The sequence below is a fragment of the Nycticebus coucang genome, chromosome 20 (assembly GCF_027406575.1).
Source record: "Nycticebus coucang isolate mNycCou1 chromosome 20, mNycCou1.pri, whole genome shotgun sequence".
NCBI classification, from domain to species: domain Eukaryota; kingdom Metazoa; phylum Chordata; class Mammalia; order Primates; family Lorisidae; genus Nycticebus; species Nycticebus coucang.
Window position 1 is genome coordinate 15607729 of NC_069799.1, and position 72089 is coordinate 15679817.

General features: G+C 40.3%; 3 pseudogenes; 2 read left to right on the top strand and 1 right to left on the bottom strand.

The window, feature by feature from the left end:
- Window positions 1-23182: 23182 nt before the first annotated feature.
- Window positions 23183-24118, top strand: LOC128572875 (homeobox protein NANOG-like; annotated as a pseudogene).
- A 9639-nt stretch (window positions 24119-33757) lies between these two features.
- Window positions 33758-34783, bottom strand: LOC128572470 (RE1-silencing transcription factor-like; annotated as a pseudogene).
- A 26-nt stretch (window positions 34784-34809) lies between these two features.
- LOC128572471 (uncharacterized) lies at window positions 34810-56143 on the top strand (annotated as a pseudogene).
- Window positions 56144-72089: the final 15946 nt, after the last annotated feature.

The following is a 72089-nucleotide window of genomic DNA, read 5'->3' on the forward strand; positions in this document are numbered from 1 at the left end:
TCTTTCCAGGTTTTGAGCTGGTCTTGGTTATCAGGATAAAAGGGATGTACATTTTCTGTAGGGGCTGACTGGGGTCTGGGAAGAGAAAACCTGTGAATGAGGGATAAAATTCATTGCTTTGTTGTACATACTTTGCTACTTTAAGATTACATTCTGCTTTCCCTGACATTTGAATTGAGACTGCCTGAAAGGGTTTCTTATGAACAGCTTTGTGAGGATTTAATTTGACCCTGTTTCTAGGGTGTTGCATAAAGTTCTTTCATGTGGTCAATGATGCAGAGTATAGACCTGCTCATTGAAATAGTATACAATAAAGGGGACTACCTACTTTGGTGGGAAGTAGCAAACTTTTTTTTTTTCTACCTGGCTTATATAGCCAGTTCTGCAAGTACACACTGTTATCAATAATCACACAATCACTTCACAGGTATATTGTAAGAACAAATTAATCTTTCTCTGGAGTCTGCTAATCTACTGACCAACTGATACTTATTCTTCTAAAGTTTATTATATTTAAAAATAGTAATTTTGATGCCGGAGGTGGCAGGTTCAAACCTAGCCCCGGCCAAAAACCAAAAAAAAAAAAAAAAAAAAAATAGTAATTTTGGGAAAACATGCTATTATCCATTTTCCCATAAAACGATAGATCACAAGACTGCTGTGCAAGAAAAGGTTGATTGTTCAGCTGCCCTCTGGGCCCTTCACCATCTGGTGGCAGCAAACATTATCTTGCTAAGACACAGCCTGATGATTCCTAAGACATACCAATGATATGCTTGCATGCCTCAGCCTCTGGGGCCAGCTTCTGACCACAGGAATTTTATCTCCTCAGTGCTCAAGCTTAATGGCTTCAATAGGGTTCTGCCTCAGTTTCTTCCTGGCTGTGTAAAGAAAGTCTTTGCCTCTGCTCCCTCTCAGAATGGTGGGCACAGAGGCATATAGGCTTTTCACCTATATTTCCCTTTTCTTTTTCTGACACTTGGCATTCATGTCAGTGAATGGGCAAAAATGGAAGCATGTCTACCATTTTTCTTTTTTGTCTGATTAACTTTTTTTCAAATTATATATAAAATCAAACGTAAAATCAATAATAAAGCAAATGATCTAACTGAGCTTTTAATAAGCCCATTAATTTTAGGTATTGGATTTAACTGCTCAATTCTATCTGCTCTACCTTGCAGTATGGAATCACCATCAATCTTTTCTAACTTACGTTGGAAAGTTGAATATACTTTATGTTGTAAATTAACAATATCAGCAGTTAAATTCTTATGGCTTAACAAATGTTTCTTAACTCTATCCTATGGGAACTTAGTTTCATTACATATAACAGGGGTAATATAAAATGATGTCAAATTTCAATCATATTTCAATTTGATTTGCTTTTTTAAACTGACCAATTTATCTCTTAACATGACAATGGCTTGTTTTAAATCAGATATTTCATTATAAATTTTAGGGTCAATTTGTTTTTGGACAGACCATAATTGTTTAGAGCTCTTATGCCAATGGGACAAAAAATTTTGAGTCTTTATGTTTTGGGTAAGGGCCACACCAGCTGTTGTAGCAGTTGTAGTTACCAGGATGATCTTCAAGATGGCAGCAATCAGTAGTTCAATGGAACGTCTATTTCTTTTTAGGACCTTTTCAGTAATCGTCTTAACTATGGACATGGCTGGAGATTCTTGTCACGGGTGGGTCAGCTTCTCTGGCAGCCACACATCTTTTCTTTCTTAAAAGATATAACTGCTCTTTGGAAACATTAAACTGAACAAAACTGTTAATGCATGTATACTTAGTACAATATACATTGAACAAAATAAATTCACCTGTTGCTTTGTTCCCACCAACACTGCCCTTCCATCACATGAAAGGTAGTTATAAATAGGCTTGAATATTACAGGTTGTGTTCTTAGTAAAAGATAAAGTTTTTATCTTGTTGATTACAATACAATTTTTCTATTCAAGCTTGAAAAGGGTGGAATGCAGCCCCAATTGTTCATAAATGATTTTGTTTAGGACATTTTGATAGACCAGGAGAAGGAGGAGTAAATCCTTCATCTCTCTACATAATTTCATTGGATATTATAGTGAGGATGGGTACATGATTTTCTTTTTATCTTAAAGGTTTTAAAGAATTCTGAGAGTGCATGAAAATCTTGGGGCTTTAATCTATGACACTTTCATAGGAAGTATTAATAATTAAGAATGCACTTTTACCTCTACATTTTGTCTAATGTACTCATTTACTTATTTGTGAAAAGTTGTGCATCTGACAAAGAGTTAACTCAGAAGAAAGTAAAGTATCATTAAGTTTTGTTTCTTTAATAGAAAGGGCTACTGAAAAATATATCTTTCTCTGTGGAAATTCACTGGAAAGATGGTTATAGGTGAAAAACCTATAAGTAAACCTTTAAATGGCTCCATTTTGTGAAGGCAAGTTTAAAGTTTTTTGTCAGTTAGAAAAGAAAAAATACTGGATAGAACTCCATATGTGTCTTAGAACCTAATCATGTAAAAGTGATTTAGGGTGGAGCTTCATAGAGGCAGGTTTGCAGACAGTCACCTGTATATCCCAGGATTTTCCAGAATACTCCCTAAAGATGATTAACAGCCTCCAGATGGTCAAACATTCAAACAGCTTATTTCCCCAGAATCTTGTTTTGTGGTTTTGTTTTTAATTAATTAGTGTGAGAATTACTTTAGTGAAGTAGTTATCAGTTAATCCATTTAAACCTTAGGGATAACTTTAGACAATGTTAGTAAAATAGTTATCAGTTAATCTGGTTTATCCATAGGCCCATAAGTACCAGGCAGTGAGAGGCCTGGAGCCAAGGTTTAAGTCATGTGTTTATTAATTAAGTTATGTGTCTATATAAGCTTTGGTGGAAGAAATAAAGATTGCCACTTGCCATGAGGGTGTAAGTGGTCCTCCTTGTTACTCAGACTATTTCACTGCAGTACTCATTCCTCTGTGCCATCAATCAATTTAGAGACATTCACGCAACAATGGTCTATACGTGTTCAAACTTGATATTGAAAAGTTAAATAGTGGAGCTGATTACCAAAACAAATGGGTGGTCCACTGAAACCAGTACTATAATTAAAAAATGTCATTCCTTCCTCATGAGGTTTTAAAGGATCACAAATGTCACAAAGCCCAGGAAGTCAGCTGGATTTATTAACATAAATTGGTACACTAGGTTTAAACCAACTGACTCCCCTCAGTAGAGGATGATTTGGGATATATGTCTAATATTTATATGATTGAGCACTTACCTGGGTAATGAGGAGTGAGATCATAACCAAGAACAAAGTGGATGTAGTCAAGGATTGTTTATTCTGAGTCGGGGATATGGTCTTTTCTGTGTCATCCCTCAGTTTTAAAGTCTTGACAGGGATCTAAAAGTTTGATGAACCTGTTGAGATATAAAAATATCCTCTTCCCCAATGCAACATCTGAGTTGGGATCCATTTATTTATTTTTACATTTTTATAAAAAGCTGGTTGATTAAGGGGTTCTGTTGTTATTTTTATTTAATTCTTCTGAGCTGGTGTTTTATTTTTGTCATTCAGATTTAAAAAATTTAAGGTAAAAAGAGCTGAGTATAATCTATTTCTCATTGTGATATTATACTATTCTCCCCCTTTGTTCTGTTTTAGAAGCATTTTTTAATGTTTGATTTTGTTTTTTAATTATGGTTTGTTTTGTATTATTATTAGATATACCAGCAATATGTTTAATATTGTGTAATTTTAAAAAGGCTTGGCATTTATTCAAAATATAAGTAGATCTATTATCGGTTTTAATAGTTAAAGGTTTACAAATTACTGAGAAAGTTTTCAATAAGTGACAAATTATGATATTAGCTTTTTTTGATGACATTTTTGAAGGTCATGAAAAATGAGAATAAGTATTTATAGAATGTATATTTTAATTTCTGAATTCTGAAAATTGAGTAACACCCATTTGTCATTTTGTGTTTAACATGAACAAATTAGAGATTTGATTATTAGTTAAAAGGACAACAATTTTCTTTTTAGATGATTTATTAGGTAGAAAATATCATTTAACAAAAGTTTTTTTGTACAATCAATTTTGTATGAGAGTGCATTGATGAAAACCCATAAATATAAAAATTATTAATTTGAGAAATTCAATTTGAGTATCCTGAATTATATTCTTCAATCTATTGTAATTTTTTTTTATTTTTTTAGTCTTAGGAGTAAGCTGTTTAGGGTTATTTAAATTAGAATCTCTTTTTTAAAAAGTAAATAAAATTTTGACCAGGCATGGTGGCTCACGCCTGTAGTCCCAGTGCTGTGGGAGGCTGAGGCAGGTGGATTGTCTGAGCTCAGAGGTTTGAGACCACTGAGCCAAAGTAAAACCCTGTCTCTACCAACATCAAGAACATCGCCAGAGGAAGAAGAAAATGAACAACAAAAAAGAGTACTTCAAAGAAGAATGAACAAGGAAGTTGAAATTAAAAATAAAAATAAAAATAAATTTAAAAAAAGTAAATAAAATTTGAAGAGTATAAGTAGGAATTTTTAAAGTCAGTTTTATCTAATTAATATCCTCTAATAACTTTTGAAAATCATTTAAAGTACAAAGAGAATCTCTTCTAATTTGAACTTTTGGAGGAATAATACTTTGAGCAGTTATACAATATTTTAAATATTCTTAAGTCTTTTGGATTTGAACTTTATTTTCTGTTGATTGAAGACCATATTCTTTAAATTTAGAATATGTTAATTGATATAATTTTTATAATTTATTAGAACATGGGTGAGTTAATAATATATCATTTATATAATGTAAACAAAGGCTCTTCAGAAGAGTTTTTCTAAGTTTTTTTAAAGGTTGATCTGCAAACAATTGACACAAGTTGGGGCTGTTTTGTCTTTATAATATGGTAAAATTAATATTTGACTCACGTGTTGTCCAGCACACAACTAAATATCCATTGTGGCTGAGGCCATTATTAAAATTTTACTTTTATAATCTTTATCAATAGTTTTTGGATGAACATTAAGTCCTTCTATAGTAAGGCTATTTTTTGTCAGTATAAGACCTATAGTCCCTGATGGTCTAGAACCATAAACCTCTGTAGGTAATTTTTTAGGAGCGTCTCCACTTTTGAGATTAACATTAATTAGAAGTGGGAGGTCTAAAGCTGCACTTCTCTGAGTGGCATGAAATAAGTCCTGGATCTGGATTTTACTAACTGGACTTAATTCTGATTTATTTGGGCATGAGCCTGTTTATTGCTCACTGGAAACTCTTGGAGAAAGGAGCTTAAATTTTTTGTCTGGGGGCTTTGAGTCAGCCCCTCATTGGTTTTTTGATTTTGTTTTACATTGGAGTTTTCTGACTTTTGAGCAGGAGGTAAAATCTTTTTATCTTTAACGGATTGGTATTTATTAGTTCAATGTCTTCTATTCCCACAGCGGTGACAAATTCTGGCAGGTTTTTAATTTTTGCCCTTCTGGCATTCTTTTTTTTTTTTTTTTAACTAAAAAGCAAGATTATATTTTTATTTTATTTATTTATTTTTTTAATTTATTTTTATTGTTAAATCATAGCTGTGTACATTGGTGCAATCAAGGGGTACAATGTGTGGGTTTCATATACAATCTGAAATATTCTCATCAAACTGTTCAACGTAACCTTCATGGCATTTTCTTAGTTACTGTATGTAGGCATTTGTATTCTGCATTTAGTAAGTTTTGCCTCTACCCATTCTAAGATGCACCATAGGTGTGGCCCCACCTATTACCTTCCCTTCACCAAAACCTCCCCCATCCCTTCCCCTTCCTTGGCCCTTTACCCATAGTCTTGTCCTATAGTTGGGTTATAGCCTTCATGTGAAAGCTATAATTTAGCTTCATAGTAGGGCTGAGTACATTGGATACTTTTTCTTCCATTCCTGAGATACTTTGCTAAGAAGAATGTGTTCCAGCTCCATTCATGTAAACATGAAAGAGGTAAAGTATCCATCTTACTTTAAGGCTGCATAATATTCCATGGTATACATGTACCACAATTTGCTAGTCCATTCGTGGGTCGATGGGCACTTGGGCTTCTTCCATGACTTAGATTATGAATTGGGCTGCAATAAACATTCTGGTACATTAAAAAACAAAATGATGTCTTTGACATGTCCAGTTTTACCACAATTAAAACACTTAGGTTAGCTTGCAAAGCAGAGGCCAGGGCATGGGCTTGCAAATTAGTTTAAAAAGTACTGGAGCCTACTTCATGGCACACATGAATATATTGATTAATAGTAATGTTGTTTTGATTTTCAAGTCCAGCCAAGGCTTTCTTGTAATCTGTGTTAGCATTTTCAAAAGCCAATTGTAAAAGTAATATTTTATGAGCCTTCTTTTCTTGTATAGATCTTTAAATGGCCATTTGTAGGCAGGCAATAAAGTCAGTGAATGGTTCATTATTGCCTTAACAAGTTTTAGTAAAAAATTGTTTAATCTCAAAAGTGCTTCCATCAATCTACAATATGACTTCAAATCTAAGCATCCTACCTGTCCTAAAAAAAAAAAAAGGGATGTCTCAAAAGTGAAACTAAAGAAAACCAAACAGCGAGAGGCTGACTTACCTAATAAAAATACTACCAATGAAAAACCAGATACAGAGCAGACAAAAATAAGGTGAGACATGGCTGGAAAGAAAAATGAGAAGTGCAGGCAGAGCAAGATGGCAGCCGAGTAACAGCTTCCTTGCATCTGGGCACCGTGAGTCTGGGGATATAGGACTTCAGGCATCTCTGGCTGGTGGGATCTGCCTACCATCACTCCTATGAGGATACAGGGAGTCAGCAAGAGACTTCTGGACCCCAAGAGGAGGACTAAACCAGTGGAAACCGGCAAGTGGTCACGTGTGTTCAATCCGTCTAAACCCGCCCACAACTGTAAGGTCAGTAGCAGCGAGACTGCAAACCAGAAAGGCCTTACCTGTGAACTGTTTTGATGTCCTTGGACTTGGCACTGAGTTGAACTGCCTTGGGGAAAGCCTGAGCGGGAGGGCGGAGAACTTTGGCCGTTGTCTAGGGCCCCAGTCTGAGCCGCTGAGCCAGACGGAGCTAAAACTGTTTGGCGGTGGGTCACACGGAACCATTGTCAGTGATCTGCCCCGGCAAGCTCCGCCCTCACGGTCGCAGAGCTAGAAACGGTTGGGAGCTGGTAAACCAGCAACCAAGTAGCCTAAGGGTGGGGTCTGAGCCGCCTTGCAGCCCTAACCCTCAGGGGCAGAGTGAGACCGGTTTTGGCACACTGGGTAAGTGGATAGCCACTTCAGCAGTGATTCCAGCGAGAAAGCTGGGAAAGCTTCTGCTCAGCAAGTTTACAAGTTCAAAGTGCCTTTTAAGTGGGCTGAAGAGAGATTTATGGTGTCTACCTGCTGGGGTTTGAGAAATCAGCAGCCTCCAGTCGTATCAGAACTGTGACTAACATCTCATACCCCAGAAGACCATGTGTTGCCCAGACAATATTCAATAACATATACAAACTGCTTTGTTTTTGGTTGTGTATTTTTTCTTTTTTTTTTTGTTTGTTTTTTTTTCTTTTCTTTATTTTGACGTTGTTGATGTTCTTTTGTTTTTTAATTTCAATCTTTTCCATACAGATCCCTTTTTCTTTCTCAATTTTTCTAGTTTAATTATAATTTCCCATTGCTGCCTTTTTTAATAACTACAACTTCATTTTTGCTAGTGTTTCTACCGCTATCATTTGGTTTTTCACCCAATTGTATCCCCGTAAAGTTTTCTGTTTGCTTGTTTTGGTTTGATTTATAGCATTTTTGTCCTTCCTCTCTACTTGGTGGAGGTGGGGTACTGTGTCTGATCAGGTTAGCAAAGAGCTGCTGACCTCAAGGGAACCACCCAACTGGGCACCCCCAGAAGCTGGGGTTTTTTAAGGTTGTGTCAAAGTACCCTACTGTACACCTATATTGCCCTGTCTCCCTCTTTCTGTACCTCTCTTCTTTTTGTCAATATTCCCTAACCCCACCCCCTCTCCTTTCTCTACCTTTCTTTTATTTCTTATCACTCGGTCCTCCTTCCTTTCATCCCTTTTTTGCTCTACAACCTTCTCACCCTTCTGGTCCTGTAACCCTTAGTCCACAGGCACAAGAACTTAAAGAGCAAGAGGAAGTGAAAGGAAAATTAGGGCAAGGAAACAGATAAAAGAAATCACTCATGAGGAAGAATCAGCAGAAAACTCCAGGCAACATGAAGAACCAGTCCAGAACAACCCTGCCAAGGGACCATGAGGTAGCTACTGCAGAGGATTCCACCTATCCAGAAATGTTAGGAATGACAGAAAGGGAATTTAGAATACACATGTTGAAAACAATGAAAGAAATGATGGAAACAATGAAGGAAACTGCTAATAAAGTGGAAAATAACCAAAAGGAAATCCAAAAACAGAATCAAATCAGAGATGAACGATATGAAGAATATAAAAAGGATATAGCAGAGCTGAAGGAAATGAAAGAGTCAATCAGGGAACTTAAACATGCAATGGAAAGTATCAGCAACAGGTTAGACCATGCAGAAGAAAGAATTTCAGAGGTAGAAGACAAAGTTTTTGAGATAACTCAGATAGTAAAAGAGGCAGAAAAGAAGAGAGAGAAAGCAGAACGTTCACTGTCAGAATTATGGGACTTTATGAAGCATTCCAACATACGAGTTATAGGAATTCCAGAAGGGGAAGAAGAATGCCCCAGAGGAATGGAAGCCATACTAGAGAATATTATAAAAGAAAATTTCCCAAACATCACCAAAGATTCTGACACACTGCTTTCAGAGGGATATTGGACCCCAGGTCGCCTCAACTCTAACCGAGCTTCTCCAAGACACATTGTGATGAACCTGTCCAAAGTCAAGACAAAAGAAAAGATTCTGCAAGCTGCCAGGAGTAAGCGCCAGTTGACCTACAGGGGAAAATCCATCAGAGTGACCACAGACTTCTCTAATGAAACTTTCCAAGCAAGAAGACAATGGTCATCTACCTTTAATCTACTTAAACAGAACAATTTTCAGCCCAGAATTCTGTACCCTGCTAAGCTAAGCTTCAAAATTGACGGAGAAATCAAAACATTTACGGATATACAAACATTGAGGAAATTCGCCACAAAAGACCAGCTCTACAGGAAATACTGCAACCTGTTCTGCACACTGATCACCACAATGGATCAGCAGCAAAGAACTCAGAAATCAAAGGACAGAACCTAACCTCCACATTCATGCAAAAGATAAACTAAGCAATGGACTCTCACCAAATAAGACGAATAGAATACTACCACACTTATCAATTATCTCCATAAATGTTAATGGCTTGAATTCCCCACTGAAGAGACATAGATTGGCTGACTGGATTAAAAAACACAAGCCATCCATTTGCTGTCTGCAAGAAACACACCTGGCTTCAAAAGACAAATTAAAGCTCCGAGTCAAGGGTTGGAAGACAATTTTTCAGGCAAATGGAATTCAGAAGAAAAGAGGAGTTGCAATCTTATTTTCAGATACATGTGGATTTAAAGCAACTAAAGTCAAAAAAGACAAAGATGGTCACTTTATATTGGTCAAGGGAAAACTACAACAAGAAGACATTTCAATTCTAAATATTCATGCACCCAATTTAAATGCTCGCAGATTCTTGAAGCAGACCTTACTCAGTCTGAGCAATATGATATCTGATAAAACCATCATAACAAGGGACTTTAACACACCTCTTACAGAGTGGGACAGATCCTCTAAACATAAATTAAACAAAGATATAAGAGACCTAAAGAGACCCTAGAACAACTATGCTTGATAGATGCATATAGAGCACTCCACCCCAAAGACAAAGAATATACATTCTTCTCATCACCCCATGGAACATTCTCCAAACTTGATCATATCCTGGGACACAAAACAAATATCAACAGAATCAAAAGAATTGAAATTTTACCTTGTATCTTTTCAGACCATAAGGCACTAAAGGTGGAACTCAACTCTAACAAAAATGCTCAACCCCACCGAAAGGCAAGTAAATTAAACAATCTTCTGTTGAATAACAGATGGGTGCAGGAAGAAATAAAACAGGAAATCATTAACTTCCTTGAGCATAACAACAATGAAGACACAAGCTACCAAAACCTGTGGGATACTGCAAAAGCAGTTTTGAGAGGAAAATTCATCGCTTTAGATGCCTACATTCGAAAAAAAGAAAGAGAGCACATCAACAATCTCACAAGAGATCTTATGGAATTGGAAAAAGAAGAACAATCTAAGCCTAAACTCAGTAGAAGAAAAGAAATATCCAAAATCAAATTAGAGATCAATGAAATTGAAAACAAAAGAATCATTCAGAAAATTAATGAAACAAGAAGTTGTTTTTTTGAAAAAATTAATAAAATAGATAAACCATTGGCCAGACTAACTAGAAATAGAAAAGTAAAATCTCTAGTAACCTCAATCAGAAACGATAAAGGGGAAATAACAACTGATCCCACAGACATACAAGAGATCATCTCTGAATACTACCAGAAGCTCTATGCCCAGAAATTTGACAATGTGAAGGAAATGGATCAATATTTGGAATCACACCCTCTCCCTAGACTTAGCCAGGAAGAAATAGAGCTCCTGAACAGACCAATTTCAAGCACTGAGATCAAAGAAACAATAAAAAAGCTTCCAACTAAAAAATGCCCTGGTCCAGATGGCTTCACTCCAGAATTCTATCAAACCTTCAAGGAAGAGCTTATTCCTGTACTGCAGAAATTATTCCAAAAAACTGAGGAAGAAGGAATCTTCCCCAACACATTCTATGAAGCAAACATCACCCTGATACCAAAACCAGGAAAAGACCCAAACAAAAAGGAGAATTTCAGACCAATCTCACTCATGAATATAAATGGAAAAATTCTCAACAAAATCCTAGCCAATAGATTACAGCTTATCATCAAAAAAGTCATTCTTCATGATCAAGAAGGCTTCATCCCAGGGATGCAAGGCTGGTTTAACATACGCAAGTCCATAAACGTTATCCACCATACTAACAGAGGCAAAAATAAAGATCACATGATCCTCTCAATAGATGCAGAAAAAGCATTTGATAAAATCCAGCATCCTTTTCTAATTAGAACACTGAAGAGTATAGGCATAGGTGGCACATTTCTAAAACTGATTGAAGCTATCTATGACAAACCCACCGCCAATATTTTACTGAATGGAGTAAAACTGAAAGCTTTTCCTCTTAGAACTGGAACCAGACAAGGTTGTCCTCTGTCACCTTTACTATTCAACATAGTGCTGGAAGTTCTAGACAATACAATTAGGCAAGACAAGGAAATAAAGGGAATCCAAATGGGAGCAGAGGAGGTCAAACTCTCCCTCTTTGCTGACGACATGATCTTATACTTAGAGAACCCCAAAGACTCAACCACAAGACTCCTAGAAGTCATCAAAAAATACAGTAATGTTTCAGGATATAAAATCAATGTCCACAAGTCAGTAGCCTTTGTATACACCAATAACGGTCAAGATGAGAAGCTAATTAAGGACACAACTCCCTTCACCATAGTTTCAAAGAAAATGAAATACCTAGGAATATACCTAAAGAAGGAGGTGAAGGACCTCTATAAAGAAAACTATGAACTCCTCAGAAAGGAAATAGCAGAGGATATTAACAAATGGAAGAACATACCATGCTCATGGATGGGAAGAATCAACATTGTTAAAATGTCTATACTTCCCAAAGCAATCTACCTGTTCAATGCCATTCCTATCAAAGTACCTACATCGTACTTTCAAGATTTGGAAAAAATGATTCTGCATTTTGTATGGAACTGGAAAAAACCCCGTATAGCTAAAGCAGTTCTTAGTAACAAATATAAAGCTGGGGGCATCAGCATACCAGATTTTAGTCTGTATTACAAAGCCATAGTGCTCAAGACTGCATGGTACTGGCACTAAAACAGAGACATAGACACTTGGAATCGAATTGAACACCAAGAAATGAAACTAACATCTTACAACCACCTAATCTTCGATAAACCAAACAAGAACTTACCTTGGGGGAAAGACTCCCTATTCAATAAATGGTGTTGGGAGAACTGGATGTCTACATGTAAAAGACAAAACTGGAACCACACCTTTCCCCACTCACAAAAGTTGACTCAAGATGGATAAAGGACTTAAATGTAAGGCATGAAACAATAAAAATCCTCAAGCATAAGAAAAACACTGGAAGATATTGGCCTGGGGGAAGACTTCATGAAGAAGACTGCCATGGCAATTGCAACAACAACAAAAATAAACAAATGGGACTTCATTAAACTGAAAAGCTTCTGTACAGCTAAGGAGACAATAACCAAAGCAAAGAGACAACCCACACAATGGGATAGGATATTTGCATATTTTCAATCAGACAAAAGCTTGATAACCAGGATCTATAGAGAACTCAAATTAATCCACATGAAAAAGCCAACAATCCCTTATATCAATGGGCAAGAGACATGAATAGAACTTTCTCTAAAGACGACAGACGAATGGCTAACAAACACATGAAAAAATGTTCATCATCTCTATATATTAGAGAAATGCAAATCAAAACATCCCTGAGATATCATCTAACCCCAGTGAGAATGGCCCACATCACAAAATCTCAAAACTGCAGATGCTGGCGTGGATGTGGAGAGAAGGGAACACTTTTACACTGCTGGTGGGACTGCAAACTAGTACAACCTTTCTGGAAGGAAGTATGGAGAAACCTCAAAGCACTTAACCTACACCTCCCATTTGATCCTGCAATCCCATTACTGGGCATCTACCCAGAAGGAAAGAAATCCTTTTATCATAAGGACACTTGTACTAGATTGTTTATTGCAGTTCAATTTACAATCGCCAAAATGTGGAAACAGCCTAAATGCCCACCAACCCAGGAATGGATTAACAAGCTGTGGTATATGTATACCATGGAATACTATTCAGCCATTAAAAAAAATGGAGACTTTACATCCTTCGTATTAACCTGGATGGAAGTGGAAGACATTATTCTTAGTAAAGCATCACAAGAATGGAGAAGCATGAATCCTACATACTCAATCTTGATATGAGGACAATTAATGACAATTAACGTTATGGGGGAGGAAGCAGAAAGAAGGATGGAGGGAGGGGCGTGGGGCCTTAGTGTGTGTCACACTTTATGGGGGCAAGACATGATTGCAAGGGGGACTTTACCTAACAATTGTAATCAGTGTAAGTGGCTTATTGTACCCTCAATGAATCCCCAACAATAAAAAAAAAAAAATTGTTTAATCTCCCCTTTCTCATCTAGATGTTGTCAGGCCTAAAGACAGACATACTTAACTTGAAGAAGCAAATTATGAGTATAAAGAACTTGACTGTTAATGCCCTCATATTTACCTGTTCCTGTTGATCTGAGTGTAAGTAAAAGATGGGGGATTTTCTGCTTGGTTTTATTGAGACTATAATTTCGTCTCTTCTGCCCACCAAGACTTAAATTGAATAAATAGTCCTTGGCTTAAAGTTGCATGAGCCAAAGTGCTCTAGTCCTCGGGAAGTAATAAATGATCCCCAAGATAAAAACTTAACATGCCCAAAACCTATGGTGAATTAGGGCCATAAACATGAACAGCATGTTTTAAAACTTTTAAAAATGTAATAGTTAGACACATGGGTGGTATGAACGTTTCCTTCTTCATCCTGTGTTCTCATAATAGGAAAAAGCATAGCAGTTTGTTTTTCTCCTGTTTCAATAGGGTGAGCCTCTGCATCTTGGACAATATTTAATGCCCTGGAAGTGATTGGAAAGTGAAGCTGCTTTTCAAACCTAGGGTCAGGTGGATTAGGCCACACTGGATACAACCCTGGGAGAACAGTTGGAATTAAAGGTCCCTCCTGTAATTTATAAGATTGTTTAGGAGCCATTGTGGGGGGGGGCAAGAGAGCTGAGAGGCTGAGGAAGATTGATTCCCTCTTTAATCCTCCTTTTTCCATAGCCTATACTCTTTTGTCTATATTTTGTAATCCTTCTGTCAACATTTTCTTTAATTCATGGACCTCATTCTCCGAACGAGTGGTAAGAAGGCACTCAGTGTCACTATCAAAATATATAAGGTCTTTATCTGAATCACTAACAATTTTCTTAGCAGAGTTGACTGGACAGTCTGGATGGAGAGTTCTAATAGGCTCATCATAAATCGGCTGCTCAGAAGGTTTTTCCTCTGACTTCTCCTCTTCAGAGTGAGGATCCCAAGGAGGGGACAATTTCTCTGCTTTTGAGGCCAATGCATCAGACCCAGACTGGAATGGCTCTAATGCTACCATAATTAACTGAAAAGCTCCCCACATGTCTCTGCTAATGAACTCTCCTCTCTGATGAGCGTGTCTTACCCTCTTCCAGAACTTTATATTCAACTGATTTTTCTTTTCTGGTGAAAACCAATAACAGTGCTTAACCACTACCTGGAATAATTCTCCCAGAATCCTAGTTTTAACAGGAATGTTCATGGAACTAGGCAAAGTTTTAAGCAAAGCTACATGTTGTTCCTCTAGGGTTTGAGAGTTTCCCATTTTTCTGTTTCCCTTCATTATTGCCTGGTGTCTCGTGTACTCATAGTGTGATCAGAACAACCAAGTTTCAAAGTCCAAAGCCTTAAGCATTCACCGAAATAAGCTGGAGAGCGTTCCTAAAGAAGCTAGCTGTGCTGTCTTCATGAAGCTCGCCTGATGCTCACCTGGCTGGGTCCTGCCAACTATGCCAAAAATGTTGCATAAAGTTCTTTCAGGTGGTCAGTGATTCAGAGTATAAACATGCTTATTGAAATGGTATGCAATAAAGGGGACTACCTGCTCTGGTGGCAAGTAGCAAACTTCTTTCTTTCTACCTGGCTTATATAGCCAGTTCTGCACATAGACACTATTAATCAATCATCAAGCAATCACTTTGTAGGTATATTGTAAAAACAAATTAACCTTTCTTTGGAGTCTGCTAATCTACTGACCAACTGATACTTATTCTTTTAAACTTTCTATTATATTTAAAAATAGTAATTTTGGGAAAACATGCTGTTAGCCATTTTCCCATAAACAGATAAGTCACAAGACTGCTGTGGGGGAAAAGGTTGATTGTTCACCTGCCCTCTGGGCCTTTCACCATCCGGAGGCAGATAACATTATCTTGCTAAGATACAGCCCAGCGATTCCTAAGACAGACAGATGACGTGCTTGCATGCCTCAGCCCCTGGGGCCAGCTTCTGACCACAGGAATTTTACCTCCTCAGTGATCAGGCTTAATGGCTTCAACAGAGTTCTGCCTCAGTTTCTTCCTGGCTGTGTAAAGAAAGACTTTGTCCAGGCTTGCTCTCAGATTAGTGGGCATAGAAACATACACCCTTTTCACCTATACTAGGGGGTACCCTTTATTCACAGTAATTGGAGGGGAATACCTGGTTTTCCTGTAAATGGATCTCCTGGCATTGTTTGGCCATATTTATTTGTCATATGATTTATTTTCTTTTTCCCTTTTTCTGATGATTGAAGTCTCCAGGTTGCACGCAATTTCTAGGAATTTTCAAAATTTTTCTTACCTGCTGTGTAACTTCTGCCATAAAAGATAGACCATTATTACTTTGAGGGCTTCTGGGGAGCTTATAATGGGGTGAAGGAGGTAAGGAAGTTTCACCCCAAAATATGACTCGGTGTAAAGAATATTTTGAATTCATGATGACAAAGCCATTCATGATCAGAAAGCATTGAAAGAGGCCTTTCCTCTATCTATGATAAAACCTGAGTAACTTGATTGGGAATCCAAAGGGCCTACTGACCTTTTTATTACATGCTAATAGATCTGGGCCCAAGGTCATTGGAAGTACAATACATGTCTCTCAGGTAAATCTAAAAATGAATCTGTTTTCACCCATCTATACATTCCCCCTTGCAACAGTTACTGCACCTATAATTTCCACTTACTCCCTCCTCACTTTTAAAAAGTGTCTATAAAGATCTCTGACCATCACTGAGACTTTGGGTAATCATTCTTTTGGTTCCCCCCTTGCATGTGGTATTTGGAAATGAAACATTTTCTTTCTATTATTATTATTATTTTTCTTTAACAGGCAGAGCTCACTTTATTGCCCTCGGTAGAATGCTGTACCATCATAGCTCACAGAAACCTTCAACTCCTGGACTTAGGTGATTCTCTTGCTTCAGCCTCCTGAGTAGAGGGGACTACAGGTGCCAACCTCAATGCCCACCTATTTTATTTTGTTTTTGTTATTGCAGTTTGGCTGGGGCCAGGTTTGAACCCACCACCCTTGGTATATGGGGCTGATGCCCTACCCACTGAGCCACAGGTGCCACCTGAAACTTTTCCTTATTAATCTATCTCAATGATGAGTTGATCTGTCAGTGAACCAATGGGAAAGGGGCAGATTTTGTCTTGATCTGTACAGTTGCGTAATGTTTTTCAGAGGGACCTTTATTACTTCTGTAGTTTTCTTTGTTTTTGTGGGAAAAGCGTTTACTTCTCTTGAAAAAGTATCCATTAATTCTGCTAAATATCTCAGACTTTTGAATGAGGGTATTTGGGTGAAGTCTATCAGCTAGTTTTCAAATGACATTAACTTCTGGTTTGATTGGAGTGGTTTTTATTTTATTTATTTATTTTTATTTTTATTTTTTATTTTTTGAGACAGCCTCAAGCTGTTGCCCAGGGTAGAGTGCCGGGGCATCACAGCTCACAGCAGCCTCCAACTGCTGGGGTCAAGAGATTCTCCTGCCTGCACCTCCCAAGCAGCTGGGACTACAGCCACAACACCCAGCTATTTTTTGGTTGCAGCTGGCATTGTTGTTTGTCAGGCCCAGGCTGGATATGAACCAGCCAGCTCAAGTGTATCTGGCTGGCACATTAGCCACTTGAACCACATGCACCAAGCTGATTGGAGTGGTTTTTTAGATCTGTTGACTGTTTGGGGGTTGTTTCTTGTACAAAGCAAACACAGAGTAATTAATTTTTTGATTATCTTGGTGAGTTGCCTGTTTCTATCTTATGGCAGAGGGAAATCAGTTTAGGCTATTTTGCAGAAATGTGTCATGTCATGAAGTCATTTAATTACCTGAGATGTTAGACTTCTATTGTTGTGCCCAGGAGTTCCACAAAGACCACACTGCCAAGCAAGCTTAATTCACAGCAGAGTCCCTTTGTTGAAGAGCCAGTGAATGCCTTACATCTAACACAGGGGTTCAGAGAGAAGCCCCGAGTTGTCTGAGGTTCTAGTTTTTATTGTTACAGAAGCAAAAACAGCAGTTAAATGGGTAGGGGAATTCATGAGAGTAGGGCGGTTAGTCATTTTACACAATGCTATGATCAAGAGAGCAGTTAGCAATTTTTCTCCCTTACAAAACAGGTGCAAACCACAATGTCCTAAGGGAAATGTAGGGAGAGGAAATTACAGGTACATGTCTTAAAGGGAATTATCATAAAAAGCAATAATCACCACGGTCATAATCACAAGTGCAGTCAGTAACTTACATCACTAATGATTCAGATGAATGCATCCACAGTTATACAATGGGAGGGCAAATAAGAGGAACCAGTTTTGAAGTTAATGGCATGTAACAGAAATGGAGTAAACAGTAAAATGGAGTCAAGCTTGCTCTTTTAACATTTCAATATCACATACAGATGTCATGAAGATCACCTTAACACTAGGTAACATGATCTGTCCTTGGCTGTTGAAGAATCAACTGTTTTGTTTTTTTTTTATGAAATTTTTCTGTTTTCTTTTTCACTTCTTTTCTTATAGGTGGTATTGAAATCAAATAGGTTTAGAGGCAGCCTTAAGGGAGCCACTACTCTGGGTCTTGCTGCTTGTCTTGCTGCAGTGTCACCCTCTTGGTTTCTGTTGGCACAGGATTAAGTATTTTCTGGTGTCTTGGGCAGTTCATGACTGCCACCTTGTGGGAAGACAATATAGCTTCTTATAGTTGTGAAACTTCTGCATTTTTGTTTGTTTGTTTGTTTTGTGACACCATCTCACTATGTTGCCCTCAGTAGAGTGCCATCACATCACAGCTCACAGCAACCTCAAACTCTTGGGCTTAAGCAATTCTCTTGCCTCAGCCTTCCAATAAACTGGGACTACAGGTGCCCACTACAAATCCCAGCAATTTTTTTTTGTTACAGTTATTGTTGCTGTTTGGCAGACATGGGCCAGATTCAAACACCACAGCCCATTGATGAGTCACGTGGTTTTTTTGTTGTTGTTGTTTTTGCTTTTGTTTGTCTTTGAGACAGAGTCTCACTATGTCTCCCTCAGTAGAATGCCATTGTGTCACAGATCACAGAAAACTCAAACTCTAGGGCTTAAGGAATTTTCTTGCCTCAGCCTTCCAGGCCCAGGAAGTTAAGTCTACAAATTCCTAAGAACTTAGTCACCATAGAGAGGACCCTGAAGGTGTATTCATGGGGTCTCCTTGAGAAGACCTCTGTTCTCTTAGACCTCACCCTTCCCAGGTATCCTCTCTCACTCTTCCCTCAGCCTCCCAAGTGTCTGGGACTATAGGTACTTGCCACTGCTCTTGAAGCTATGAGCTCAGGCAATCTACCTACCTTGGCCTCACAAGTGCTGGGATTATAGGCATGAGCCCAGCCCACTATAAAGTTCTGAGATCAGTTCAGCATCTGTAGCTCAAGCGGCTAAGGTGACAGCCACATACAACAGAGGTGGCGGGTTCGAATCCAGCTGGGGTCTGCCAAACAACAATGACAACTACAACCAAAAAAAAAAAAAACAGCTGGGCATTGTGGTGGATGCCTGTAGTCCCAGCTACTTGGGAGGCTGAGGTAAGAGAATTGCTGAACCCCAGGAGTTGGAGGTTGCTGTGAGCTGTGATGCCACAGCACTCTACCAAGGGTGACAGCTTGAGGCTCTGTCTCAAAAAAAAAAAAAAAAAAGTTTTGAGATCTTCCCATTCTACCTGCAGGAACTAGAAGTTCCTTTTTTTTCTCAAGTAGGAAGAAAACTTGATGAGGGACATGAACCATAGTCACTTGTCCCAAGGTGATTTTTTTGTATCAGTGCTTGAAGTCCAAACCCCAGTTTCCTGTCTTTCATACACATATAGAAAGAAGAATTTTGTTAACTTACATAGACCAAGAGTAGAGGCCACCCATTTGTGGTGATGGTGGGCACCTGTAATCCCAGCTACTTGGGAGGCTAAAAGAGGAGAACTGCTTAAACTCAGGAGTCTGAAATTGTTGGGAGCTATGACACTATGGCACTTTAGCCTGGGGTAACAGAGTGAGACTCTGTATACAAACAAACAAACAAATAAACAATGTTAGGTACTATTAAAATGCTAAAGTGTTTGATTTGCTGGAAATTGTAAAAATTGATAATTCTAAAAACAAATTGTAGGCTTGGCTCTCAAAGCTCACTGAGTCGGGCACTGAGGCTGGTGGGTTTCAATCCAGCCCAGGCCAGCTAAACAACAATGACAACTGCAACAAAATATAGCCAGGCATTATGGCAGATGCCTGAAATCTCAGCTACCTGGGAGCTTGAGGCAAGAGAATTGCTTAAGCTCAAGAATTTGAGGTTGTGGTGAGCTGTGATGCTATGGTACTCTAACGAGGGCGACATAGTGAGACTTTGTCTCAAAAAAACAAACAAACAAAAATCAAATTATAGGTTAGGCATCCTGAGAACTTTTGAAAATAGAAAGCTTTTTGGAAACAATAATGCAGAAGAAACTGCAATTAAGCCAGAAATCTCTTTTTATTTTTTTTTTTTGAAACAGTCTCATTATTTCACCCATAGAAGAGTGCTTTGGAGACACAATTCACAGCAACCTCAAACTCTTGGCCTTAAGGGATTCTCTTGTCTCAGCCACCCACATAGGTGGAAATACATGCCCCCACCACAACACCCAGCTATTTTTTGTTGCAGTTCTCATTGTTGTCTTAGCTGGTCAGGGCAGGGTTCAAACCCACCAGACTCAGTGCATGTGGTTAGCACCTTAACCACTGTGCTATTTGCCAAGCCCAGAAATCTTTTCACAGCTCTCAGCATGTGCTGATGAAAATCATGATTTCTTTTCTTATAGTAGTTCTTCATATATTATGGGAAATTTTGAAGACACAAGTGATGATGATTGAAATTTCTTTTCTTCTCTTTTTTTTGTGACAGAGTCTCACTTTGTCACCTTCAGCAGAATACCCTGGCATCACAGGTCACAGCAACCTCAAACTCTTGGGCTTATGCAATTCTCTTGCCTCAGCCTCCCAATTAGCTGCCACTACAGGCGTCCACCACAGTGCCTGCCTATTTTTTGGTTGCAGTTGTCATTGTTGTTGAGCAGGCCAGGGCTGGACTTGAACCACCAGCCTTGGTAAATGTGGCTTACACCCTACTCACTGAGTTACAGGCGCTCATCCTATGATTCTAATTTCTAATGAAAATGACAAATGATGGTGCACAAGTCGTTTACCTTTTTTTTCTTTCAAACAATACCCATTGATTTGTTTTGCAATTGCCATTCAAAGACTGTCAAATTCCCAGTAATAAATATGAATCAAAGACTGAATATTAAGTCCCTGATAACCTAGTCTTGCTCCCCTCAACACAAGAGTAGGCATGGACTCTACAATATCTATATGTAAGAAACAAAGCTTTTTCTCAAAGGAAAAACAGTTGCCTTCTATTGTTTTTCTGTTCCTCTTTGTCTTCTGCAGTTAGGAAATTCAACTACTCTTGGAGAATGGCTTTTCCCTCTACATCATTTCTGCCTCTTAGGTTTATTCAGATCCCTAAAAGAATCATTTACAATATGGTTTTATTTCTCCCTGTTCCATTCATTCTCTTTAATTATTTTGTGTCTTAGAAGAGAATGGTCTACATTTCCATGCCATTGTTCTTTAGCATCTTTACCCAAGTGGGAGGTCGGGATAATCGCTCTATGATTTGCCCACATATGTAGTACATTAATAAGTTTGTAAGCCTTTTCTGTTATGAATTTGTCAGGTGTGACTTGGTATCCAGTTGGTATACTTCAAAGAATTAAGCGGAAGGATTTCCCTTGGCCTGTGCATTAGTCAGAATCTTACTAGAGTAAGAAGATCCGGCTGCCGGTCACTGTCAGCCAGTAGGCAGAGACAGGAATAGGATCTTTAAACTTTGTCAGAAGAAGGCCAGGGATACTGGAGAACAGTGAGATTGGCCTCCCCAAGACTGTTGTGTTCTTCCATTTCTAAAATCACAGTTTTACACATAATGGTTCACATCAAAGACCACATTAACTTTAAATAATAAACAACACAACTCAGTGACAAACTACATTTCCAATTCAGAAGTTAATTCTCTAAATCAATCCTCCTTGTGCAAAGACTACAACAACACTTATTTTGTTTATTTGCTTTTTAAAACTTTATTTCAACATAACCATGCTTACAGAAATACATTCATATTGGTTAATAGAATGCAATTTCATTTTAACTTATACTACGGAGTTTGTACCAAAACTTGGTACATAGTTTAAAATTTTTTTAAAAAGGGAGGTGCCTGTGGCTCAGTGGGCAGGGTTCGGCTCTATAAGGGGCGCCTGTAGTCCCAGCTACTCAGGAGGCTAAGGCAAGAGAATCGCGTAAGCCCAGGAGTTTCAGGTTGCTGTGAAATGTGACGCTACAGCACTCTACCAAGGGCAATAAAGTGAGACTCTGTCTCTAATAATAAAATAAACATATATATATATAAAAGGATTTACAGGCTAGGCGCTTGTAGCTCAAGCAGCTAACAGCACCAGCCACATACACCGGAGTTGGTGTGTTCAAATCCAGCGCAGGCCCGCCAGACACAACTACAACCAAAAAATAGCTGGGCATTGTGGACGGGTGCCCATAGTCTGGGCTACTTGGGGGGCTGAGGCAAGAGAATTGCTTAAACCCAAAAGCTTGAGGTTGCTGTGAGCTGTGATGCCTCGGCACTGTACCCAGGGTGACAGCTTGAGACTCTGACTCAAAAAAAAAAAAAAAACAAAGGGATTTACATTCTGCTTTATTTTCATTTAATACACAGGTATAAAAGAGACATCGTGGCAGCACCTGTGTCTCAGTGAGTAGGGTGCCGGCCCCATATACCGAGGATGGCAGTTTCAAACAGGGCCCCGCCAAACTACAACAACAAAAGGAAAATAGCCAGGCATTGTGGTGGGCGCCTGTAGTCCCAGCTTCTCAGGAGGCTGAGGCAAGAGAATTGCCTAAGCCGAGGAGCTGGGGGTTGCTGTGAGTTGTAACTCCACGGCACTCTACCAAGGGCAACAAAGTGAGCCTCTGTCTCTCTAAAAAAAAAAAAAGAAAGAAAAGAGAAGAAGATACATCAAATGCTAGTAAAGAAGGCATCAACAAGAATCTTGAGAAATTTACCTTTACTTTAGCTCAGAAAAATAACACGTATTGCACTGTGTGTGTTTATAAATTAGTACAAGAAAATATTGTACTGTTTCAGCGACAGTTTACAAAGTAGAGTAACTAGTGGATGTGGAAGGGTTTGGGAAGGAGCCTGTGTACACATATGGGAGAGTAAAAGCTATCTGATTTGTTAATATTGGGTGTAGATTGTAAATCTACACAAAACAAGATTCAGATACTTTCTTCAATCTGAACTAACGCTATCAACTCACTACATCTGCTGAGGTCAACAAGGAAAGGAAAGTCAGCACGCTAGCTGTGTGTTTTTCTCACTTATGCAAAAAAGAAGAAACTTAAGTTTCCTCCCCAGCTTTTCAGTCCAGAATTGACAGTATACCACAGGCAAGGTGTTCCTTCCATTGTCAACAGTCATTTGATGATCGATGAGTGGTAACATGAAATGAGGTCTACTTTGCCTTGAAGGCAAAATAGCCTTCAAGGTTAATGACCACATGACTTTGGAAGTGACTCTTAAAAAAATCAAGTGGTGCTTCTTGGAAGACTAAAACAAAACACGCAGCCAGATTTTTTGCTGGATTGAGCTTGTTGCCTCCTGCTATTGTGGAGGAGACGCTCTTCCTCCTGGCTTTTGCATATGTTTCTGTAGATTCTATTTAGGTATTTTAAGTGTTAGCCTTTTTTTTATTTTTAACAGTTCAGCTCTTTAATTATTCCCCTTCTTACTAACATGAGTGTGGATCCTACGTGTCCCCAAAGGCTGCCTTGCCCTGAAGTATCTGATTTTAGTGACTCTTCTTCACTGCCTGTGATTTGTGGGCCTGAAGAAAATTATCCATCCTTGCAAACCTACAGAGGGGCCCTTCACAGAGACTGCCTCTCCTCTTCCTACTTCTATGGATCTGCTGGCTCAGGACAGCCCTGACTCTTCCACTAGTCCCAAAGTAAAACAACCCACTTCTGTAGAGAAGAGTGTAGTAAGGAAGGAAGTAAGGTCCAGGTCATGAAACAGAAGACCAGAACCGTGTTCTTTACCACCCAGCTGTGTATACTCAATGATAGATTTCAGAGACAGAAATACCTCAGCCTCCAACAGATTCAAGAACTTTCCAACATCCTGAACCTCAGGTATAAACAGAGGTTCCAGAACCTCAGGTATAAACAGAGGTTCCAGAATCAGAGAATGAAATCTAAGAGATGGCAGAAAAACAACGGGCTAAAGAACACCAACAGTATGACTCAGGATCAGACCTCAGCACTCATGGAATACCCAAGCTTCTGCTCTTCCTATCACCAGGTGTGCCTGAAGAAAACATCCAGAAACCTTCCAGTGTGGAGCAACCAGACCCAGAGCAACCCAACCTGGGGTAATCAAACCTGGAGCAGACAGTTTTGGAGTAACCATTCCTGGAACAGTCAGACCTGGTGTACCCAAGCCTGAAATAATCAGGCCTGGAACAATCCCTTCTTTAACTGTGGGGAGGAGCCTTTACCATCCTGCCTGATGTTCCAGCAAAATTTTTTTGCCAGTGATTTGGAAATTGCCCTGGAAGCTGCTGGAGAAAGCCATAATGTAATCCATCAAACCACTAAGTATTTTAGCTCCCCACAAACCATGGATTCATTCCTAAATTACTCAATGAATATGCAGCCTGAGGATGTGTGAAGATGGGTGTATTACTCAGTCTTAGTGTGAGCAGTGGCTAAATCCTCTCCTCTCAGGATTTTTCTTTCTTATTTTCAGTCTGTTTTTTTTTTTTTTTTGAGACAATTTTACTGTCACACTGGCTAGAGTGCCATGGTGTCATAGCTAACACCAACCTCAAACACTTGGGCTCATGCAATCCTTTTACCTCAGCCTCCCAAGTAGCTCGGACTACTGGCAATCACCACAATACCTGGCTAGTTTTTCTATTTTTAGTAGAGATGGAGTCTCAATTTTGCTCAGGCTTTTCTCAAACTCCTAAGCTCAAGCAATCTACCTATACACCTCAGCCTCCCAAAGTGCTACAATTACAGGCAGGCTTGAGCCTCCTCACCCCCCAACCTGGCTAATTTTTTATTTTTTTTATTTTAGAGAAACTATTCTGTCTCTTTTCTGGTTCTCAGTGTGCCTATTGCAAGATTGGAGTCTAATCAGAGGTTTCAATAACCTTGGCTGCTATGGACAACATAATAGAAGATGTCTCTGGCTATAGATAAAGTAGTTATAGTAACTAATTTGGGTATATTAGAAAGTAAAAAAAAAAAATACAAAGGTGTGTGAAGGATTATTCCCACTTTCTCGGATTAGGAGATCTTATTTTTTTTTTCCCTCACAAGTGAATACTTAAAAAATGAGGATTTTTTTATTTTTATTTCCAATTAATTGTAATTGTCTGTGGTTACAGTTGAATGCTTCAGGGATGGACAAAACCAAAACGTAAATTATGTAACCATTAGGTTATATCATTTACACATGAAAGGTTAAAGGCAGAGTTGTAGCTGTGTCCTGCACTCTGGAAATGTGCCACATATCCCATGCATTGTACCTGGTGGCTGGGAGGCTACTGAATCCTTTCTCCCTCCCTTTTGGAATTTGAGATTATCTCTCATATGGGTCTGTGATTCTTAATCTTCTTGTTTCAAATTGGTATTGAGTACATGTGAGAATTATTTTTCCATTCTTATGATACTTAGGAAAATGTTCTCCAAATCCATCCACCTTGTTGAAAAAGATGCAAAATCTCCATCTATTTTTGTGGCTAAATAGTATTGCATGGTGTACATACACCACAATTTATTAATCCATGTGTTGAAGGGCACGTGGATTGTTTTATTTCTATATCTTTGCCTTGTGAATTATGCTGCTATAAACATTTGCGTACGAATGTCCTTCCTTAGGGTAAAAAGTCTTTTGGGTAGATAGCTGGTAGTGGGATTGCAGGTTCAAATGATAGGTTTACTTTTCCTTTTTTAATTTTTTTGGCAAGCATGAAACAAATTTTATTGAGGAAGAGAAAGATAGGTTTATAGAGTAAGAGCAAGATACGTTTGCCATGGACACCGAATTGGTCTCCACTGCCAGGGAAGTGGACAAAAAGGCCTACTTTTACTTTGAGGAATAGAGGGATTTCCTTATTAAAATCCTCAACTGTTCAGATGGAATGTTAGCTAGGATGCACTTCATGGATTTCCTCTGCCCCTTTTGTTCTGTTTTACTACAACCTTTGATTTGTTCATGACTCTACTATTTTGTAGAAAGATGTATTGTTTGGCTGCATCGTGTATCAATTAGCAGTTTGCATGGTCTAAGGACAAATAAATAAAATCCATTTTACTTAAAAAAAAAAAAAAAACATGCAGCCATAGGTATGAGAAGCCTTATGTAATACAAAGTATCCTCTTGTGATTTACATCTCAATAAATAAAATCCCCAAAACAAACAACTCTGAAAAAAAGAAGAAAAAATATAACTTAAAATATCTTGAAAACCCATGTAATGATAGATTCAAAAGAGTTAAAAGAGATTCATTTTCATAAAGCTACCTAGGATTAAGGCTTATAATATATTCTAGCACCTCAGATTTGTCACTACTTACTAATCATCAATTTACGAATACATATTTTTTGTTTGTTTGTTTGCTTTGAGACAGAGTCTTACTATGTTACCCTTGGTAGAGTATCATGGCGTCACAGCTCACAGCAACCTGAAACTCTTGGGCTTAAGCAATTCTCTTGCCTCAGGCTCCAAAGTAGCTGGGACTAGAGGCACCTGCCACAACCCTTGGCTATTTGTTGTTGTTTAGCAGGCGAGGACCTGGTTCGAACCCACCAGTCTCAGTGCTCGTGGCCATCACCCTAACAACTGAACTATGAGTGCCAAGCATACCTGTTCCTTTTTTTGTTCCTTTATCAAAAGGGAAAATTCTAGCTTCAATTCTATCCAGTGCTGGGCAGAGGGGAGTAGAAAATAAAAAAAGATTCAAAGAGTTCCATGCAAATAACATTTTTCAAATGAAAGAATTCCTACTTGACCAGAAGTTCATATTGCTAAAAAATTTTCACCGAAGCAATTTTTAATAAGTACAAATAGGCTCAGCACTTGTAGCTCAACAGCTAGGGCACGAGCCATATACACTGGAGCTGACGGGTTCAAATCCAGCCCGGGCCTCCCAAGCAACAAAGACAACTACAACCAAAAAATAGCCAGGCATTGTGATGGATGCCTGTGGTCCCATCTACTTGGGAGGCTGAGGCAAGAATCACTTAAACCTAAGAGTCTGAAAATGTTGTGAGCTGTGATGCCATGGCACTCTATCGAGGGTGACATACTGAAACTGTGTCTCAAGGGAAAAAAAAACATAGTAAGTACAAATACATGCAATAAGTTTCAGAACTTAATACAGGCCTGACAATCAAGTCCTTATTTTCTGGAAGAAAGGCCACAAGTCCCAATCACTTTTCAGTAACGGTGTTTTTACAGATCAGTTTAACAATAAGGGGTTTAATTTCCTTCTTATTTTTGTTTTTAGCATTCTAATCTTAAAGAGTAGATTAGAAACTAGTTCCATTCCCCAGAAGGCAATTTTTTTTGCTTTTGCAGTATGAAAGAATCCACCAAAACCTCTTTCAAAGTTCGATTCTCAGTATACATTCTATGCTCCAGATGAATCTTCTTTTCTTTCTTTCTTTCTTTTTTTTTGAGACAGAGCCTCAAGCTGTCACCCTGGATAGAGTGCCATGGCATCACAGCTCACAGCAATCTCCACCTCCTGGGCTCAAGCAATTCTCCTTCCTCTGCCTCCCAAGTAGCTGATACTACAGGCACCTGCCACAATGCCCAGCTATTTTCTTGGTTGCAGTCATCATTGTTGTTTTGCAGGTCTGGGCTGGATTCCAACCCACCAGCTCAGGTGTATGTGGCTGGCGCCTTAGCTACTTGAGCCACAGGCGCTGAGCCCAAATGAATCTTTCTCTATCTAATGTAAACTGTAACTTAGGTAAAGTGTAGCCATGAACATTAAACTAGTTGTTAGATAGATTTTACTAGCTTTATAATTTAAGTTTTGTCTTTTTTTTTTTCTTTTGAGGCAGAGTCTCACTATGTACTCCTTGGTAGAGTGCTGTGGCATCACAGCTAACAGCAAACTCAAACTCTTGGGCTTAAGAGATTCTCTTGCCTCAGCCTTCGAAGTAGCTGGGACGACAGGTGCCCTCCACAATACCAAGCTATTTTTTTTGGTGGGGGGGGGGTTGTAGTTGTCATTGTGTTTGACAGGCCCAGGCTGGGTTCAAACCCACCAGGTCTGGTGCATGTGGCTGGTGCCCTAGGTGTTGAGCTATCAGTGCCTAGCCTATAATTTCAGTTTTAAAACATTAATATTTGCAGCTTGATCATTTGTTGACAATGGTTGGTGGAGACTAGAATTCAACATTTATAAATTCCCATTCATGCATACAAAGCACACACCATTATCACACAATTTACTCTTATCTTGAGAAAATCTTGTACTTTCTTAAATGTTTGACCTACCAGTCAAATTCCAAGTCAAAACACCTTTAAGCTCAGACTTTTCTCTTAGATTTTTAACAACTTTTCCACTCTTGCATCAAGTTTTTTTTTTTTTTTTTTTGAGACAGAGTCTTACTTTGTCACCCTTGGTAGAATGCTGTAGCAACATAACAGACAGCAACCTCTAACTCCTAGGCTTAAGAGATTCTTTGCCGCAGCTTCCCAAGTAGCTGAGAGTACAGGCAGCCACAACAACACCCAGCTATTTTTGAGATGAGGTCTTGCTGTGGCTCAAGCTGGTCACGAACCTTTGAGTTCAGTTGCTCTGGTGCTGCCTTGACCTCCCAAGTGCTGGGATTATGGGCTGAGCCACCACGCCAGCCCCCACCCACACATCATTAACCTTTTTTTTTAAATCTTTCTTGTTGTACCTACCTTAAAGAGATCACCATATTGAAAAAACAGTAAATAAAACATAAAGTGGTTATATCTACATTGAATACGGGATGTCAGAATTCCGGATTCCCTATTGGGATTATACTTTATTTTACTTCAGTGAGTATCCACTAATTTACTGCAATAAATAACTATTATCGGTAAGGAAAGTCCTAGGTTGGATTCTTTCATACTCTGTGGCAACTCCCCAAAGAATGTCAAAGAAAAAGTTTTGGAGAACACACCCTTTTTCATACAAAGTAGTACCCCACAGAGCTCAAGGATAGCCATGACACCCAAAAGTTTGTGAAGATCCCTGAGAAAGTATTATTATTATTACTATTTTTAATCTGGAATGTACTTCAGTTTCACAAGCCTTTTTTTTTTTTTTTTGAGACAGAGTCTCACTATGTCGCCTTTGGTAGAGTGCCATGGCATCACAGCTCACAGCAACCTCAAACTCTTGGGCTTAAGTGATTCTCTTATCTCAGACTCCCAAGTAGCTGGGAGTATAGGTACTGGCCACAATGCCTGGCTATTTGTTGTTGTTGTTGCAGTTGTTTAGCTGGCCCAGGCCAGGTTTGAACCAGTCACCCTTGATATATTTGACTGGTAGTGTAACTACTGTTCTACAGGCACTGAGCCATTTCACCAGCCTTTTCACGGTACTTACAGGAAGGTCCTGCTGGTCTGCTCTTACTACGTATTGGTTTCCATATGGATGGCTTTCCAATCTCCCTAGTGATACTCTATAAAACCTTAAAGGAATAATTATGTATCCTAATTCCAGGTTTGCAATTTTCACTACTTAACTGTTCTTTATTCAGTTTAAGTAGCTGTAATGGACACCACCCATGTATGAGAAAAGGTTTTCTTCCAAGATGTGATTTAACACTCTACACTTGGTGTTTGAGATAAACATTTATTTGGTCAATATGTAGCCTCATAGTTAATTTGCTACAAAATCAAAACTGAGAGCTATACATTTACTACATCCATTCAAAATAAATAACTTATAGGAAATACAGATTGCAGCATAGATACAATACTTGAAAATCAAAATCAAAGGAGTGAAGCTGCATGTGACATGTTTCATTTACTCACAAACTTGCACACACTATTATTCTGCAAAAAAGACAAATGCAGTGAAGAAATATGAAACCACCCTTTGGCAAACAAACCTAAAAGCATCCCTCCACAGAGGACAAATAAACATGTAGTATGCATAAAGTGTTACTGTTCAACAAAAATTCTATTTCTAAAAAATATTTAACTCCGTAGGTTAAAGAAAAAAAAAAGCAATGTGAACATCTTAAGCCATTAAACTATCCCGCAAAGAAAACACACACACACACACCAAAAATCACTGTTTTTTATGATAATAAACATACAAAAATTAGAAATATTGATCAAAACTCAGTAAGTAAATACCTCATTGGATAGAATGTCCATTGTTGGGAGAATTTCTCTTCAATTTAAATGTCTCTAAAAAAAAAAAAAGTTTAAAGTGCTAACTTTATATAAAGCAGGCAAATTCTTCAAGTACCTTGCTATTGAGGAAGCCAATTTTTATAGAGCTAAACTAGGCACTAAAAGCAAAATTGGAAGGTAGACATGGAGAAAAAACAGACAAGCTGTAGCTGGACAAAGCAACAGAATCCTATTAGACCATGTTGGCCATTTCATATCAATTAAACACATAAGCTAACAGGTTTAGGCATCTGCTGGTTTAGTACACTAACTCCCTTGGATTTGCTGAAATATATACAGCAATCAACAGGTATACATAAACTCCTAAGGGAAAAAATTCCATGTAAAAATCAACGTTGGAGGCTCAGCAAATGTAGCTCAAGCGGCTTGGGCTCCAGCCACATACTCCGGAGCTAGCGGGTTTGAATCCAGCCCAAGGCCACCAACAACAATGGCAACTATAACTTAAAAAATAACCAGGCATTGTAGCAAATGCCTGTAGTCACAGTTACTTGGGAGGCTGAGGCAAAAGAACCACTTAAGTCCAAGAGTTTGAGGTTGCTGTGAGCTGTAATGCCAAGGCACTCTACCCAGGGTGACAGCTTGAGACTCTGTCTCAAAAAAAAAAAAAAAAAGATAAAGTAAAAGAAAAAACTCAATATTAAAGGCTTGGCTCCTATAGTTCAGTGGCTAGGGAGCCAGCCACATACACCAGAGCTGGTGGGTTTGAATCCAGCCCGGGCAAACTACAACAGAAAAATAGACAGGCATTGTGGCAAATACCTATAATACCACCTACTTGGGAGGCTGAGGCAAGAGGATCCCTTAAGTCCAAGAGTTTGAGATTACTGTGAGCTGTGACACCATGGCACTGTACCAAGGGTGAAATAGTGTGACTCTGTCTCAAAAAAGAAAAGAAAATCAACATTGGACACTAATTACAACAATCTTAAAAGGCTATCTGCTATTATAAATGGATATATAAAATGTAATAGGCCTTAAAATTGTTCATTACTCCTGTCCTTGAGCTGCTTTTTCCAGATAGTACACAGTAACCAAAATGGCTATGAAGTTGCTTTCTGAAATCTGTCTCATGTCTGAAAGAACGATCTTAGAGGATACAAACAGAATCTACCTCAATGCTTTGACTGCCAAGGCTTCCTTTGCATTTTTTCTACTACTTTCTTGTGAAGCTGGCCAAGCCTCATGCAATCCTGAATCATCACTACCCTCTGACCTGTTGTTACTTAGGTCGCTTCCATCATGACTGGGTATGCCTTCATCTTCATCAATTTCCTGAGACTCATTTACTGCTGTGGTAATAGGAGGTGATGTCAGAGTAGTTTGGGACACTGCTTCACTTTCTTTCATTGGTGGGACAAGGAGCAAAGGTGAAACTGGTTCTTCAACCACTGAGTCTTTATCAGGGAGATTCTCTGTTGTGTTCTGATCAGTATCCATTTCCATTTCACAAGGAATATTGTCAGTCTGATATTTACCATCTAAAGTTTCACCCTCTGTTATATTCAGGTTTTGTCCAGAGGATGAAATAGTGGTAGATTCCTTGGTATAAGCAGCATGACCAACTGGGCTGGCATCTGCCTCTTTGGCTCTTGCTCTCTGAAAAGGGGCTTCTTTATTCCCTTAACCTTCAGAGAGTGATTTTTGGTCTTTTGATGCCTCTTCTATTTTTTGTTTGTTTGTTTTTGAGACAGAGTCTCACTATGTTGCCCCCGGTAGAGTACAGTGGCATCCCAGCTCACAGCAACCTCAAACTCTTGAGCTCAAACAATTCTCCCACCTCAGCTTCCTGAGTAGCTGGGATTGCAAGCAGCCACCACAAGGCCCATCTACTTTTTTTTCTTTTGTTGTAGTACTCATTGTTGTTTAGCAGGCTCAGCCAGGGCTCAAACACCAGCTTCGGTGTATGTGGCTGATGCCCCACTCACCGAGCTATAGGCACCAAACCAAATTATTTTTTCTTGAGATAGAATCTCACTATGTCCCCCTGGGTAGAGTGCTGTGGGGTCACAGCTCACGACAACCTCAAACTCTTGGGCTTAAGTGATTCTCTTGCCTCAGCCTCCCAAGTAGCTGGGACTACAGGCACCCGCCACAACACCTGGCTATTTATTATTATTACTGTTATTGCAGTTGTCACTGTTGTTTAGCTGGCCTGGACTTTGTTCAAATCCGCCAACCTTGGTGTACGTGGCTGGCAGCATAACCACTGTCCTAGGGACACCGAGCCTGATGCCTCTTCTTTTAATCTTTCCTTCAGCAGTGCTGGTGATGATGGTAAGACACCATGTGTCTGTGTCTCTTCCTTTAGATGTTGGCTGTCTTTCACAGGCACTAACCCAAGTTCAATAAGCACTTGCTCCTTCCATGCCATTTCACTCTACACTTTAGGCTTTCCCTTTTTATCTTTTCGGACAGGAGATTTTTGGGGAATTCATTTCATGTGAAAAGTGGATTCTATGGTTGGAGGCAGTTCCATCAGAGTCCTCTTATGAACCACTTCCATGGGAGGAGGCCCCAGTTCAGCAGACTCCTTCTGAACAGCCTCCATGGGAGGACAAAGCTGCACTTGAGCACAGTTCTCCTCAACAACCTCCAGAGGAATAGGCCCCTTCTGAGGGGGCCCCATTCGAGTAGGCTCCTACTGAAGAAGCTCTATCTTAGCACACTCCATTTGAGCAGACCTCTTCTGAGCAGACTCCATCTGAGTAGGCCCCATCACAGCAGACCCCATATGAGCAGACTCCATATGAGCAGAACTCTTCTAACCAGACTCCGTCAGAGTAGACTTCATCTGAGCAGGCCCCTTCTGAGCAGGTTTCATATGAGCAGGTCCCTTCTGAGCAACCTCCATAGGAGCAGGGCTTTCTAAACAGGTTCCTTCTGAGCAGGCTTGCTGCTTATTTTACTTGACTTATATTTGAGGGATCTTCTTATACTTTTTTTCATGAAGGCATTTTGCGTCCTCCTCTCCTCCACTTTGTTGTCACTCTTTGGCACTCCTGACTACTGGATTCTCTTTCTGTTTTCTTTTTCTTCTTTGTCACAGACTCATCATTCACAGCATCACATAAGGATTGGGCTTCAGCTTCCATCTTTCTTTTGCTTTTCTTGGTTTTACAGAACTTTTCTGAATTACTGCCTATAGATTCATCCATATCTTTACTTTCTGTTGGTAATTTGCAAATTCTGGTAGTCACTTGAGTCCTTGAGATGCTACTGCAAGGCTCTTTCTTTCTTTTTTTTTTTTTTTTGAGACAGAGTTATACTTTATCACCCTAGGTAGAGAGCTGTGGCATCACAGCTCACAGCAACCTCCAAGTCCTGTGCTTAGGCAATTCTCTTGCCTCAGCCTCCTGAGTAGCTGGGACTACAGGTGCCTGCCACTACACCTGGCTATTTTTGGTTACAGTTTGCCGGAGGTCAGGTTCAAACCCTCCACCCTTGGTATATAGAGCCAGTACCCTACCCACTAAGCCACAGGTGCTGCCCAGCTTTTTTTCTTTTGAAACTACTTTTCTCTACTTTTACAGACTTCTCATTTTTTTTCCAGCCACATCTCCCTTTATTTTTGTCTGCTCTGTTTCTGCTTTTTCTTTGGTAGTATTGTAATCAGGCAAGTCAGCCTCTTGCTTTTTGGTTTTCTTTAGTTTCACTTTTGAGACATCCATTTTTTTTTTAAGGACAAGTAGGATGCTTAGATTTGAAGTGATATTGTTAGATTACACTTCCTGGAAGCTGTGTAGTCACATACAAGGCAATTGAACTGTGGGCTAACAAGGAGCTCCAAGTATATTTTGAAGTTGCTTCTGTCTTCTTTTTTGTAGTCACAGTGTGGGCAGTTAAGACGTTTACATCCATTGTGAACCTGTCTTGGATGGCGAGTTACTCCACTTTGATTAGAGGCCACATAACTGCACATTTAAATGGCTTCTCATCCGAATGAGTACTCATATGTCTAAGTACATGAATCTTCTGAGAACCTGAATAAGGACAAAGTTGACATTTATATAGGCATTCTTCTGTATGAGTTCTAAGATGCTGACCATAATTGTTTTTTCTGTCTGAAAAATAGTTGCATTTCCCATCTGTGTATACTTTCGTTGGAAAATGCTTTCTCCAGTGTTTCCTCTAGTGATACTCACTAACTGTTGTATATGTACAAATAATGCACTTGTAGACTCACTTGATATCCCCAGCTCTGATGTGGTGTTTCAGATGTACAGTACAGTGATCATATTGATTGGTATTATAGCCACAGTGGTCACAGTTAATGGGACCCTTGGAGAAACCTCCCACTTCTGAAGTGGAAGAGCCAGAGTCCCTGGCTTTTGCTTGCTTCTCTACACTTTCTTCAACAAAAATTTTTTGGCACTGTGTACTCTGATGTGATGTACAAACCGTTCTTCAGGTTCTGCTTCACACTGGCATAGCTTGCAGCAAAAGGGTTGGTCTTCCAGTTCTTGCATTTGTCCTCTGCTACTGTTTCTGAAGGAAGATCTTTATTTGACTGTAAACTTCTGGGGCAGGTGATGCCTCAAATACAGGCTGAGATTGTACAACACTGAGTTCTGAATTTCTCAGTTCCATGTTTATCAGTCCATTGTGTTCACCTTTTATTTGAGGAGACTCCTCAATTCTTTCTCCATTACTGTTTGAAATGTTGTTATCCCCAACAGTCATCAGTTCTGCCATCTGTCTTTCTTCACCCACCAGGTAATTACAGCAGCTGCCATTTACTTCCCCAGTTAAAGCCATATTTGCCAGCATGATAAGCTGAGGTGCGGCTATCTCAGCTTTGGAGAGGTTGTGTGCATCATACACGTCATTAAGCAATGCCATGCCAATGCTGCTGCTGCCAGTGAACAGCCCTTTTCCTCCAGAAGCCTGCCCCATTACCTGGTTGGCCATAACCATATTCCTCCTTCCTCGCTAAGATGAGGCGGGCCGCCGAGGGTTGCATCTCCTTCTTCAACTACATTTTTTTGTTGCTGGAGTTGCAGGGGAGGATAGAGGGAGTGTGGAAAAGTTGGGCACAGGGGCCCTGTAGGTCCAGGAAGGCCCAGAAGTGCAACTGCTGAGGGTGCTCAGAACACTGGCCCTCAGCCATCTCTGAGCTGGCTGAACAGCCATGGTCATCACCACAGCCGGGGTCTGGGACCCAGGGCCTCAGTGGTGCTTGACTTTACCTCGTGGGAACTTCACATGCTAGCACTTTATTTTGAATAATATGTCACAATGTGGTGACAGTTTATGACATTTTTAATTCAAAAGTTAAGATCCCCAACTATTCAAGATGGGCATCTTTAGGGTGGGAGCTAAATTTAAAAACAATAAGGATGAGAGACAGGTGGGAAAGACACATGGGATCTAAAACCACCAGACTGTGTCTTCTTGGCTCTAACCCAGCTGACTCCATCTTCTTCTCACTACAAGTGCTTTCAAGAGGTGTGAAAAAGCTCAGTTGCTCAGTGGGTCCTACACATAGGGTGACGGAAGAATTTTTTTAGGTCAAGATTAGGATACAAAAGTGTAAGCTAATTTTATATTAGAGAGTGGGTGGAAGCCATTAGAAAGAGCAGAGAGCAGGTCGTGAGTGAGGAGAAGATAGGAGTGGAAAGAGACAAAGCAAAAGACAAAGCTTACTATCCCAAAGAAAGCAAGGAAGAATGCCCAGTCTGAGGGCAGATGGGTGTCTGGATTTAAGCGGAGGGGGAAGTTAATGCAACTGATTTCCAGAATGTGCTGTGACTGTGAATGGTGTGTCCATTTTTTCTCAGCAAAGGTCGAAGACATTTTTTTAGGTATTTTCCATTCTAATCAGCTCATAGTTCCAGGTGGGACACTCATGAAGCACTGGAGACATAAAGGAACACATACAGAAAGACAAAATAGCTCACAAAATGTAAAGAAAAAGAATTTCCTTTTTCTTTTGATTGGTTCATTGAGTTTGTTAATGGTTTGTAAAAACAGAATCCACAGAGGTGAGGGAGCTGGAGGCAAGAGAAAGGAGGCAGGCTGAGAGATTTTAGTCCTTCCTGAAAAACCTATGAATTTATGTGTGTGTGTGTGTGTGTGTGTGTTTCAATATACAGACATGTACATATATATTTTGAGAAATGAAAATGATGTTTTCATATATTCAAAGAGGCCAAGTGCCAAGGCTCAGGTCTCTCATCCTATCTCTCTGGGAGTCTAAGGTGAGTGGATTGCTCTAGCTCAGGAGTTGGAGATCAGAATGAGCAAAAGCAAGACTCTGTCTAAGAATATAAAAATTAGGCAGTGTTGTTGGATGGAGGGGGGAGGGCTGTAGTCCCAGCTACTTCGGAGGCTGAGGCATGAGGATTGCTGGAGCCCAGGAGTTTGAGGTTGCTGTGAGCTATGACATTCCTGCACTCTAGTCTGGGACAATAGAGTGAGACACTGGCTCCAAAATAGGTATTTAAACAATGAAAATACTTATTTTGTTTTATTTTTGCATCTCCTCTCTCTTTGTAAATTTTATATTAAAATGAGGGTACAAATGATTAGTTTATGTCTTTTGTGTTTGTGTGGTCAAGTCTGTGTTCTAGACGTGCCCCTCACCTTAAAGGCGTGCCATATACTTCCTCCTTCACCCCCCAAAACAGAGCCTCAAGTGGTCCCCTGGGTAGCATGCCCTGGCAACACAGCTTATAGCAACCTCCAACTCCTGGGCTCAACCAATTCTCTTGCCTCCTCCACCCAAGTAGCTGGAACTACAAGAACCCGCCACAACCCCCGGCTATTTTTTGTTGCAGCCATCATTGTTGTTTGGTAGGCCCAGGCTGGATTCAAACCTGCCAGCTCAGATGTATGTGGCTAACGCATTAGCTACTTGAGTCACAGGGGCTGAGCCTTTTTTTTTTTTTTAAGAGAGTCTCACTTTATCTCAATCGGTAGAGTGCTGTGGCATCACAGCTGACAGCAACCTCCAACTCTTGGGCTTAGGTGATTCTCTTGCCTCAGCCTCACAAGTAGTTGGGACTACAAGTGCCCGGCACAGCACCCGGCTAGTTTTTGTTGCAGTTGTCACTGCTGTTTTGTTGGCTGGGGCTGGGTTCAAACCTGCCACCCTTGGTATATGGGGCGGGCTTTCTACCCACTGAGCAATGGGCACCGCCCTGCCACATACTTTTACATTGTGCCTCTTAGGTGAGAGCACACCAATCTCCCTCCCACCTTCCCTCTAATTGCTGTATGATTTCACTCTAAAGACTAATGATTCTTGTAATTTATAAGAATAAATTAGAGTTGGATTTTGCTTTTGTAACCTAGGAATGCAAGGCTCTGGATCATCTTCAGCCTAATTCCCTCCCATATATTTTAACACTCTACAGGAGGACTGGTTTCCCCCTGCATTTTTCAAAAGTACGGCAAGCTCATTGTAAGTGTTCCTCATTTGTTTCCTCAGCCTAAATTCTAGGTCTTGAAGTTAAATCTTAAATTTTTAGTTTCTTTCTTATTTTTCCAAATGCTAACTTTCCATCCAATTTACAATATTGATAGGGTCAAACTCTGCCCCAATAGGGTGGACCCACTTAAAGCAATGAACCCCTTACCCTCTCCTACCGATGAGCCACCTAAGAAAGGTGAATGGGTCAACCCCCTATCCTACTTCACTGGATGTCACACCTGAGAAATGTAAATGGGCCAACCCCCACCCTTACAACAGATGTCCAACCCAGGAAAGGGAATGTCCCAATCCCCACCTTTCTGACCTTTAAACACCCCCTACCTTCCACCCCCATTTGCCATTACCCAAGTGTAGATTTATCCCTGCAGGTTGGAAATCTTACCCCACCTGCACCCAAGTGGAATAAAGGCGTTTTAATTGCACAAGCTGGGCCTCCTTTTTCCTTTTACCTTGTGCCTCAGAATATTTCATATTTGGCTCCATAACCTTTCAATTATCAATTGTTTTTCTCTTTATTTCACAGTTCAAACAGGTGCAGTATTTTTATATTTGTCATTTCTTTTTTTTTTTTTTTTTTTTATAGCTAAGTGTACTTTTAGTTACCAAATATTCATTACAAAATTTTACCGGGCCAAACACAGTGGCTTACCCTTGCAATCCTAGCACTCTGGGAGACTGAGGTGGGTGGATTGCTTGAGCTCAGGAGTTCTAGACCAACCTGAGCAAGAGCAAGACCCTGTCTCTACTAAAAATAGACAAACTAGGCTCGGCGCCTGTGGCTCAAGTGGCTAAGGTGCCAGCCACATACACCTGAGCTGGGAGGTTCAAATCCAGCCCAGGCCCGCCAAACAACAATGACGGCTGCAACCAAAAAATAGACGGGCATTGTGGCCAGCGCCTGTAGTCCAGCTACTTGGGAGGCAGAGACAAGAGAATAGCTTGAGCCCAAGAGTTTGAGGCTACTCTACCCAGGGCACAGAGTGAGACTGTCTCAAAAAACAAAAAAAATTTACAAAGAGGTGGCTAACACGTAGAGAATATTTTGTAAACATTTGTAAAATTATGTATTAGGAGAGAGGTGGGACTGAGCTGGGAGGTTGAGGACTTAGATGGTACTCCCCCTCATCTCCTAGTAGGAGCCTGAGAGTCCCACAGGGCAGACAGGGTGTAAGGGTGTGAAGGACAGGTCCAACTGGTCCTGCAGCTGGTTGCTAGCTCTGCCCTACATCTGAAACCGGGGTAACTGGCTGGAGCCTCTGACCTCTCACCCAGCATGACCTTTGACCCTTTCTCACTGGTTCCCAGTGTGTCCTCTATGCCTCCCTTCCTTTAGGGACCTGATTTCCCATCTCCATATGTCCCCCTAAAGACTTCAGATCAGGAGGAGGAGCCCCAAGCACAGGAAGGTGAGTGAGAGCATGTATTGTGGCACACAAGGCAGTTTCAGGGATGAAAGGTAACTCTGCACCAAACTTCTGTTCACCCTCCTCCTCCTGCGTTGTGTGGCTTCTATAGGCGACCACTGAGCAGCACCGAAGCCTGAATCTGCAGGTCAGCAAGGTAGTAAACCAGTTCCTCCGAATTTGCTCAAGGGCGGGCAGGAGAGGGGCCCGCTCAGTTGCCTGTGTCCCACTCCAGCCCCGAGCCAAGTGGATGTGCAGGTCTGCGCGGAGGAGACGGAGGCGAGGCCCGCGTCGCTGGGAGAGGCGCTGCTGCCCTCCGCAGCCCAGGTAGGCGGGAGCGGCCCGCGGCTACTCTCAAGACCCGGAGCGGATTCCGGGCGGGGAGTGCTCCTGCTCAGGTCCGCAAGCCATGGCGACCCAGGGCTGTCGGGGGGCGGGCAGGGGAAAGAGCGGGCCCGCCTGTCACTTCTCCCCTCTCCAGACCAAAGCCAAGATCCTGGAGAATGGGCAGGATGCCCGGGGATCTGGCCCCTCCCTGGACCGCATGCTCAGCAGCAGCTCCTCGGTGTCCAGACTTAACTCCTCCACGGTGAGGGGGTGACGGAGAGTGGAGGTGGGCGCCTCGTCCCTCCATGTCCCGACATAGCCCCAGCCTCACCCCTCCTTGCCCCGGGACCCCACACTCCAGCCCCACACCCGGGGCTGAACACTCTGCGCTCCACCATCCCCGACGTGAGCCCTGCGCCAGCCCTGACTCCCGCACTCCCCCCGCCTGCAGCTGAGCGGCAGCCAGATTAGCCTGTCTGGGGAAGGCGAGACGGTCCCGGTGCGCGGCTCCGTGCAATACGCGCTGCACTACGAGCCAGGCGCCGCCGAGCTGCGGGTGCACGTGATCCAGTGCCAGGGCCTGGCCGCCGCCCGCGGGGCCGCTCTGACCCGGAAGTGCCGGGCCGGGGCTCCCCTGGGGCGGTGCCGACGTTGGGGGGCGCTAGGGAGCCACTCTCAGCCCATCACACCACTCAACTTTTCTTGCCTCAGGTTCCTCATCTTCAAAATGGGAATGACAGCGTTATTGGGAGGCGTGGGGGTTGAGCGAGATAATTCCTGTAAAACGCTTAGCACTAGGCCCCAAGGCCCAGGGCCAGGGAAAGAGCTCTTGGAGGGCCCCTCCTGACCTCGGGTCCTCACCTCCCCTGCCCCAGCTACGTCAAAAGCTACCTCTCCCGGATAAGCAGAGCAAGCGCAAGACAGCGGTGAAGAAACGGAATCTGAATCCGATCTTCAACGAGACTCTCCGGGTAAGGCCCTGACGACGCTGCAGTCCCCTTAATGAGCAGGATGCATCTTTCTGCGGGGAGGCGTGGCAAGGCCATTCTCCATTCTGCTGAGGGTCTGCAGGGAGGCTCCCCCATTAACGTGTTCTCCATTATGTAAGTCTTTAAAAGCATTTATTTTTATTTTTATTTTTATTAAACCATAGCTGTGTACATTAGTATGATTGTGGGGCACCATACACTTGGTTCATAGATCGTTTGACACATTTTCATCACATTAGTTAACATAGCTTTTATAGCATTTTCTTAGTTATTTTGCTAAGACCTTTACATTCCACATTTACTAGGATTCACATATACCCTTTTTTTTTTTTTTTTTTTTTTTTTATTGTTGGGGATTCATTGAGGGTACAATAAGCCAGTTACACTGATTGCAATTGTTAGGTAAAGTCCCTCTTGCAATCATGTCTTGCCACATATACCCTTTTTAAAAGCATTTTTTTTAAACAAGTGGAGGTCGAGCACCGTGTCTCAAGCCTGTAAGCTTAGCACTCCGGGAAGCCAATGCAGGAGGATCTCTTGGGGCCTGAGTTCAAGACCAGCCTGAGCATCATAGCTGGACTCTGTAGCTACAAAAAGTTAGAAGTTATCCTGGCCGGACGCGATGGCTCACGCCTGTAATCCTAGCACTCTAGAGGCAGAGGCGGGTGGATTGCCTGAGCTCAGGAGTTGGAGACCGGCCAGAGCCAGAGCCAGAGCCAGAACCAGACCTTGTCTTTAAAAATAGCCCCACGTTGTGATGGGTGCCTGTAGTCCCAAATACTTGGGAGGCTGAGGCAAGACAATCACTTGAGCCCAAGGGTTTGAGGTTGCTGTGAGCTGTGATGCTATGGTACTCTACCAAGGACAACAAAGTGAGACTCTGTCTCAAAAAAAAGAAAGAGAGAGAGAAGGAAGGAAGGAAAAGAAAGAAAGAAGGCAGTGCCTGTAGCTCAGTGAGTAGGGCACCGGCCCCATATACCAAGGGTGGCAAGTTCAAACCTGGCCCCAGCCAAAATGCAACGACAACAACAACAGCAACAAAAGCCGGGCATTGTGGCAGGCGCCTCTAGTCCCAGCTATACAGGAGGCTGAGGCAAGAGAATCGCCTAAGCCCAAGAGCTGGAGGTTGCTGTGAGTGCTGACACCAGGGCACTCTACCAAGGGCGACAAAGTGAGACTCTGTCTCTAAAAAAAAGGAAAGAAAGAATCCAGACCTGGTAGTGTTCATCTGTAGTCCCAGCGACTTAGGAGGATCATTTAAGCCCAGGAATTTGAGGTTACAGTGAGCTATGATGATGACGCTGCACTCCAGCTTGGGCGACAGAGTGGAAGCCCTGTCTCAAAAAAAACACTGTCATTTCTTTATGTAACAGTGGGTGATTGTTTCTTAAATTGTTTTTTTATAAGTTTTTGAACATGACTCATAAGAAGAAAGAAGAAAATAATCTTGTGACATTATGATCAAAATCTTTGTGCCCACCCCAACATGTTAGCTTTCTAATTAAAGTTCTAGCAGTTTCCTATTAGGCCAAAGTTATTTAATTTCCAAAGACATCAGAAATTTGAGTTTGAGAGAATTTATCAGCCTCTCCTAATATTTCTTTTGAAGGACAAAGTTTGGACACAGGCACTTATAAAGAATACTTTCTGTGAGTGATGTCTGTGGCTCAGTGGGTAGGGCACCAGCCCCATATGCCAAGGGTGGTGGGTTTGGGCTGGCTCCAGCCAAATTGTAACAAAAGAATAGCCAGCTATTGTGGCAGGTGCCTATAGTCTCAGCTACTCATGAGGTTAGGGCAAGAGAATCACCTAAGCCCAGGAGTTGGAGTTTGCTGTGAGCTGTAATGCCACAGCACTCTACCCAGGGCAATAAAGAAAATAAATTAAAAAAAAGAAAAGAAAAAAAACAAGAAAAAAGAAAAAAAAGAAAAGTACTTTCTGAGTTGAATTCAAAGTATTATTGATCATATACACTAACACAGACCAATATTTTACAATATTAGAAAATATATATGAACATAATCCTCACAAAATTAACCACCATTTCAGATTTGATAATGTTTCCTATACATTTTCAACAAACCAATTAAGCCTAATATGTCTTTCTCAGATTTTCAGTTGTCTTGATATATCAAAAAGACCAAATTTAGAGTTTTTATTTTGGAAGGTCTGTCAAATATCAAAGGCTTAAAACATTTATTTGTTCAAGCAAGATTACAACCCAAAAGATTCTAAAGGAAATACATAGTCAACTGGATCAAATGTAAATTCCTTCACAAATGCCCTTTTATGAACTTCATTTAACCTGCACAGACCATCTACAAAGATCAACCTTCTGGATTGCCCTGCCTATCACTTTCTGATATAACTATACTGTTTAAGGATAAAATTCACCACACAATATCATTTTCTTACACAATGCCATTTTCCTTTCCATCTAATGTCTCTCACTCTCAAAAAGCCACTTTTCACAAAGCAGGATCACAGTTTTCTGTGAAGTTAATTGTTCACTTGGCTAGACTGATAATTAGAAGGTTTAAAAGGCAAGAATCTTATAATTTGACAGACTCAGTTTCCCAAACAATTTAAATAATCAAATTATTAGATTTTACAAATGAGAGACATTTTGTGAAATATAGCCTTGATAAAGGGTTTTCCCACTCAGGGCTGGACAGGGAACCCCCAATTTTCTGGCTCAGGTGAGTTCAGAATTCAGACTTCCAGCTAGGCACAAAGATGCCTACACTGCAGAGGACTTCCTATGAGCTCTAGCAAGGTCATGAACAAAGCAGCCCATAAAGTTTTAGATGACTCCACCCTGAGTAGGGAGCACACACCCTGATCCCCTCCCTAGACAAAAACTGCAAAGACCTAATAACTTTGCCCAAGGGGTGGGAATGCATTCATTTATTTGTTAAAATGCTCATTCAGCTCATAAAGTTATTTTTTCCATCTAACAGGCACTGGCCAAATATCTGTTAGGGCCAATTATTTATCCCTAGACAAAGATCCATTCAGGAGACCTCTGACTTGTGCCTACTCCCTCTGCTGCTCTCCACTTCCTCTGTATGCCCCTTTGTCCAACAAAATCCTATTTTATCACTGATCTGCGGCCTGTGGGCTCAATTCTCAAATCCCTGAGATCAAGACTCACTGAATAAAGAAATTCCAGTAACAAAACAACAACACAGTCATCCTTTCTGATGTCTTTTCGTTTACCCCTAAGTCTTACTTGGCCACATGGCTGCCAAGGACTAGGCCTGTGTCTAAGACGGAAAGCAGAAAACCTGGAACTTCCAGTTTCTCTCAGAATAGCCAGAGGATGATGTTGGAGCATGGAAAAAGGGACCTCTAATACAATCATGTTTCCCTGTGAAGGGGGGGTACTAAACCCCGCCTATTGTTACCCATCTCTGTTGGTCTCCAAGTACTCACACACACACAATTCCAATCCTTTTCCTAACCTGTGCATCCTTGATTTCCCACTCAAACTGCCAGTTAGCAATAGGAGGCAGAATCAACTCCTGTAGGCCCTGTGAGGGGTGGTCCAACCCCACCCTCAGATTTCATCCCAGTCACACCACATCTACACGCTCTAATACAACTCTCACCAGACTGCCAGCAATCTATTGCCCTAGGGGTTGATCAGACCCCAGTTTCCACCCATATGGTGGATATCTGGTATCTATCCTACCTTGTCTTAGACGTCTCCCAGTGCAGGTACCAGTTGCTGCACACCAGTTCTTCCCAGTTTTTGACTCCTTGAAGAACTGCTGAATTGGTCCTTTCTCCATCCAGTTGAGGCATCCACATACGGAGGCCCAGTGGAATGAAAGAGCACCCAAATACCATGTTTATAAGAGGAAAGGCTTTATTTCAGCTGGCAGAGGGAAAGTCAGAAGAATTCAAAATGGCCACACTCCCCAAGTTTCTCTGTCTTCTCCTTTTCTTCCCCAGTCAAAAACTTTCTTCCCATGGTCCCTTTTCATCGATTAGTTTGAATCAAGCGAGAGAAGCTGTTCCTGTGCTGACAGGACTACAGGATTTCCCAGAAGTGGAAATTTCTAAGTCCAAGGAAGTTAAGTTTCTATAAATTCCAAAGACCTGAGTCACCATGGGGGTGGGGGGGGGGACACTGCAAGTGTATCCTTGGGGTCTTTTTGAGACGCTCTCTGCTATCCTAGAACTCACCCTTCCTGGTATCCTCTCTCAACACAGCACATTGCATGCTGTCCCAAATAATGAAGGTATGAAGGATCTTGCTGCCAATTTTCAATCACCCTTCTTGAGTAGTTATAGTCTGTGGTGTGACAAAATTTGCCACCAGAGTCGCCATACACAGGGAAAAAGGAAAATTGTATTTAAGTCTACTAATTTTTTTTTCCTAATTAAATTGACTTTATTCCACTTGGGTTCGTATCCTTGGGTTCTTCCCAGTGGGAAGAAATCTACATGTGGCCAATGGTGAAGGGTGGAGGTTAAAGGTCAGGAATTTGGGGGTTGGGACATTTTCTTTCCTAGGTTGGACATCTGTAGGAAAGGTGGGGGTTGGGTCATTTAACTTTCCCAGGTGGGACATCCCTAGGGTAGAGTAGGAGATTAAGCCATTCACCTTTTTTTTTTTTTTTTTTTAAGACCAAGTCTCACTTTGTTACTCTTGGTAGAGTGCCATGGCTTCACACCTCACAGCAATTTCAACCTCTTTGGCTCAAGTGATTCTCTTGCCTCCGCCTCCCAACTAGCTAGAACATCAGGCGCCCACCAGAATACCCAACTATTGTTCAGGGACGGAGTCTCACTCTGTCTCAAGCTGGTCTCCAACCTGTGAGCTCAGTCAATCTACCCGCCTCAGCCTCTGAAGTGCTGGGATTATAGTCATGATCCACTGGACCTGGCTATACATACTTTTATTTACAACAAAATTTACAAAATATTTATAGATTATTCTCTTTGTCTTTTCATTTCTTTCTAATATTTTGTAATCAATGTTTTGTAAAAGTATATTTAGCTACAATTTTCAATGTTTCTTATGTGTGGTGACTTTTGGGGACAACCTGTAAATTTTTACAATCTACTTTTATAGGGCAGCAATCAGGCATTTTGTCTCTGTCTTTCAATTATCCTGATATCTTCAGACCTAAAACCGATCCCAAGACTAGAGAAGGCCACAGCTGATCCTGGATGACAAATATGCATTGTGTATACCTGAGAATGTCCTCATTCCCATTTTCTGTTTCTCTAATTCTCATCAATGTACATAGGGCACTAGCTGCATCCCACCAGTGCAAGACCCAAATCAGCAGGTCCAAATTCTGAGTCCAGGTCCTTCCTCAGACACTGCTGCCTTCTTTGACCATTGGAGACTTTAAAGTGCCAGTAAACTCTGTCCTGTTTCAAGATTGTGATTGGTGGTCTCCCTTGAACCAAAGTTATTTGTTTTGTTAGAAAGTGTTGGGCAGAATGGACTCTGTGAAGTGTTTGCTTTCACTAGCTGAGTGCTGCTTTAGTCCAGAAAAAGTAACAGCAGCAATAGGGGGAATTGTTAAAGAAGCAACTGGCTAGACTCACTCAAAACCTGCAAATTTTTAACCAAAGCCAAAATTGACTATTCCCTCCTGAAACATTAAAGTCCCAATGCCAGAGTTGGAGGAAGAACAAGCAGTTTATTCAAGAGCAACGTGAGGAGATGGCTGACTAATGTTGCAAAGCGCAACCCATGCTCCTGGGCTGACCAGAAGGTGGTGGAAGGGGAAAGAAACTTGGGAAACTGTGTATGCAAGCTTTCTATGTGCATATCTCCATGTCTCATTGAAAGGTTTGTTGCCATCTGGCTCAGGCTGAAATAAGCTAAACCAACAGAGAAATGGGGGTTAACTGCTCACTATTTTCCTTCATGAGGAGTTCTGCAAAATTGATGCTATAGTGAATGGCTCAAAACCCTTCCTGCAATTTATTTTTTTATGAGGCAAAGACTCACTTAGTCACCTTCCATAGAGTAATGTGGGATCACCACTCACAGCAACCTCAGACTCCTGGACTAAGGTTATCCTTTTGCCTCATCCTCCCAAGTAGCTGGAACTACAGGCACCTGCCATAGCAATTACAGAGATAGGGTCTCACTTTGCTCAGGCTGGTCTGGTACTCCTGAGCTCAGACAATCAAATGCCTCCGTCCCGCAAGAGTTTTGGGACCACAGGCTTGAATCACCTGGCTGGCCTTTCTGATATTCTTAAGGAAGGACATAAATAGGCATTATGAAATAAAACTGATTATTTGTTTGAAGATAGAGTAACTGCTGCTATTATTGAATCAGACACTTGAAGACATACTGAGAAATACCTTGTATGCATACTAAAGCCTGAGAGGCCATGCTTGGCTAAGTGTTTCTCAGCCCAGGCTTCCAGGTAAAATTCCATGGCCAGTTTGAAGAAATACCATCATCTGTGACTCTGCCTGCCCACAGGTTCTATTAGTGTGGTTGGTGTCATCCATGTGGCCCCCTGTGACGCTAATGAAAGGCCAATGTTAAACATAAAGGTTTTCATATACATTTAAGACAGTCGAGTTTATTTATTTATTTTCCAGAAAAAGGTCAGAGGGCCCATATTCCCATTTCCATAGCAGAAATTGCTGGCAGGGAAGGGGACTGGAGGCCAAGAAATTAGAAACTCACACTTTGGTCATTATGTGGAACCTCCTTCTTCCTGACTCTTTCCCATGATAAAGAATAAGAAAGGGATACAAGAATAATATTTTTGTGGTTGGTGCCTTTTTTTTTTCTCTCTCTTTCTTTCTTTCTTTTCTTTTTTCTTTTTTCTGTTTTTCCACACCATTTTCTTGGAGGAGCTTTTGTTAATATTTTATTATTACTTTTTATATAGATAACTTTTTTATTTCTATTTTTTTCAATTTTGTTTCTCCTTTCTTCTCTTTTAACTTTTCTATGAACACCACTTTTTTTTCAATTATTTCATGATTATCACTATTTTTGTTGCAGTTGTTTTTATGTTGCTGTTGTCGTGGGTGTTGTCTGTATGTCTACCCTGTTTCCCCAAAAATAAGACAGTGTCTTATTTTAAGGAGTGCTCCCAAAGATGCGCTAGGTCTCATTTTCAGGGGACGTCTTATATTTCCTGTAAGTAGGTCTTATTTTCAGAGGATGTCTTATTTTCGAGGAAATAGGGTATGTGTCTCCGTCTGTTTCTGTATCTATGGGCTCGTGTGTCTGGTAGCCTTTGTATCTGTTTATTTGCTCATTTGCTCTCAGTGAGCTTGGTGTTATGACCTGCAACTCTAAGCTACCAGCACTTCCCTCCACTCTCACTCTGAGGTCTGGAGGCCTGCCCCCCAGGAGTCCAGATTCTTGGGTGATTTCTCGAGAGGTGTAGACAGGACCTGGACTGCAGCTGGACAGTGCTGATTCTGCAGAACAGGAGTGAGAAGATGACAGTCGGCTAAGAGGGAATCATGCCAGAGTGGCGGTACCCCGAGTTGCAGAGCAGCAGCCTTCTTTAGCAATAACAAGGCCCACTCCCAGATATGCCATAGCCACTCCTCCTGTATCCCTGGCCAACCAGATGAGGCCGGGCATCTTCTCAGATGGCAACCACAACAGAACAGGCCTGGGACTGAGTAAAGGGTTTGCCTGAGGTGGTACTGGCCTGGGTGGAACGTGGGGACTAGAAAACGCATGCGCAGAGCTGGGAAACTCCCAGGGTGGGGCTGATCCAGAGGACCACTTTACTGAGCCTAAGATGCACCCGGCCCTCAGGGGATCATCAGCCTATAGACAAAGGAGACCAAGAGGCTACAGCTGACAACTAATCGTGCTGCAAATACAAACATGCAGGAGTAAAGACAGGGCCTGAGGCACAGGTTCTGGGAACTCAAATCAGCCTCTCCTCTGGAGAGGAATTTAGCAGGGTCAGAAACAAACTCCCATAGGGTTGTTCTGTTCACCCAGTAACATAAACTAAGAGTGGGGCTGGAACTGAGTGAACACCCCTAGCCTTCATTAAGTGCCTAAGGTTGACAGGTCTCACCACCCCCTGCTGGATAAAAGCAGAGAGCAGCGGCCTGGATGAGCAGATACAGACTTCCCTGTGATTTAGGCAGGAGCAAACCTCTGGAGTATCTGCTCACTGCAGACAACTGACTGGGTGACAGCCCTGCGGGGCTAGCAGCAACTGGATGTGACAGAGCTGTAAGATGGGGAAGGAGGCATCAACCTTCCCAAACTGATCTATTTGCTGGGGGGATCCTCCTGACTCCACACAGCACTGGAGCAAGACAAATCAGAGTAGTCACCAGACCCCTGTGATCCAGTTTCCAGAGACCTCTTAAACTCTCCCACCCAAGACAGGTGCTGACTGAGACAATTGATTTGGACTTTTTGAACTGAGCCAATCGTCTGAGGGCTATTCAGGTGGTACCCTGGGTGTGTGGTTGTAGGAAGGTTTGATTTTCCTTTTCTAATTGTTGCCTGTGGTGGCCAGGGTGACTTAATTGCTGGTAATTGTTCACAGCTGAGACTTCAACCCAGAATAACTGTTTTACTAGGGTCGAAAAGAAACCAGCTGAAAACAAGACAGAACCAATTAGCCCCACCACACTAAACAGGGCCCCAGTTTCTCAAGCCACAGCACCGTACGGGTCCCCAACAAAGCTCCAGGGGAAAAATCAAAGGGGTGGAATCAGCAGAAAAACTCTGGTAACGTGAATAACCAGAATAGATCAACCCCCCCTCCCAAGGAAAGATATGGCAGATGTAATTGAAGATCCCATTCACAAACAACTGGCTGAGATGTCAGAAATTGAATTCATAATTTGGATTGCAAACAAGATTAATAGAATGGGATTAGGAATTTGAGGAGAAATTTAAAAGTTGTCTCAAGAATTTAACGAATTTAAAGACAAAACCACCAAAGACTTAGACACACTGAAGCAAGAATTTGCAGCCCTCAAAGATCTGAAAAATATAGTAGAATCCCTCAGTAACAGAGTGGAGCAAGCAGAAGAAAGAATTTCTGACATTGAAGACAAAGCCTTTGAACGCTCCCAAACTCTCAAAGAGGAAGAGAAATGGAGAGCAAAAACACATCATTCTCTCAGAGAGCTTTGGGATAATTTGATGAAGGCTAATATCCGACTCATTGGAATCCCTGAAACCAATGAAGTGGTCTTGCTTGGCACAGAAACCTTTCTTCATGAAATTATAAAAGAGAATTTTCCAGACATGCCTAGAGATTCTGAAATTCAGCTAGCAGACAGCTTCAGAACCTCAACACGAATCAACCCCAATAAAACATCCCCCAGGCATATCATAATTAACTTCACTAATGTTAATATGAAAGAGAAGATTCTGAAAGCAGCCAGATGTAAGAAAGCCATTACCTACAAAGGGAAGAATATTAGAAAGACTGCAGATCTCTCTGCTGAAACTTTTCAAGCCAGAAGAAGGTGGTCATCGACTTTTAATCTCCTAAAGTAAAATAACTTTCAACCCCAGATCTTGTATAAAGCTAAACTGAGTTTCATTTATGATGGAGAAATTAAATGCTTTAATGACATTCATAAGTTGAAGAAATTTGCCATAACCAAACCAGCTCTTCAGGATATCCTTAGACCTATCCTCCATAAGGACAAACCCAATACTCTACCTCAAAAGTAAACTCACTCAGAAACTTTTGATCAAACTCCAACTTCCACACTGGCAAAAGGATTAAAAATGTCCACTGGACTTTTGAAAAACTCGATACCCAAAATTTTACCAGACTTATCTATATTCTCCATTAATGTGAACGGCTTAAACTCTCCTCTAAAGAGGCGTAGGTTAGCTGACTGGATACAAAAATTCAGGCCAGATATTTGTTGCATACAAGAATCACATCTTAACTTAAAAGACAAATAAAGACTCAGAATGCAAGGATGGTCTTCCATATTCCAGACAAATGGTAATCAGAAAAAAGCAGGTGTTGCAATTTTATTTGCAGATACAATAGGCTTTAAACCAACAAAAGTAAGGAAGGATAAGAATGGTCGCTTCATATTTGTTAAGGGTAATACTCAATATGGTGAGATTTCAATTATTAACATCTACGAACCCAACCAGAATGCACCTCAATTTATAAGAGAAACTCTAACAGACATGAGCCACTTGATTTCCTCCAGCTCCATAATAGTCGGAGATTTCAACACTCCTTTGGCAGTGTTGGATCGATCCTCCAATAAGAAGCTGAGCAAAGAAATTTTATATTTAAACCTAACCATCCAATATTTGGGTTTAGCAGACATCTACAGAACATTTCATCCCAAGAAAAGTGAATAAACATACTTCTCATCAGCCCACAGATCTTACTCCAAAATTGATCACATCTTAGGTCACAAGACTAACCTCAGTAAATTTAAAGGGATGGAAATTATTCCTTGTATCTTCTCGGACCACCCTAGAATAAAAGTTGAGCTCAGTAACAACAGGAACCTGCATACTCATACAAAAACATAACCTTATGCTGAAGTTAAATAACCTTATGCTGAATGATAGCTGGGTCAGAAATGAGATCAAGATGGAAATTGCCAAATTTTTGGAACAAAACAACAATGAAGACACAAATTATCAGAACCTCTGGGATACAGCAAAGGCAGTCCTAAGAGGGAAATTTATAGCACTTTCTCAAGAGAATGAAAAAAGAGGAAGTTAACAACTTAATGGGACATCTCAAGCAACTGGAAAAGGAAGAACATTCCAACCCCAAACCCAGTAGAAGAAAAGAAATAACCAAAATCAGAGCAGAATTAAATGAAATTGAAAACAAAAGAATTACACAACAGATCAATAAATTAAAAAGTTGGTTTTTTGAAAAAGTCAATAAAATAGATAAAGCTTTGGCCAACATAATCAGGAAAAAAAGAGTACAATCTCTAATCTCATCATCTTTTCATCTCAACAAAGACGAAATAACAACAGACTCCTCAGAAATTAAAAAAATCCTTAATGAATATTACAAGAAACTTTATTCTCAGAAATATGAAAATCTGAAGGAAATTGACCAATACTTGGAAGCACGTCACCTTCCAAAACTTAGCCAGAATCAAGTGGAAATGTTGAACAGGCCCATATCAAGTTATGAAACAGCATCAACAATACAAGACCTCCCTAAAAAGAAAAGCCCGGGACCAGATGGTTTCACGTCAGAATTCTACCAAACTTTTACAGAGGAATTAGTACCTATACTACTCAACCTGTTCCAAAAGGTAGAAAAAGAACACAACCCAACACATTCTATGAAGCAAATATCACCTTGATACACAAACCAGGAAAAGACCCAACAAGAAAAGAAAATTATAGACCAATATCACTAATGAATATAGATGCAAAAATATTCAACAAGATCCTAACAAACAGAATTCAGCAACACATCAAACAAATTATACATCATGACCAACCGGTTTTATACCAGGGTCTCAAGGCTGATTCAATATCCGTAAATCTATAAGTATAATTCAGCACATAAACAAATTAAAAAACAAAGACCATATGACTCTCTCAATTGATGCAGAAAAAGCTTTTGATAATATCCAGCATCCCTTCATGATCAGAACACTTAAGAAAATTGGTATAGAAGGGACATGTCTTAAACTGATAGAGACCATCTACAGCAAACCCACAGCCAATATCATATTGAATGAAGTTAAATTGGAATCATTTCCACTCAGATCAGGAACCAGACAAGGCTGCCCATTGTCTTCATTGCTTTTTAACATTGTAATGGAAGTTTTAGCCACCGCAGTTAAGGAAGAAAAGGCGATCAAGGGTATCCATATAGGGTCAGAAGAGATCAAACTGTCGCTCTTCGCAGACGATATGATTGTATATCTGGAAAACACCAGAGAATATATATCCTTGTATATCAAGGAAACACTCTTAGAAGTGATCAAGGAATACAGCAGCATCTCAGGTTACAAAATCAACGTTCATAAATCGGTAGCCTTTATATATACCAACAATAGTCAAGTTGAAAAATCAGTTAAGGACTCTATTCCATTCACAGTAGTGCCAAAGAAGATGAAATATTTAGCAGTTTATCTAACAAAAGATGCGAAAGATCTCTATAAAGAGTACTATGAAATTCTAAGAAAAGAAATAGCTAAAAATGTTAACAAATGGAGGGCGGCGCCTGTGGCTCAAGGAGCACGGCGCCAGTCCCATATGCTGGAGGTGGCGGGTTCAAACCCAGCCCCAGCCAAAAAAAAAAAATGTTAAAAATGGAAAAACATACCATGCTCATGGCTGCAAAGAATCAACATTGTTAAAATGTCCATACTACACAATGCAGTATATAATTTTAACACAATCCCTATTAAAGCTCCACTGTCATACTTTAAAGATCTTGAAAAAACAATACTTCATTTTATATGGAATCAGAAAAAAGCTCAAATAGCCAAGACATTACTCAGAAATAAAAACAAAGCAGGAGGAATCATGCTACCAGACCTCAGACTATACTACAAATTAATAGTGATCAAAAGAGCATGGTACTGGCACAAAAACAGAGAAGTAGATGTCTGGAACAGAATAGAGAACCAAGAGATAAATCCAGCTCCTTACCATTATTTAATCTTTGACAAACCAATTAAAAACATTCAGGGGGGAAATATTCCCTATTTAACAAATGGTGCTGGGTAAACTGGCTGGCAACCTGCAGAAGACTGAGGTTGAAACTAGACCTACACCATTCACCATTAACTAAGATAGACTCTCACTGAATTAAAGATTTAAACTTAAGACATGAAGCTATAAAAATACTAGAAGAGAGTGCAGGGAAAACCCTTGAAGAAATCGGTCTGGGCGAGTATTTTATGAGGAGGACCCCCTGGGCAATTGAAGCAGCTTCAAAAATACACTACTGGGACCTGATCAAACTGAAAAACTTCTGCACAGCCAAGAACACAATAAGTGATACAAGCAAACAGCCCTCAGAATGGGAGATTTTTGCAGGTTATGTCTCCGACAAAGGTTTAATAACCAGAATCCACAGAGAACTCAAACGTATAAGCAAGAAAAGAACAAGTGATCCCATCGCAGGCTGGGCAAGAGATTTGAAGAGAAACTTCTCTGAAGAAGACAGGCGCAGGGCCTACAGACATATGAAAAAATGCTCATCATCTTTAATCATCAGAGAAAGGCAAATCAAAACTACTTTGAGATATCATCTAACTCCAGTAAGATTAGCCCATATCACAAAATCCCAAGACCAGAGACGCTGGCATGGATGTGGAGAAAAGAGAACACTTCTACGCTGCTGGTGGGAATGCAAATTAATACATTCCTTTTGGAAAGATATATGGAGAACACTTAGAGATCTAAAAATAGATCTGACATTCAATCCTATAATTCCTCTACTATGCATATACACAGAAGACCAAATATCACATCATAACAAATATATTTGTACCAGAATGTTTATTGCAGCCCTATTCATAATTGCTAAATCATGGAAAAAGCCCAAGTGCCCATCAATCCACAAATGGATCAATAAATTGTGGTACATGTACACCATGGAATATTATGCAGCCTTAAAGAAAGATGGAGACTTTACCTCTTTCATGTTTACGTGGATGGAGCTGAAACATATTCTTCTTAGTAAAGTATCTCAAGAATGGAAGAAAAAGTATCCAATGTACTCAGCCCTACTATGAAACTAATTTATGGCTTTCACATGAAAGCTATAACCCAGTTACAACCTAAGAATAAGGGGAAAGGGGAAAGGGAGGGGAGGGAGGAGAGAGGTGGGCAGACGGAAGGAAACCAAGGAAAGCAGGAGAAAGAAGAAGAAGTGATTGCCTCTCGTGTAACTGAGTCCAAGACCAGGGCTGTGCGCACTTTTTCTTCCGCAATATCATGTTGTTAGACTTTGCAAACCTTTAAGTCTTTACTTGTGATGTTCCTACCCAATGACTTTCTTTCAAATACTCTTTTCCCCTTTTCTTTTAATAGTCAAGAGACTTCAAAACTCCTTCTCCTCTACATATGGCAGAGTCTTCTTTCCATTCTCTCTCCATCCAGGCTCCCTATATGCCCTAAAAAATTCTTGCTTTAAGTTTTTTTCCTGAAATAGTGAAAATGTTCCATTTTTCTCTGTTGAAAATTGGAAAATGTGTATGCCCAAGATTCCCATTTTGAATGAGGTTGGGTCATTGCATAGTAGCAAAGACGGGGAATATGTAGTGTTTAGCTTTCATCTGACAGCTCTACTGGTTCTATGTAAAATAGGATGACATCCATTCACTTTTGCAGAAGATGGCATTAACTGCCTAGAGTAATTCAAATTTCTTATAGACAGAATGGGTAGAAAAAACTGCTTTCTGGGATGGTAAAGAGAGCTATTTAAAGACACAGTGAGAGATTAGAAGACATGCCAGATATCTGTAACTGGAACTTTCCCCAAACTTGGTTTTTCTCAAGTAGTTTTTATCAGATTATGATTGACTTTTTCTAGCCAGTACCGTCATAGCAGTGATGTTGTGTTTCCACTTTTGAATCAGCACCTGATACTAATTCATCCTGTTACAGTTGTTGTAACTGTTAATTTTATTCACTCAGTTATGGTGCTCTTGGATGCCTATTCCATTGTAGGGTTCAGTATATCTTCTGTATTGTTAATAAGAATTTTGGGGAGATTATTAACTAATATGAGCAAATGAAAACATTTATTGCTATAAGTAACCTTTAAATGATTCCATTTTGTGAAGACAAGTTTAAAGTCTTTTGTGAGTTAGAAAGGGAAAAAATCCTGGATAGAACTCCATATGTGGCTTAGAACCTAATCATGTAAAAGTGATTTAGAGCAGAGCTTCGTGGAGGCAGGTCTGCAGACAGTCACCTGTATATCTCAGGATTTTCCAGACTACTCTTTAAAGATGATTAACAGCCTCCAGATGGTCAAGCATTCAAACAGCTTATTTCCCCAGAATCTTGTTTTGTGGTTTAGTTTTTGATTACTTAAAGTAAGAATGACTTTAGTGAAGTGATTATCCGTTGAACTGGTTAAACCTTAGCACATAAAAATAGCTTTAGATAATGTTAATAAAATGGTTATCAGTTAATCTGGTTTATCCACAGGCCTATAAGTACCAGGCAATAAAAGGCCTTGGGCCAAGTTTTAAGTCATGTATTTATTGATTAAGTTATGTGCCTATATAAGCTTTGGTTGAAGAAATAAAGAATGCTACTTGCCATGAGAGTGTAAGTGGTCCTCGTTATTACTCAGACTATTTCATTACAGGACACATTTCTCTGCATCACTGGTCGATTGGGAGACTTCCATGCAACAATGCACCCCTTTCTTCTTAGATTCTCTTCCATGTACCTTTCTTGGGAAAGTAAAGGTTGTCATCTTTGTTTACCGGTTCAGGAAACAACTGGGGGTAAATCCAGTGTCTGCAGTTCACTGCATGTTTGACAAAATATCATCATGGGACCGAAGCATTGTCATTCCTGTTGAGCTGGTTGGAAATTTAGAAATGAAATCTTCACCCCATATCGCCTGAATAACAATCTGCATTTTTTCAAGATCTCCAGCTCTTTCTTATACACATTAACACTTTAGAGTTACCATTTATCTCATCATGACATTGTCATACAAAAAACATACACAGATTATAACGTATGATGAAAATAAGGTGCAAAATTGTACATGCTGGTATTGGTGGCCTTTTATTTCTACTATGTCCACCAAAAATGTACAATCTTTCACTGGTTTTGTGGATGCCATTCCATCCCCTTTCTTCAGTGTTAGGTAACACATGAAGGAATATAGCTCTTCCATAGTTGTTAGGTAATTGCACTCGCTTATCTAAGTCAGCAAGAGTTCCCTCCACACATTTAACTAAAAGTGAAATTCAGTTTCCTCGTGGCTTCTTCATAAATATCTTTGATTTTTAGGGAGCATTGACATTCAAGGATGTGTCTATTGAATTCTCTATGGATGCTCAGCAGCATTTGTATCAGGGTGTCATGTTAGAGACCTACAGAAACCTGGTCTTCCTGGGTGAGGATAACTTAAATACACAGTTCAGTGCTACACTAAGCAACTCACATTCTCTCTTTATTCATTGACTATCAGGTTCTTGTATCTATGGAAAATTTTAGACTATCTTGCTATAGAAAAGAAAACATTGGATTTGTTTTATTTTGGCATTAATCTTACCCTTTTTTGAGCTGATTTATATCCTCAACTAGATTAATGGAAATTTTGGAAATTTCATGGCCTAGATTGTTACACATACCTTTAAGTCTGATTTCTAGCACCAAATTTTATTTCAGTTATTTTCAATAGTGGAGGAATTTGGAATGTTTCAACTTTAAATACTTTTTGAAGATTCTGAAGTTTCTGTAAGGAAATCTGTTTGGGATTATTATTTCAGGATCTTCTAAAATGTCCTTTTCTCTACTTCAGCAAGGCAGTAGATTGCCAATTAAAGAATTCCAATTGTTTTTCTTTTCTTTCCTTTTTTTTCCAGTTTTTTGACCAGGGCCGTGTTTGAACCTGCCACCTCTGTTATATGGGGCTGGTGCCCTAATCCTTTGAGCCACAGGTACTGCTCCCTAATTTTTTTTCTAGTAAAACAAGTCTTGCTGTCTCTAAGCCAGACCTCATCACCTATCTGGAGCAAAGCAAAGAACCCTGGAAAGTGAACACATTGCAGACACTACTCAAGCACCCAGGTAGGTTGGAGTGAGTGAAGCAGGTAACACTGGTCAGAAGTTCAAGTTCTAGGAGGAAACCACACAATACAGTGTGATTAGGGAAGCTAAGCTTCATTGGAAATGATTTCTGAGAAGCCTGGGTTTCTTTCTCTTGTTCTTACATAAAGCCATCTGTCTTCTTGTTTTTATTATTTTTTAATTTTTATTTTCTTTCTTTTTTTTTGGTAGAGACAGGGTCTCACTTTATTACCCACAGTAGGTTGTTGTGGCATCACACAGCTCGCAGCAACCTCCAACTTCTGTACTTAGGTGATTCTCTTGCTTCAGCCTCCTGAGTAGGTGGGACTACAGGCGCCCGCCACAGTGCCCGTCTATTTTTTTCTTGCAGTTTGGTCACCTGCTTCCCTTGGTATATGGGGCAGGTGCCATACTCACTGAGCCATAGGCGCCACCAATTTTTTTTTTTTTTGCAATTTTTGGCTGAGGCTGTGATTAAACCCACCACCTCCAGCATATGGGGCTGGTGCCCTACCCCTTTGAGCCACAGGCACCACCCATGAGTCGCCAATTTTAATTTTTTTTATTGATACAGAGTCTCACTCTCTTTCCTCACACTAGAGTGCCATGACATCAGCCTAGCTCACAGCAACCTTAAACTACTGGTGTTAAATGATTTTTATATCTCAGCCCCCTAATAGCCAGGACTACAAGTTTCTCCCTATTGCCTCCCTAATTGTTTTTCTATTTATTTAGTGCAGGGGAGTTCTCATACTCACTCAGACTAGTTTCAAACTTGTGAGCTGAAACAGTCCTCCCTCCTTGGCTTCCCAGTGTGCTAGGTATATAGTTATGAGCCACCATGCCTCTTCTTGGTTTTGATTTCCAGAATAAGCTTACTTTTCAGTGATAGTCTAGGTTACAGTGAGAATGAAAGAACTTTCTATGGCTTACATGTGACTGCAGAATCTGACTGCTCTTCCATTGCTTTGAAGGACATGATATATGTGTGTATTTTTTAGTATACCTGTTAAGTTATTTTTATTATTCTAGGTGGCTCACACCTCTAATCCTAGCTTTCTGGAACCCAAAGTGGGTCTATTGCTTGAGCTCAGGAGCGTGAGACCAACCTAAACAAGAGTGAGACTCTGTCTCTACTAAAAAGAGAAAAAAATATCCAGGCATTGTAGTCGTTGTGTGTTGTCCCACCAACTGGGGGCTGGTGGTGGGTGTGAGATTGGAGAAGTGCTTGAACCCAGGAGTTTGAGGTTGCTGTGAGTTAGGCTGATTTTATGACACTGTAGCCTGAACAACAGAATGAGACCATGTCTGAATAAAGTTTATATTTCTTTTTTCTTTTTTTTTTTTTCAAGGCAGAATCTCAAGCTGTCTCCCTGGATAAAGTTCTGTGGCGTCATGGTTCACAGTAACCTCAATCCCTTGGGGTTCACTGATTCTCTTGCCTCAGCCTCAAAAGTAGCTGGGACTATAAGTGCCTGTTACAATGCCCTTCTATTTTGTTTGTTGCAGTTTTCATTGTTGTTTTAGCTGTCCAGTTCTGTCTTCAAACCTACCAGCCTCAGTGTATGTGGCCAGCACCCTATTTACTGAGCTATAGGCACCACCAAAGTTTCTTTTTCTTTAGCATCATATCCAAAATATGTGAGTGAGGTGGTGATGTTAGTACATGTTTCAGAAATCCCAGGAACAACAAAAATAGTTCTTGTATATTTATACTTTATACTTTTTTGTGTTATGGAGGTTTCAAATAAGATTCTGAAGAAATTATAGTCATTATATCAGAACACTAAGTATCTCCCCAAATGGAAGAAAGTGTAATGTTCTTTAGCCTCACAGTTTTGTTTTTATATGGACTGTGATAATTTAATTTATATGTGCAGTAAGCAGTAATTTGCCAACTTTTTTTTTTTTTTTTTTTTTTGAGACAGAATCTCAAGCTGTTGCCATGGGTAGACTGCTATGGCATCATAGCTCACAGCAGAGTCTACCTCCAGCTCAAGCGATGCATGTGCCTCAGTTTTTCTATTTTTAGTAGAGACAGTATTTTGCTTTTGCTCAGGGTGGTCTCAAATTTGTGAGTTCAAGCAATCCACCCACCTTGGCCTCCCACGGTGCTGGGATTATAGGCCTGAGCCACATTGCCCATCCTTTGCCAACCTTAATATATTTAAAAGTATCTACTCCTTGCAATTCATTTTTTTTGGATTTTTTTTTTTTGAGACAAAGTCATGTGTCCTGGCATTATAACTCACAACCTTAAATACATGCTGTCAAGGGATCTCCTTGGCTCAGCATCCTGAGTAGCTGGAAATACAGGCACCTTCTACCACATTAGGCTAGTTTTGCCATTTTTAGGAGAGTTGGGGTGTCCCTTTTGCTCTAGCTGGTCTTGAACCCCTGAGCTCAAACAGTGTATTTGCCTTGGCCTCCCCAAAGTTTAGGATTAGAAGTACGATCCCCCATTTCTGACAGCTACCTTTCCTTTTGAAACAGAGAATCAAGCTGTTGCCCTGGGTAGAGTTCCCACAGCTCACGCAACCTCCACCTCCTGGGGTTAAGCTATTCACTTGCCTCCCAAGTAACTGGGACAACAAGCGCCCACCAAGACACCTGGCTATTTTTTGGTAGTAGTTGTAATTGTTGTTTGGCAGGCCAGGGCTGGATTCGAACCCACCAGCTCTCGTGTATGTGGCTTGTGCGTTAGCCACTTGAGCTACAGGTGCCGAGACATACATTTCTTAATTATATTATGTCATCCAGTAGTTTAGAGTATTCCTGAGGCTACATTAGTGTCTCCATTGTTACAATACAATTCTTATTTTCTAACTGTCTCTGGCTTAGGATATGCTTATTCATACACGGACACACACACGGGCAGCAGAAACTCTGCAAATACAATTCTTATTTTCTAACTGTCTCTGGCTTAGGATATGCTTATTCATACATGACACACACATGGGCAGCAGAAACTCTGCAAGTAGACCACTCAAGGGACTGTAACAAACTTGTCAACATACAGAGGTGATTAGCATAAGGACCTAGACCTGCTATACAAATACACACATGTGGTGCATTTCTGGCCTATGAAAATCTGGTCAAGTTGAAGAAATGGTCACTGAAAGGAGATGGCTCACTATCATGGTTCTAAGGTGTGTGTGTGTATATATACATATATACTATTGGTGTGTGTGTATTTATGGGTGTATATACACACGCAAATATTGTGTATATACACACAAAAAAATACATATACACACACAAATAATATAAACACAGAAAGTGCCTAGGTCTGCAGGCCTGTCTCCATGGTCATGAGTGAACATTTCCCTCCAGGTCTCTGCATAGGTGGGACCACTCCCACATCATGGCTTTGTGAAGTTAAGAGAGGCCCATATTGTCAGTTGAGAATTCTCAGTGGAAGAAAAATGAGCAGGCCATTCTCCAGATAATAACCAGGACCAGGGATCCTCTAGTTTGCTGACTGAATGAGGGTCAGCCTTCTCTGAGTGACCCTTTTTAAGAGCATTAGAATTTTACAACCTCCTCCCTGGATTCTAAAGCTCTCATAACATCATTTATTGTGAGATGGCGACTCACTGTATTGCCTTGGCTGGTGTCAAAGTGTTGGACTGAAGTGATCCTCGCACCTCAGCCTCTACGTAGGTGAGATGACAGGTGTGAGTCCGTGTGCTGGGCTGTCACTGAAGCATTTTTCCCTATAAATGGCTCCCTCGGAAGGAATACATGAAGACGGGACTTGTTTTCTACTGTATTGCTGGTTTTACTGTCTCTATCTATGTTTTCACATTCCATTTCATTCTGTGTTCAATTTTCTATAATTTTAGATTTAAATATTCAGAACTATGTGTTAGAATTTCAACTTATTTAACTAGTAGTTTAGAGAATGAGTAGGAATTCCACATGTATTAAAAGGCTCACTTGAAAGTTCTAGTTTACACTGGGCAAACAGAAATCAGCAGGACTTTCATCACTTTCCTCAACCTATATCTAAAAGATACTTTACTTTTTCACAAATGCTTATTTCAACTAGTAGGATTTATTATATTTTATGAAGTTAATATTTTTATTTATACTTTTTTTAATGTTTCTAGTGGGTAAGTTAAATCTTTTCAGTTTTTGTAAAAATAATCATATATTAATAACATAATAAAAATTATCCTTGCTGTTTTCAAATGTTTATTAACATTTTCCGATAAGTATCTCATATTAATAAATTGTACATTTTCCATGAAATTTTATTGCCAGATGGTGCATAAAATATTCAGTGTATCTGTTTTCATACAACAAAATGTTAACTAATATTAAGAAAAAATACCTGGGCTCGGCGCTTGTTGTTTAATGGTTAGGGTGCCGGCCACATACCCAGGGGTTGGCGGGTTCTAACCTGAACTAGGCCTGTTAAACAACAATGAAAACTACAATTACAACAAAAATAATAGCCTGAAGTTGTGACAGGCACTTGTAGTCCCAGCTACTTGGGAGGCTGAGGCAAGAGAATCACTTAAGGCCAAGATTTGGAGGATGCTGTGAGCTGTGATGCCACCACACTCTACCAAGGGTGACAAAAGTGAGACTTTGTTTCAAAAAAAGAAAGAAAGAAAGAAAGAAAAAATACCCACAGTGAATTAGTCCACAGTCACAGTGGAACATTGTAGTCACGTAGAAAAGAGAATTTTTGTGTGAGATGGAGATGAACTCTGTTTCCTGGGCTAGAATGCTGTAGCATCATCGCAGCTTAGAGTAACTTCCAACATGTAGATGCAAGCAATCCTGCCTCAGCCTTCCCAATAGAAGAACTACAGGTGGCCACCACAACTCCTGGCTATCCTACCGTTCTTTTAGTAGAGATGGTATCTCACTGTTGCTTAGCCTGGTCTTAAACTCCTGTGGTCCAGCTATCCTCCTGCCCCGTCCTCCTAAAATTCTAGGATTGGATGTGTGAGTGATTGCACCCAGCCTCGTCTTGGCTTTTATGAATAATGCTGTGATGAATGTGAGTGAGAAAGTGTATCTTCCCTGATCTTCAGTGCGTACTTTGGATATATATCCAGATCAGAGATTGCTGGATGAAATAATAACATTTATTTATTTATTTAGCTGTTTATTTTTTAGACAGAGTCCCATTATGTCCCCCTCGGCAGAGTGCCATGGCATCACAGCTCACAACAGCCTCCAACTCTTGGGCTTCAGTGATTCTCTTGCCTCAGTCTCCCATGTCGCTGGGACTACAGGTGCCCACCACAACACCAGGCTATTTTTTTGTTGTACTTGTCATTGTTGAATGGCAGACCCAAGAGGGTTCAAACACAACAGCCCCTGTACATGTGGGCGGCTCCCTAGCTGCTGAGCTACAGGCACAGAGTCAATAACTTTTAATTTTAGTTTTCTGAGAAAAATTCATACCTTTTATTAGAGTCTGCAACATTTTTCCTCACCAATATTTCTAAAAGTTTCTAATTTCTCTTTATGCTTGACACGTTTTGTAGTGTTTATTGCGAGTATGATGTAACATTTCATTGTGATTTTGCTTCACAGTTTCCTAAGAATAAGTACTTTAGGCATCTTTTGAAATGCTCCTTGGCCATTTGTATTTCTTTGAAAAGTGTTAGTGAGCTCCTGCCATCTACCTGGTTCTGCCCCCTAGAGAGTTAGTGTTACAGACATGAGCCACTGCTTCAGGCCTCTTTTTAATTTTTTAAAGTAGGTCACCTCACCTCAGTCAATTTTGATTGTAGTTTGTTCCTATACATGGTGTACCAAAATTTGTCTGACATACAAGGATAAAGAAAATGAGAAATTGTAGGTAAATGTACCATTATTTACAAAGTATTCATTGCAATATTTTCCATCATATTTTTCTATGAGAAAATAAAGATATTAAAAATATAAAATATAGCCCTCACAATGGCTCCCTGCAACCCAAAGCCGAAAACTATTAGCTTTGTCTGGCTCAGCGGCTCAGTCTGGGGCCCTAGACAATGCCCGAAGTTCTCTGCACTCCTGCTCAAGCTCTCCCCAAGGCAGTTCAACTGCGTGACAACTCCAAAAACACCGAAACAGCTCACAGATATAAAGAGAGTGCTGCTAAAGACTTGGAATGATATAATGGTCAAATGAAGAGAGCTGTTGAACAGGAATCACAAATAACATTTAGAGATGGCAGAAAAAAGATAAAATCCAACACATGGAATTTGGCACAGAAGCGCAAGTTGAAAACCTTGTTATTTAATCAACCAAAACTCGATAAGCTTTTTCAGACCCAAATTGAAAGAAAAAGTCAAAATATTAAAATTGTACAGATCCTCTTTTCTATGAGAAAATTAAAAATAAATTTGGAGAAACAAAAGAAATTTGACATAGAAAAGAACCATGAACTTTGCCTAATTCACAATCTCAGGTTTCCTGATGCATGGCTAATTACATCTCAAAGAGAGGTAATGTTGTTAAATCCATATAGAGTAGAAGAAGCCCTGCTATTTAAAAGACTTATTGAGAATCATAAACTTCCTGCAGAGCCACTGGAAAAACCAATCTTATTATCAGAGAGAAATTTCCATTACTGAAAACTACTTGGAAACAGAAGGAATGTCTAACTGTCTCCCATTCTGTGGAGTAATGGATTTAAAAGAAATTCTTAATGCTATATTAAACAAAAATGCAAAAGAAGTTTATGAATGTAGACCTCAAAAAGTGATAAGTTATCTAGAGGGAGAAGCAGTGCATCTGTCTAGACAATTACCCATGTACCTATCCAAAGAGGATGTCCAAGATATTATCTACAGAATGAAGCACCAGTTTGGAAATGAAATTAAAGGGTGTATTCATGGTCACCCATGTTTTCATCATTTAACCTATCTTCCAGAAACTACGTGATTAAAATTATTTACTGATGAAATTGATTTGGTCACAAAACAAAGTCAATTTTTAACCAGTCTTTGAATTATCATGTGCCAAATGGTTATTTTATAAATGAGGATTCACTGATTTATTTGTATATTAAAAATGTTTGAGAATTTGTGGAAAATTAAAAAATATATATAAAATATAATGTCACTTTTTATCTGAGTTAGTTTGGGATGCTTTATTATAATTTTTCATGATATTATTCATCTCTGTATACTTTAAGACATTGAGAATAAAAGTTAAATATAAATCAACCATGTGTCCAGTGGGAATTTCTTTTTTTTCTCTTCAAGTTCCTACATGTTTCTTTTATTTGGTTTAGGAATAGTATATTTTCTCTTGGTTGCTAGCCAATGCTTATTTTATCCTATAGGTGAATATTTATGAAAACTTATTTTGGATGTGGAGGACAGAGTTCACTTTGTCACCCTCAGTAGAGTGGCATGGGATTATAGCTCACAGCAACCTCAAACTCTTGGGCTCAAATTATTCTCTTCCCTCAGCCTCCCCTATCTCTGGGACTACAGGTATCTACCACAGTGACCACCTATTTTTCTTGAAGATGGGATCTTGCTCTGGCTTAGACGGGTCAGGCAATGTAACTGCCTTGGTCTCCCAGAATTGGAGAATTGCTAGGATTGTAGGTGTGAACCACTGTCCCCTGCCTACAAAATCTGTCTTCAGTTTAACTCATATTTACTGGTGAATATATATTATGTTTGTCTGAATTATTTGTGTAATTTGAAGATAATTTTTGAAAGGCCATTTCATTTACCACAAAGTTAACATTTATCTTTATGAGAGATGTTAGATTTCCTGATTTTTAGAAGCTGAGTAATACTCTCTCATTTTTATATCCTTTTTATATCTTAAATTATATTTCACCATTTGTTTTTTGAGGCCAATGTGGATTTCTTTCACCAAATGGATTATGTGAATAATGCTACAGTAAATATGTGCCAGATACCTCTTTATATGAACATGTACGTGATGGTTGTGTATCTGTCCTACATTTTTTTCAGTATGTATTTTATATACATTCAAAATAACAACAGTGAGTTATAGGTTTTTTGTTTTGTTTTTTTTTTCATAGAGACAGAGTCTCATTTTATGGCAGAGTGCCATGGCCTCACACAGCTCACAGCAACCTCCAACTCCTGGGCTTAAGCGATACTCTTGCCTCAGCCTCCTGAGTAGCTGGGACTACAGGCGCCCGCCACAACGCCCGGCTATTTTTTGGTTGCAGTTTGGCCGGGGCAGGGTTTGAACCTGCCACCCTCGGTATATGGGGCCGGTGCCTTACCTGCCGCGGACCGCCCTGTCGGTGGGCTCCAGTCCGAGGGAAAGCAGGGAGAAGGAACGAGGAAGGTTGAGAGATCGGCGAAGGAATGACAGTCTGGCACACCACGGGTTAAAGTATGCAGCTGCAAAGTTTACTGAGGGTATATGTTGGTATTTATACATTTTCTTTCCAAGGTTCAAACAATGCAATCTTCATTCTGCTTATGCTTGTAAATTATCTTTGTGTCTGCATATGCGGTTTATCAAGCATTACATGTTTTCAAGGTTTTGCTCTCCGGAGGGAGGTGATTATCAGTAACACCTGCTTACTCCCTCCCATCCTAGGAATGTCAAGGCTTACAACTCCTTTCAGTCCTGCAACTCTTTTCAGTTTCTTATGATCTTATTTTTTTTAAAACAGCTTGACATATTTCTTTTATGTATAATGCTTGACTACTTCTATATATATTTTCTATATATTTTTACTCTTATTAGTAACTATACTTTGATTCATAATTGATTGATTGTTAAATATTAAACTACTCTATTGATTTCTATTAATTATGAAAAATAGTGAAGCAAGATGTTTGAACAAATCCTTATTGTGGGAGGTCATGTCTTGTAAAAGTCCTGCTCTAGTTCACTGATATTTATGGTGAGAAAAACCTCTTTGTGTGTTCCTTAGTGATGCCACTGAGTCTAGCAAGCTCATGAGGATGTGTTATATTTGGATCAACAGTGTATTGTGCTTATTCTTAAGAAAGTACATATTGATAGTTTATCAGAACAAACAGACTTCTGGTACAGAATGACAGACACATGAATAGATGCCACAATCTTTAAACTTAAGCGGGTAACTGAGCATGCTAGGCAACATTTCTGATGCTGTGCATACTGGGGGCGCTGGGGGCTAAGCTCCGTGGAGCACAATCCACCTTCCCGTCGTTCTAGAACGCGGACAGCGCCGCCTCACTACGGCTGTGGTGCCGTGGGCGCGGCACTTACCGACTGAGCCACAGGCGCCGTCCGATTTATAGGTTTTTAACAAATAAGCCCTTATATTATTACTTCTTATTCTTTGCCTTTTGTGGCCATTTTGACTTAAAGCATATTTTATGAAATATGTTTTCCCTCAAAATATATTGTGCTCTGCCTGGGTGCAGGAGCATATGTCTATAATGCTATCAATCTGGGATGCTAAGATGAGAGGATGTTGAACTCAGGAGTCGGAGATCAGTCAGAACAAGAGCAACACCCATGTCTACTAGAAGTCGAATATAAAATTACCTGAATATCATTGCAGACACCTGTAGTGCCAGCTAGTCAGAAGGCTGATTCAGGAGGATTGCTTGAACCTAGAAGTTTCAGGTTCTGTGACCTAGGTTGATTTCATGGCACTGTAGCCTTGGCAATAGGGCGAGACTCTCTTTTAACACGTGTGTGTATATACATACAGACACACACACGTACACACATTTATGTGCAGATCTCCTTACGATAATCTCCCTTGCTCTCATTTGATTAATATTTGAATTAAATATCTTTCTTGTTCTTTTCTTTTTTCTTTTTTTGAGACAGAGTTTGAAGCTGTCATTTGGGGAGAGTGCTGTGGCATCATACCTCACAGCAACTTCCAAATTGGGGCTCAAGGGATCATCCTCTTGCCTCAGTTTTTCTATTCTTAGTAGTGACAGGGTCTCAATTTTTGCTGAAGCTGGTCTGGAACCCATGAGCTCAAGCTGTCCACCTGCCTTGGCCTCCCAGAGTGCTGTGATTACAGCCATGAACCACTGCACCCAGCCAAGTATCTTTCTGTCCTGCCATTTTTTTATTCCATGTTTGTCATTACATGTAAGATGAGTATCAAATATAGAGTTGTATTTTGATTTTTTCGTTTTTAAATTCCTATCTTTACTCATTTTTTTTTTTTTTTTTGAGAAAGAGTCTCACTTTGTTGCTACCAGTATAGTGCCATGGCATCATAGCTCAAAGCAACCTCAACAACCTGGGCTGAAGCAATCCTTTTGCTTCAGCCTCTGGAGTTGCTTGTACTACAGATGCTAGCCAGAACACTCAGATATTTTCTTATAGACAGGGTCTCTCTCACTTGTTCAGGCCAGTCTCCAACCCAGGAGCTCAAGAAATCCACCCACCTTGCACCTCAAGAGTCCTGGGATTGAAGGTGTGAGCCCCCGTGCCTGACCTCCCTATCTTTATTTTATGTCTGTCATTTCATTGTAAAATTTGTGTGTAATTTTTTTTTTTTTTTGAAACTGAGTTTCAAGCTGTCGCCCTGAGTAGAATGCTATGGTATCATCATAGCTCACAGCAACCTTCAACTCTTAGTTTCAAGCTATCTTCTCTTCCCAGTTTGTCTATTTTTAGTAGAGACAGGGTCTCAATTTTTCTCAGGCTGATTTGGAGTTCAGAGCTCAAGCAGTCCACCCACTTCAGCCTGTAAAAGTGCTAGGATTACACCCATGAGCCACCCCCACCTGGCCTTGTGTACATAATTTTTGAAAGAGAACAAATTACTGTGAATATTTTATATAACTTTTGAAAGAGAATAACTTACTGTTGACAATTATTTTAACATCTATATTGGATTTTGTTACTGATGTCAACAATTACATCTTGTTATATTGTACATGTAGACCCATTACCAGAGGTGTACTGCCCACTTTCCTTTCTTATTCTTTTTTTTTTTTTTGAGACAGAGTCCCATTATATCACCATGTGTAGAGTGTTGTGATGTCATAGCTCACAGCAACCTCAAACTCTTGGGCTCAAGTGATCCTCTTGCCTCAGATTTTCTATTTTTTAGTACTGATGGTGTCTCGCTCTTGGTCAGCCTATTCTCAAACCTGTGATCTCAAACAGCACACTCACCTTGTCCTCCCAGAGTGCTAGGATTGCAGACGTGAGCCACCTTGCCCTGCCAGCATCTATATAGCTTGATAAATATTTATTTTTTCTTCATGAGAAGGGTAGTTTTGGTGAATATCAAGTTTTCAAGTTTTTCTTTTTTCAGCACTTTGACTATATCACCAACTCTTTATTGACGTGAAAGGTTCCTGTTCATTAATCCACTAGTAATCTGACAAAGCATGCTTAGCAATAACACATCTATTTTCAGGCAGCGCCTGTGGCTGAAGGAGTAGGGCACTGGCCCCATTTGCTGGAGCTGGTGGTTTCCAACCCAGCCCCTGCCAAAAACTGAAAACAAACAAACAAACAAAAACACACCTATTTTCTCTTGCTGCTTTCAAGATTCTCTTCTTATGTGTGACTTTCAATCTTTTATGTTCATCTGTCTTTTTATGGGACTCTGTGTTTCTCCTAACTGAAGTATGGTTAGGTTTCTTCATACTTTATACCTTTTTTCTTACATTTGAGACTGCTCAGTCATTTTCATTGTGTTTGGTACCTTCATTTTTCTGAATTTACTTAGTTGTCTGTATCATTCCTATTTGATGCATTTAGCATTATTCAGATAAAATTTTCAGGTAATTTCAACATCTCTATTTTTTATAGTTAATTCCAGACTTTTTTTCTTTTATTTCTATATTTATTTATTTATTTTTTGCTCTTTGGGTTGTATCTCCCTAATATATTGTATACGTTATAAGCTTTCACTGATTTGTGAGGATTAGAAAAGCCACCTTTCACAAACTTTGTGATATGGCTGCATCCTGCAAGACTGTGACACACATTGTACTAAGAAAAGGAGAATTGTACATTCGGGCAGTATTTTGCTGGTGGAAATGTGTGGTTATTTTTTAGTGGAAGCATTTTTTCCCATGTCCTCTTAACATTTTCTCAACACTTGCTAGACCTTAATTTGTCTGTTACATTGGAGTCTCTCTGCTGCTATAATAATATTTTGCCTTTGAATTCAGCATCCCCAGTCTGTCTTACACACTATAGCACCATTCCTTTAAGCATTCTCACTGATGGGAGTCAGCAACTTTTCTTTGGAAATACCCTCAAAAGGAAGAATGATTAACACAGGTGTCACCCTTCTCCTTTTGAGGACAAAGCTGGGATTTGGAAGCTTACTTCCATTTTCTTTCTTTTTCTTTCTTTTTTTTTTTTTTAGAGACAGAATCTCACTTTGTTACCCTTGGTAGAGTGTTGTGGCGTCACAGCTTATAGCAACCTTAAGCTCTTAGGCTTAGGCAATTCTCTTGCCTCAGTCTCCTGTCTAGCTGAGACTACAGGCGCCCGCCACTATACCTGGCTATTTTTGGCTGCAGTTTGCCCAGGGCTGGGTTTGAACCCACCACCCTCTGTATATGGGGCTGGCGTCCTACTTGCTGAGCCACAGGCACTGCCCAGTTTACTTCCATTTTCACTATTCTCTATTATGATGGCATAAATTCTGCAGTGAGGATAAATACGACAAATTTTTCTTTTTGTTCTTTTTGCCTCTTTCATTACTATTATTATTGATGATTTTTTCTTTTATTTTAGAAATATATATGCAAAAACAAATTTATTTATTTATTGACTCATTTCAGGCTTAGCAATTTTCACCTTGGGAAGAGTGCTGTGTTGTCATAGCTCACAGCGTCCTCAATCTTCTGGGCACAAGAGATCTTCTTACCTCAGCCTCATGCGTTGCTGGAACTAGGGGCATGTGCCACCATGCAAAACTAATTTTTTTCATTTTCGGTAGAGATGGGGTCTCACTCTTGCTCAGGTTGACCTCAAACACCTGCTCAAATGATCCATTCACCTCAGTCTCCCAGTGTTCTAGGATTAAAAACATGAGCCAACACCTAGCCTATATTTTACCTCTACAACTTCTGCTTACCTGTTGTGCTTCAAATTCTTACCTGGTTTTGAGAATTCCCCCAAATGCAGTGTATACACGCAACATTTATTTATCTTTAAGATAATTAGCTCCTCTCTACTGTACTATGGCATATTCTTAATGTTCTTAACCTGATTTTGCAGACCAAATATGTAATGTATATTTACTGGATTCTGATAAAAAGCCAGTGGCTAAAATTGTTATTGTTTAAATTTCTTTCAGCTCTATATAATAATTCTACTGAAGACCATTTGCCGCCTCGGTCTCCTGAGTGCTGAGATTACAGACGTGAGCCACCAAGCTGGGATAGCCTCAGTTTTTCTACTTTTAATACAGACTGGATCTGGCCAGGCATGGTGGCACATGCCTGTAATCCTGGCACTGTTGGAGGATGAGGCTGGTGGATAGCTTGAGCTCATAAGTTTGAGACCAGTCTAACCAAAAAGCAAGACCCCCATCTCTACTAAAAAATAGAAAAACTGAGGCAAGCAGATAGCTTCAGTCCAACGGTTTGAGGTTGCTGTGAGCTATGATGTCATGGCTCTCTATCCAGGGTGAGAGATTGAGACTGTGTCTCAAAAAATATATATATATAGAGAGAGAAAGACTGGGTCTTGTTCTTGCTTGTGCTGGTCTCAAACCTATGAGCTGAGGCAATCCACCCGCCTCAGCCTCCCAAGAGTTAGGATTACAGGTGTGATTCACTATTTCTGGACCTAAGCTACAACTTCTTTTTTTTTTTTGTAGAGACAGAGTCTCGCTGTACCGCCCTCGGGTAGAGTGCTGTGGCGTCACACGGCTCACAGCAACCTCTAACTCTTGGGCTTACACGATTCTCTTGCCTCAGCCTCCCAAGCAGCTGGGACTACAGGCGCCCGCCACAACGCCCGGCTATTTTTTGGTTGCAGTTTGGCCGGTGCTGGGTTTGAACCCGCCACCCTCAGCATATGGGGCTGGCGCCCTACTCACTGAGCCACAGGCGCCGCCCAAGCTACAACTTCTTTAAGAATTACTTTCTGCTCCCCAACATCAACTTAGCAGGAACCAATTTGAGTTTAACCAATCCCAACTAACAATTCTCCTATAACTACATGTGGATTACTTGAGCCCAAGAGCTTGAAGTTGCTATGAGCTATGACACTAGGGCACTCTAAGGAGGGCAACAAAGTGAGACCATGTCTCAAAAAAAAAAAAATTATTAAAGTATTGTAACCTTGGTGTCATGCTATTATCATAATGATTTTAAGGATCGTTTATTTTAATATTCTTTTTAAACAAAGGCGTTAAAGTATTGGACCATCATGTATTATCTGTAAATATATATATTAACATTTATTTGCCTAAAATTTAATTTTCCAGGGTCTGAAATACTTAAGAGTCATGCTTATATTACCATATTATTGTATTATTTTGGATGAGGATAGTTTTTAAGTTAATATCTGTCTTCTTATAAAGAGAATTCTCAACATTTTTTGCCTAATCATTGAGTCATAATTATAAACCTCTTTTATATTCTTTGTTGCACCAGAAGTGCTGAATAAGTTTAAATGCCTTTACTTTCAATATCCTTTTATTTCAAATCATTTTTGAGTTTTTGTACCTGCTTTTTTATTATTTCCTGGTATCTTTCCACACTGTCTGCTATCATTCCTTTATGAGCCTGCTAGCTCTCATGTCTTTAATTTTCAAGCAAATGGCTGAATAAAAATTTTATTTAAACAAAAAAAAATAAGAAGAAGAAAAGAAAGAAACTAAAAGAGTCTGGGGTTGGGCAAATGTCTGTCATCCCAGCTACTCCCAAGGCTCATACAAGAGAATTGCTCAGCCCACAAGTCTGAAGTTTCTGTGAGCTATGGCACCATGGCACTCTGGGTAGGGGTTGGGGGACAGAGTGAGACTCTGTTTCAAAAAAACAAAAGAAGAAGTTAAAGTAAAGGGAGCCCTGGGATGTACCTGGTCCCCTCCCATGTGCTAACATCCTGCCCTGGTGCAGGCCCAGCCCACCCATTAGCTGCCACTTCTGTTTTTTTGGTTTTTTGTTTTTTTTTCTAAGACAGAGTCCCAGTATTTCAAGCTTGGTAGAGTGCTATGTCATCACAGCTCACAGCAACCTCCAACTCTTGGGCTAAAGGGATTCTCTTGCCTCAACCTCCCAAGTAGGTGGGACTATAGGAGCCCACCACAACACTTGGCTGTTTTTTTGTTTCAGTTGTCATTGTTGTTTAGGAGGTCCAGGCCAGGCTTGAAGCTGCCAGCATTGGTATACATGGCTGGTGCCCTACCTACTGAGCTACGGACACCACCGACCTACACACT